General features: G+C 46.1%; 3 protein-coding genes and 1 pseudogene across 7 annotated transcripts in view; 1 reads left to right on the forward strand and 3 right to left on the reverse strand.

Moving 5' to 3' along the window:
• Positions 1-591: 591 nt before the first annotated feature.
• LOC310837715 (zinc finger protein RFP-like) lies at positions 592-12,251 on the reverse strand (annotated as a pseudogene). Its single transcript, XR_014568666.1, has 7 exons — positions 11,755-12,251; positions 8,740-8,835; positions 7,344-7,577; positions 6,176-6,198; positions 4,663-4,781; positions 2,980-3,012; positions 592-1,828 (listed from the first exon to the last, which is right to left on the reverse strand). The product of XR_014568666.1 is annotated as a zinc finger protein RFP-like (transcript).
• Positions 12,252-14,986: 2,735 nt separating this feature from the next.
• On the reverse strand, positions 14,987-35,604 carry LOC310837714 (zinc finger protein RFP-like). 3 transcript variants are annotated; one of them, XM_083724728.1, is made up of 8 exons: positions 35,432-35,604; positions 27,995-28,496; positions 25,153-25,248; positions 24,172-24,402; positions 23,121-23,143; positions 20,930-21,048; positions 18,887-18,916; positions 14,987-16,213 (listed from the first exon to the last, which is right to left on the reverse strand). In XM_083724728.1, exons 2-8 carry the CDS (start codon positions 28,391-28,393, stop codon positions 15,702-15,704), a joined length of 1,410 nt encoding a protein of 469 aa, XP_083580854.1. In that variant the 5' UTR covers positions 28,394-28,496; positions 35,432-35,604; the 3' UTR covers positions 14,987-15,701. The 3 variants fall into 3 exon arrangements, with proteins under 3 accessions (XP_083580854.1, XP_083580855.1, XP_083580853.1); XM_083724729.1 differs by lacking the exon at positions 35,432-35,604 and adding an exon at positions 34,655-34,884; XM_083724727.1 differs by lacking the exon at positions 35,432-35,604 and adding an exon at positions 34,627-34,884.
• A 206-nt stretch (positions 35,605-35,810) lies between these two features.
• Positions 35,811-51,852, forward strand: LOC310837693 (zinc finger protein RFP-like). 2 transcript variants are annotated; one of them, XM_083724682.1, is made up of 8 exons: positions 35,811-35,898; positions 41,067-41,524; positions 42,732-42,827; positions 44,254-44,484; positions 44,933-44,955; positions 47,468-47,586; positions 47,842-47,877; positions 50,855-51,852. In XM_083724682.1, exons 2-8 carry the CDS (start codon positions 41,105-41,107, stop codon positions 51,367-51,369), a joined length of 1,440 nt encoding a protein of 479 aa, XP_083580808.1. In that variant the 5' UTR covers positions 35,811-35,898; positions 41,067-41,104; the 3' UTR covers positions 51,370-51,852. The 2 variants fall into 2 exon arrangements, with proteins under 2 accessions (XP_083580808.1, XP_083580809.1); XM_083724683.1 differs by lacking the exon at positions 35,811-35,898 and adding an exon at positions 38,275-38,405.
• Positions 51,853-61,029: 9,177 nt separating this feature from the next.
• Positions 61,030-70,048, reverse strand: part of LOC310839505 (E3 ubiquitin-protein ligase TRIM7-like) — a gene marked incomplete at its 5' end in the record, with an annotated part of 9,334 nt that continues 315 nt past the window's right edge. The window contains 7 exons of the mRNA XM_083728143.1: positions 61,030-61,999; positions 63,212-63,247; positions 63,531-63,649; positions 65,366-65,388; positions 66,740-66,970; positions 68,894-68,989; positions 69,947-70,048. The exon at positions 69,947-70,048 is cut by the window's right edge and continues 315 nt beyond it. Of these exons, the coding sequence (XP_083584269.1) occupies positions 61,485-61,999; positions 63,212-63,247; positions 63,531-63,649; positions 65,366-65,388; positions 66,740-66,970; positions 68,894-68,989; positions 69,947-70,048 (1,122 nt within the window). The 3' untranslated portion in view covers positions 61,030-61,484. The remainder of the gene's footprint in view (positions 62,000-63,211; positions 63,248-63,530; positions 63,650-65,365; positions 65,389-66,739; positions 66,971-68,893; positions 68,990-69,946) is intronic.

Consider the following 70,048-nt stretch of genomic DNA (forward strand, 5'->3'; position numbering starts at 1 on the left):
GGGGGAACCCTTCAACCTATTAGAAAAAGAGCCTCATTTTGGGGGGAACTGAGTGAGGGGTGATATAGAAGCAGGGAGAAAGAAACGTGTCTCAAAATGGCCATTTTACAAGAACTAGAATCATCCATGCACAATGCGTTTTTAAAGCGTTTTGAAGGAAAGCATGGAACGGGTTGCAAGAGAGCTTTCCCTGTTTGCGGTTCCATTCAGCAGCGTAAGGCCTGCAATAGTGCAGGGGGGAAACATGCAGAGCCTCTTTCATGAACACACACACTCTAGGCAAATGTTTGATTTTATCATTCATTCTGATCTGGACAGAAACTCCATCTAAGCCTGGTAGATATCTTGGGTCTCCTTAAGTAAATATTGTTGGCTGACAAGGAAAAATAAGAGGAGAGTTCCTGGATGCCAAGGTCCAAGTCTGGGGCAAGTACTCTTTGGGGAGATAACTCCAGCAGAGATTTAAAACTGCAAAATATGCTGCAAAATAAAGCATGGAAATACAGGTTGTTAGACCTTTACAATATGCCATTCTAAGTTCCTTCTAAAGTTCCCCTCTTCCCCTAGCATAGAAAAAGACCACACGTCTGGTAAGTTAAAAATTGGTTTACTTACAAACTCTTCAGAGGTCAGGTTCATGTGTTTTTCCATACATCAGCCAGAAAACACAGGCGGTAAAACCTGGCTTCGTTACAATGGTGAAAGCTCCTAGGTTATTGGTATAGGAACTCAAGAGTGGATTCTAACAGCCAGACAGCCTGAGCTGCAGCAGCCTGCTCTGACCTTACACATTGAGCTTCTCAGGTAGACTGATGTTGAATAAACGCTTTGATTATCTTCTTCCAAAGGAGTGCCCTAGCTAAGCCTGGCAGGACAGCTTACTCTATCGCATTAACCCCTTAGTACATTAACTAGACTTAAGCATGTTGGATATATGAGGTTGGCTATCCCACAATTCAGGGACACAGGTGGCGCTGTGGGTTAAACCACAGAGCCTAGGACTTGCCGATCAGAAGATGGGCGGTTCAAATCCCTGTGACGGGGTGAGCTCCTGTTTCTCGGTCCCTGCTCCTGCCAACCTAGCAGTTCGAAAGCACATCAAAATGCAAGTAGATAAATAGGTACCGCTCCGGCGGGAAGGTAAACGGCGTTTCTGTGCGCTGCTCTGGTTCGCCAGAAGCGGCTTAGTCATGCTGGCCACATGACCTGGAAGCTATCTGCAGACAAACGCCGGCTCCCTCGGCCAATAAAGCGAGATGAGCGCCGCAACCCCAGAGTCAGCCACGACTGGACCTAATGGTCAGGGGTCCCTTTACCTTTTATCCCACAATTCTGAGGTGGGCTTTCTCTTTCAGCCAAAACACAGGAAGGAGGGTCTCATCAGAGAAGGAGGCTCCCAAGAATGTGTAGATCAGGGCTCCTGTTTCAGCATTGAAAAAAGAGACTTGCTTCCCTTGATAGTCCAGAGTCACTCGGATCCTCTCAGGCTCCCCACTCAGAGGAAGGTAATCAGGAGGGTTCAAGACACAATACCCATGATTAATCTTTCCTACAGCCCAGAATCCTTTCTCGGGACTGAAGGGAAAGAAGCCTTTTCTCCTCACAGACTTCCTGGCGACCCCTAAAGCCCACATCCCCTCCCCTCCCACAATGACTTCCCAGAAATGTCTCCCTGCTGTGAATCCCTCACACCCCAGCACCGAAGTCAGTTTGTTGAATCTCTCAATGTTGTCGGGCAGTTCTTGCTGTTTGTTTCCCCGTTCCACCTTTTTACCGCCCTCAGACAGGATGAGCAGAGGATGAGCTGTGTCTGGATCCATAATTATATCTGCTGTTGTAAAGTGGGATGGGGGGGAGAAGAGGAAAAGAGAAGGAGAAGCAGAATCAGTTTGAGAGACAGACAGCCATCTAGATACATAAAACATCCCAGGAATCACAATCTATCTCAGGATTTTCTTGCACTGCATGAAGGACTGGGATTCTCCTTTCCTGCTTCCAAGACTTGCCCACAATAAATCTCAGTGAATTGGGTTTCTTTCTTTTTTTTAATGTTTAAAATTTTTATTTTTTTACCAACAACCTGTTACGGCTAAAATCTGGGTGCGGGGCTACACTGCCACCCAGCTCGTCGGACTAAGTGTTCGCGGGTCCCTGCGGAAGAAAATGAGCTCAGCCGGACAGGAGCAAAATGCGGAGATCCAAGGTTTATTGCGCAACAGGTTCAAGACGAGATTGAACAGCGAGAAAGGGGTGACATGAACTTTTGAAACTCCCTCCATGTCCCAGAATACAGTGCAAAATACATCCCAGTTACATCATGAATACATTAAGGAAAGGTTGGGTTACACAGATTACATCATGAATACATTAAGGAGAGGTTGGGTTACACCGGATTAACATAAGGAGGAGGGAGGGGGGAATATGCAGAGCTACACCAGATTAACATAAGGAGGAGGGAGGGGGGAATATGCAGAGCTGGAGATATGCGCAGATAAGCGCTTCCTGAGTGTATGCATAGTCTGTCACCTGGCATTGCCCGGAGGAAAGGTTTGGCAGAGTGATTTTGACAGGATGTCACCCCTTTCTCGCTGTTCAATCTCGTCTTGAACCTGTTGCGCAATAAACCTTGGATCTCCGCATTTTGCTCCTGTCCGACTGAGCTCATTTTCTTCCGCAGGGACCCGCGGACACTTAGTCCGACGAGCTGGGTGGCAGTGTAGCCCCGCACCCAGATTTTAGCCGCAACAAACCAAAACACAAACAGTGAAACCCCCCAGGCGGCTGATACATTGGGTATGTGCCACATGTGCCAGTAGGTTCCTTTTCTGCCACAACCCCTCTAAATCTAAATCATCGTTAGGGCTCATAAAGATAATAAAGCAATTGGTGTTTCCAAAGTCTGCAGAACAGGCTGTTTGACGCCAACGAATCACCAGTCTCTATTCCCTCCCCAAGTGTCATCCTCCATAGAAAATTTACCTTTCTGAAACTGTTGTCTCATTAACAGAGTGTCTGTGGGGAAAATAAAGATATAAATCAGAAGCTCTACGAGGTTGCGCCAAAAATAAATATTGTAAAAAAAAATCACTTTGCAACAAATCCTCTCTTGTTTCCTTCTTTGGAGTAAAATATAAAGTGGAACATGTAATTAACAACTGGAAAAGCATATGGAGGACAGATTAAAGTTAACTAAAAATGTGTAACTCACAAGTGGCAAAGTGTACTTAACACCAACAGCATAAAATAAACAGGCCATTGATTTACTAAACCCAGAAGTAAGTGTTCCTGTTTGCAAACGTTTTTCAGAAACCAAACATCTGATGCAGTTTCCACTTGAGTGCAGGAAGCTCCTGCAGCCAATCAGAAGCCACGTCTTGGTTTTTGAATGGTTTTGTGAGTCGAACAGACTCCCGGAACGGATTAAGTTTGAGAACCAAGGTATCACTGTATTAAAATTTTGGAAATGGAGAAAGGTAAAGATACTGCCCAGTATTCATTGCTCATTCCACAGGTTCTCATTCTCATCCAGGGTTTATCAGGATTGGGGTTGTGATTCTGTTGCTATGGAGTGGGGTGAGTGGGTATTTTGCCCAAAAATGCTTCTGTAATGGAATGCAACCCTTGACAGAAAGCGGATGGAGGGAAAGAAATTCAAAGATTATTTGCAGAAACATTGTAAAATTGATGAATGTTAAAATGATGTCGGATTGAAATAAAGTGGTCTTAGTAACAAGGTTAAAAAGAATATGTAAAAATGGATTGATAACGGATGAAAATATACAGTTATAATATGTTAAGATATAGAATCAAGATAAAAACAAAGAGGGCAAGGATTTGCTGAATTATCCATGTGAACTGGAATACAAAAAAGGGAGGTGTGAGGAGGTCAGGGAAATAAGTAAATGAAATTTAAGATATGAAAAAAAAAAAGGGAATGGAGGGAGATCCTTTCTGGGATGCAGAAACTTGAAATGCAGTCATTCACAGCAAAAGTCAGGATATGAGAACAAACTTCACATGGCTCCCTCTGAAGCTCTTTTCAGCAGATGTCAGTATCGTACAGTGAAATGGGCTTCAATATGGGCAGAAAGGAAGTCTAAAGATGATCTGGGCTTGCAATTATTATGAGAATTGGAATTCAGTGTGGGTAGAGGAGATTACAGTGGTACCTTGGGTTACATACGCTTCAGGTTACATACACCTCAGGTTACAGACTCCGCTAACCCAGAAAGTCTGCTTCAGGTTAAGAACTTTGCTTCAGGATGAGAACAGAAATCGTGCTCCAGTGGCGTGGCTGCAGCAGGAGGCCCCATTAGCTAAAGTGGTGCTTCAGGTTAAGAACAGTTTCAGGTTAAGAACAGACCTCTGGAACAAATTAAGTACTTAACCCGAGGTACCACTGTATTTGTACATGTAAACTGACACATGTTGGAGCAGAACACCTAGGCTTTGCTATATGCTTAGTGCAAACGGCCTTGATTTGTGGCAACGTATATAGGGCATTCTGGGTGAAAATGGTGTCTTGGCCCCTGAAAAGGAAGCTTTGCTGGTGCTACTGCTGTCTGTAGAAAGAACAATATAAAATATGATAAGAACCTGACACATTAATTTTGGAAGTCAAATAATGCCTGGCACAAAATCCTTGCAGTCATTCTTCATTACCTTTGAATTGTTTCATAAGTTCCTCCAGAGAGGGATTTTTATAATGGAATTCTCTGATCCTCTGCTTCAGCTCTGGAGGGAAGGCCACTGGATTCACAAGTGTCTCCATTTTCTCACTCCTGGTGGAGAAAAACAATGTTAACTCCTAGTAAAGGTAAAGGGACCCCTGACCATTAGGTCCAGTCATGGCCGACTCTGGGGTTGCGGCGCTCATCTCACTTTATTGGCCAAGGGAGCCGGCGTACAGCTTCCAAGTCATGTGGCCAGCATGACTAAGCCGCTTCTGGAGAACCAGAGCAGTGCACGGAAACGCCGTTTACTTTCCCGCCGGAGTGGTACCTATTTATCTACTTGCACTTTCACGTGCTTTCGAACTGCTAGGTTGGCAGGAGCAGGGACCGAGCAATGGGAGCTCACTCCGTTGTGGGGATTCAAACCGCAGACCTTCTGATCGGCAAGTCCTAGGCTCTGTGGTTTAACCCACAGCGCCGCCTGTGTCCCTTGTGGCAGTTTGAACTCTAAAGCCAGATACCTGAGAGCCAAAATGTCTCTGCATCTCCCCACATGTATCTACTGAAAGATCATGTGCTACCACCCTGCTCAGGCCATCTCTGCTCCAACTTCACTGTGTAATGACAGCACATCAGTGGCGTAGCGTGGGGGGTGCAGGGGGGTGCCGCCGGCACCGGGCGCAACATCTGGGGGTTAGGGTTAGGGGCGCAAATCCACGGGTTAGGGGGTGCAAATTACTTGCCTTGCCCCGGGTGATGACAACCCACGCTACGCCACTGCAGCACATCACAGTTTATTTCTCTGTTTGACCCCCCCCCCCCAGTGAGATGTGGAGACGAGAAAGATGGCAGTTGCTGTTGGCAAAACTGAGGTGTTCCTTATAACCTCCGTCCTGAAGCTGAGTGGCACCTTGAAGTTGCAAATGAATATAGTCCACCCCCTTGTGAGTAGCCCCACCGCACGGATGCTCCATGAGACAGGTGTGCGCATGGAACTGTGAGGGTTGTCCCCTGGGTGGGTTGCTGCTAGAATGACTGAACTGGCCTCTCTTGGTTGGAGCTAACGTCCCAGTTGCCCTAAAGAAAGTCCGCGGATTTTGTGTGGGAGACCAACAGCTTCCTCTTTGTGACGGTTAAACTCAAATATTTGTTTCCTGAGGTAATGAGGAGTTGAAAGGGACCTTGGCTTTCACAAGCTACATATATTTTGAAAACTGGTTTTAGAGCAGAGGTTCAGCAGGACCTTCCACAGATGTACAACTAATTCAAATTATTTGTCCAAAGCCCATCCAGGGGACCCCCATTCTGCCTTTGGACCTAGGCGTTGAGCAAACGGAGAATGCAATGTTGCTTCAGACACCTGTTTTATTGAGCGGGTTTTTTTTGTGGAGTCTCCCCTCCTAGCAATTGAGAGTGGACAGGGAAATAGTGACGGGGAAGGGAAGCAAGGGAGGCGGTGACTGGTGGCAGCAGGATACCTACCGTGAGTGAGATCCACTTACCTTGGCAAGGTTCTTCCAACGTCCTAGAAGGAGAGAGAGAGAGACAGAGGAGAAGGAATTCAATGCCTGCCTCAGGCCATGCTATGAAGATGCCTCAGACCCTGACCAGCATTTACTCTGGCCCTCTGGCCTGCCTAGCAGACACCACACAAGGATTGGGGATGTCATTTCCCCCAAATGTGAGGGCAGTTTTTGCTGCTTTCCCATGGGGGTGGGTGGGAAACCTACATGAGATAATTAAGTCAACAAGGAAAGTGGTGCCCTTTTAATGACTTGGAAGGTGGTTGACTTAAAACAGGGGAAATTGGGGAAAACCCCTGGGCTGCCCCCAAGAGGGAGAGGAGGAAGATGGCTTCCCAAGGGTGAGGAGAGGAGAGGGCTGCCAAGCCACTGGGGGCGAGGGGAAGGATGTGGCTGTTGTGGCGGCGGCAGTGCCTGTGATGGGGGAGTTATGAGGGGGTGGGTAGTGGTGGTGCTGGTGAGGTGGTGGCAGGGAGGTGGTGAAGAAGAAGGAGGAGGAGGAGGAGTCTGGATTTGATATCCCGCTTTATCACTACCCGAAGGAGTCTCAAAGCGGCTCACATTCTCCTTTCCCTTCCTCCCCCACAACAAACACTCTGTGAGGTGAGTGGGGCTGAGAGACTTCAGAGAAGTGTGACTGGCCCAAGGTCACCCAGCAGCTGCATGTGGAGGAGCGGAGACGCGAACCCAGTTCACCAGATTACGAGTCTACCGCTCTTAACCACTACACCACACTGGCTCTCACTGATGAGAGGTGCAGCAGCTCTTGGGAAGCCTCCACCACTGTTGATGCTTCCTTGCCCAGCCAGCTACTACTGCCACTTCCTGCGGTGGGCGCTTGGCAATGAGAAGAGGGCACGACACAGGCAGCACCGCCTCTAGGAGAGCTTGCTCCCAAGGCAAGTTGCTTCACCCTGATGCATAGCTGTCAACTTTTCCCTTTTCTTGCGAGGAATCCTATTCGGAATAAGGGAATTTCTCTTTAAAAAAGGGAAATGTTGACAGCGATGCTCTGATGAGAGACCTGGCTCTCCGCTCCACACTCTGCTTCCTTTCCACTGCTTTTTTAAGTGAATGAAGCAGTCCAAGGTTTGGAATCAGTCCAAGGCGCTTCTCCAAGACGAGGCTGTTTCTGCCCTAATCTGACCTGCAGGAGATCACTTGCTGGCTGCTGCTGGTGCTTCTCCTCCATCTCCTGCATGATCCTTTCGAGAGAGGAGAGTTCCCTGGAGAGTCTGGCCAGGTGCTCCTCCTTCTTCTTTGCAATCTCCATCTCCACCTCTTCCATCTGAGCCAGAAGAACCTGCTCCTGCTCTTCCAGAAACTGCCGTAATTGTCTGAACATTTCGGCCGTCTTCTATTTTTCCATTTCTGTTAAAAGCTAAAAGAAGCATTTGGAAAGAGGAGGAAAAGCAGGTGTCTTTAGAACATCAAGAGGTAGGTTATGGGAATCATTATCATCATCATCTGTTAAATATGTATACTGTTAAGTACTGAAGTTCTCACCCTGGGCCAGCAGGGGGGTACTGTAGATAGTTATGCAAATAAGGGATCGAAAGTGACGTTCAGTGATTGGATAGTTTTAGAAAATTGTTAGTTACGTTGTACTGGAGCTCTATATAAGCAGGCTGACTGAACCCTTCAGTTCAGTTCTGTTCTGGCCTCTGAATAAGCAAGAGCTGTTTGAAGAATCACTGTGTCGTCTGATACGTTCACCCACAACTTAACATATACTGCCCTTCATCTGAAGATCCCAGGTGAGAATTCCACTGGAAGGGCACCTCAGATATTCTACAGACCACAATCAACACCCAGCCTTATTCAGGCACTTCAGTAAACAAGTTGGGGTACAGCAGGGACAAGTTCTCAAGGCCTGTCCTTTCCCCAATGCCATTTCTGTTATGTTCCAGCGTATGGAAGTCAACGTTTTGAGTCCTCTGTGAGTGTCAAAGCTTTTCAGAATGTAAGCCTGAGGGCAGGGACCATCTCAGTACTGATTTTTGTAAACTCAGAAGGCCTTTTTGAGTGGGCTATAAACACCATAAAGAAAATGGGATGGGAACCTACGCAGACATAAAAGTGTTGCTACAAAAGTACTGCCTTCCACGTTGAGGTGGGAGGAAGGAATTCAGGGTCCTCAGCCCCCTCACATATTTACTTTGACACTTAAAGAAGGTTGGTGTTTCCTAAAGATTTACAAGAGCCCAACTTTAGAAGAATTTTTACAGGAGACCAGGGGTAGATCTACATTGATCTGCTAAACTTTTTTTTTTAAAAAAATATAACATTCTATAATCCTGAATTGCAATTTTCCATTATTGGAGGCTCACTCTGGCGTCACATTTTAACAACACATTTTAACGTTATAAATGACGAGTGTAGATCTGCCCCAGGACAGTTCCAAACAACAGATAGTTCTGCAAAGCAGGACAGAAGAACATTTGGGATGCCTCCATTTTATATTACTTCAGAAAAGAATTGTATTTGTTGATTCAAGTACTTGTTCCCCTTGCAGCAGTAGTTGAAAATGAGGCAACGCTTACAAGCAGGTCTCTGCTTTCTCTTTCCGTGTTGGCTTTGTATGCCAGAATTCTCTCTCTCTCTTTCCTCAGTACCTCCAGGCAAGTACAGATCAGATCCTGAGGAGAAAATAAGAGCTTGGGTGGGTGGGTGAGAAAGAGGAGAGAGGAGGTGAAAAAGAGGCTTGTTTGCTTCCTGCCACCCCTTCCAGTGACTGGGGAAACCTCTGGCCTTACAGCCTCTGGAAACAGACACAGACCATCAGGTAAGAATAATGAACATAGGAAGAGCCTGCTGGATCAAGCCAATGGATCTGGCCAACCTCCTCTTCTCACAGTGGCCAACTACAAATGTCTGTGGGAATCTGACACTAGTTTTACTTCAGTAGCACATTCACAGCACAGGGGGGAAGACAACACACAAAATGAATACAGTGGTACCTCTGGTTGTGAACAGGATCCGTTCCAGAGCCCCATTTGCAACATAAGCAGAATGCAACCCGCGTCTCCGCGTGCGCGGGTCGCAATTCACCGCTTCTGCTCATGCGCGTGATGTCACTTTGAGCGTCTGTGCATGAGCAAGCGGCGAAACCCAGAACTAACCCTTTCCGGTACTTCCTGGTCGCCACGGGACGCCACCTGAAAAGACGTAACCTGAACCGAATGTAACAAGAGGTATGACTGGACATACACAGAGACACACTGACACACTTCCCTGTTTCCAGGTAGGGCCCTGAAGGACTGCGAAAAAGTGGGAAGGAGTCAGCGGCAGGTGAGAGATCAACCCCAAGCACTTGAGGGAGCTTGTTGTTGTTGACATCCCTTTCTCGGGAGACAATGGAGGAGTGCACCTTCGGGGGTGAAGTCAAACTGTTGGAGAGTTACAGCGCCTGCTGTGGCTGTAGAGACTGATATGGGAGCCAGGGCAGATGAAGGTGTCTGGTTTTGCTGTTACAAATGCACCATGGCTAAGACCCTACCTGCCCGCAGACTGTCTCGCCAGAGTGGTGCATGCTCTAGTTATCTCCCGCTTGGACTACTGCAATACGCTCTATGTGGGGCTACCTTTGAAGTGACCCGGAAACTGCAATTAATCCAGAATGCGGCAGCTAGACTGGTGACTGGGAGTTGCCGCTGCAACCACATAACACTGGTCCTGAGAGATCTGCATTGTCTCCCAGTACGTTTCCGAGCACAATTCAAAGTGTTGTGGTGCTGACCTTTAAAGCCCTAAACGGCCTCGGTCCTGTATACCTGAAGGAGCGTCTCCACCCCCATCGTTCAGCCCAGACACTGAGATCCAATGCCAAGGGCCTTCTGGCGGTTCCCTCATTGCGAGAAGTGAGGTTACAGGGAACCAGGCAGAGGGCCTTCTCGGTAGTGGCCCCCACACTGTGGAACACCCTCCCTTCAGATGTGAAGGAAATAAGCAGCTATCCTATCTTTAAAAGACATCTGAAGGCAGCCCTGTTTAGGGAATTTTTTCATATTTAACGCTGTACTGTTTTTAACATTTGATTGGGAGCCGCCCAGAGTGGCTGGGGAGACTCAGCCAGATGGGCAGGGTATAAATAATAAATTATTATTATTATTATTATTATTATTATTATTATTATTATTATTATTATTATTATTATATCATCATCTCTGTGCTCCTCCCAGCAGTCATCCTTACTCTAGTCACTGCTATGGATACACAACCTGACTCTCTTCAGGCTCTGCAAGGGATTCCCAGACGGTGGGGTTAATGTTGCCAGCCTTCATGCCACATTTGCAGACATCTTTGTAACGCATAGTTGGTCTGCCAACGGGCCTAGGGCCTGGAGCCAGCTCCCCACAGAGCACGAGGGCATTACACCCCCTCCCTGTTTCTCTATTGCGGATAGGAATTGAGTGAAAAAAGAAAGGTTGACATTATTTTTTTGAGGCATGGCAGAAGAGAGGGCACGTCATTTGCCAGGCAAAAAAAGTTCAACTATAACCAGGCCTTTGGCTTATTAATATTCAATGACCTTTTAAAAGTGTTTGAGGGAGAAGCATTACTGGTTTGTTTTTGTTACAGGTAGGTAGCCGTGTTGGTTTGCTGTAGTCAAAACAAACAAACAAACAAAATTCCTTCCAGAAGCACCTTAGAGACTAACTGACCAACTAAGATACCTGAAGAAGTGTGCATGCACATGAAAGCTCATACCACTAACAAACTTAGTTGGTCTCTAAGGTGCTACTGGAAGGATTTTTTATAAAAAAAATGGTTTGCTTTTGTTCTTGTTTTTATTATGTATTTTTTGTTCTCATTTTGCATTTTAATGTTGTGAACCATCCTGTGATCTTTGTATGAAGGGTGGTGTACAAATTAATTAATTAATTGGATTAATTGATTGATATAATAAAAAATTTGACCAAACTGTGGGAGGCAGTGGAAGACAGGAGTGCCTGGCGTGCTCTGGTCCATGGGGTCACAAAGAGTCGGACACGACTAAACGACTAAACAACAAACAACAACAACAATATGTTATCTGGGTGGAGCTAGTTAGAAAGTTCCATCAAATGCATATGTTTAGCTGTTCGAACATCCTGAGTTAAGTTGCTCATCTGATAGCGCTTGAGATAGTTTTCCATTCCTCTTGTTTTCCCTTCTTGCCACGGTCACCCCAAAAATTCCTCTTTCTAACAACAACAACAACAATATGTTATCTGGGTGGAGCTAGTTAGAAAGTTCCATCAAATGCATATGTTTAGCTGTTGGAACATCCTGAGTTTAGTTGTTCATCTGATAGCGCTTAAGATTGTTTTCCAGTCCCCTTGCTTTACCTTCTTGCCACAGGTCACCCCCAAAATTCCTCTTTCTGAGACTGACTGCTTCCACTTTGGTACCCTGGCACCAGATGGGAGCCTAGCAGGGAGGGAAAGAGTTAATGTAAGGCTTTCCCATGCACTGATTTACATACCAAAATGCAAGAATGTAAACGGGTGAATCCACAGAAAACTTCCCAAAAAGGAATCGACACACCACTAAGATCCAGAATGATTTCCTCCTACCTTGTTTCCATGTTCCTTGGATTTATCGCATGCCCCACAGATGAGGGGCTTGTGGTCTTTGCGGGGGAGTTTCTGGGGCTCTTGGAGCATCTCACAAACTCCCTGCTCTCCTCCTTCCCCCTTTCCGCCCTGGAGGTTGAGCTTCCTGGCAATTTCCACCACATTTGCCAGCTGCCGGTTGGGCTGGACGCTGTTCGGCTGAGCCGTATACCTGCACTGAGGGCACGATGCCCCCGTTTCCAGCTCCCCCCAGTACCGGGTCAGGCAGGCTCGGCAGAAGTTGTGCCCGCACCCTGAGATGATCACTGGATCCTGGAAATATTCCAGGCAGATGGGGCAAGTGGCTTCATGACAGAGATCCTGGATGGGATTTGCACCACCACCAGCAGCAGCCATGGCTGAGAATGACGCTGGAATGAAATCATCATCACAGCCAACGACCAGCCTCTTAAAGGGGACTCCTGTTTAAATGATGGGCATGAATGAAGAGAAGAAACATTTCGAAAATTCTGTCTATGTGTTACAACTCAGCCATTATTTTAAAATTAAAACCAACAATTTTTTCCAGCAAAGCCCCCATGCACACCTTAAAGAAGCCCGATCGCTGAATAATTGATGCTTTTGAATTATGGTGTTGGAGGAGACTCTTGAGAGTCCCATGGACTGCAAGAAGATCAAACCTCTCCATTCTAAAGGAAATCAGCCCTGGGTGCTCACTGGAAGGACAGATCCTGAAGCTGAGGCTCCAATACTTTGGCCACCTCATGAGAAGAGAAGACTCCCTGGAAAAGACCCTGATTTTGGGAAAGATGGAGGGCACAAGGAGAAGGGGACGACAGAGGACGAAGTGGTTGGACAGTGTTCTCGAAGCTACCAGCTTGAGTTTGACCAAACTGCGGGAGGCAGTGGAAGACAGGAGTGCCTGGCGTGCTCTGGTCCAGGGGGTCACGAAGAGTCGGACACGACTAAACGATTAAACAACAACACCACCTTCCCAGCTGTCAGTCACTGTGCATAGAATGCCAACTTTGCTTTGCCTAGCCTGTAACTTCTATTTTGTTACAGGCGCTGCAGAGTCTTTTTCTTTTCTTTTCTTGCTGCCATCTACTAATTGGAGCAAAAATTGACTTCTACAACTTGATGGCCGAACTGTTGCAGTGCACCTTATTTCATGGTGTTACCTACTGGAACACTTGACACTACAACACCCCCAAATTGTGGCTTTTTGTGGCACGTGCAAGGAATCCCGTCTTTGAATCAAGCAGGGGTTGTGTAAGCACAGGGACACAGGTGGCGCTGTGGTCTAAACTACCAAGTCTCCTGGGCTTGCAGATCAGAAGGTTGGCAGTTCAAATCCCTGCGACAGAGTGAGCTCTTGTTGCTCTGTCCCAGCTCCTGCCAACCTAGCACCAGGGCAAGTAGATAAATAGGTACTGCTGTGGTGGGAAGGTAAACAGTGTTTCTGTGTGCTCTGGTTTCCATGACGTTGTCCCATTGCACCAGAAGCGGTTTAGTCAAGACGCGGAAAGCTGTCTGTGGACAAATGTCGGCTCCCTCAGCCTGAAGTGAGATGAGCACCACAACCCCATACATTGGATGCTCGGGTTGCGAATGTGATCTGTGCGGGAAGCACGTCCACAACCCGCAGCACCGCGTCTGCGCACAAGTGGGTCACGATTCTGTGCACGTGCAAAGCGTGATTTAGCGATTCTGCACATGTGCAAGCGCCAAAACCCAGAAGAAACCCATTCCAGTACTTCCGAGCTCAGCACGGTGCGCAACCTGAAATCGCACAACCCGAAGCATTTGTAACCCAAGGTATGACTGTAATCGCCTTTGACTGGTCTTAACATTCCAGGGGTCCTTTACCTTTTACCATACTATAAGAACAATGGGTTGTATTCAGCTTAGCACTAAGGAAATTGTTCCATCAATGCAAGCAATTGAACTTGCCTGAGAGAAGGAGCTCCCGTCTGCTCCCCTTGCATCTTGTATTGGGGGTTCTACCAGCGCTTCATAGTTTTTTATAGGTGTTTTTTGTTTTGTTTTGCAGAGGGAAACATGGAAGCCTGAGAACTATCATTTAACTTGCAATTCCCAGCACCCTTAACAAACCAGTTTCTAGAATTGATTTAAATAGATTTAAATGGATGGTGTGTATTCAGCCTTTCACTGGCACATCTAGACCTGGGGAAGAGGCTGAGCAGTTTTGAATTGGAGACTATCTATGTAATTTTATCAAATTTATTCTTATTGTTTGTTTGCCATTTCGGATAAATGCTTCTGCTTGGTCCTATCTTCAGGCATGTGTGTGAAGATTGCTACTCAGAGATCCAGATTCGGGTTGTATGTTTTCCTGGCTGAAGGCTTCAGCCAGAGCGTAATATAGGAGAGAAAACAAGCCCAATTCAAATCAAGGGCTGTGAAGTCAGTACAGTGGTGCCTCGCAAGACGAAAATAATCCGTTCCACGATTCTCTTCGTCTAGCGGTTTTTTCGTCTTGTGAAGCAAGCCCGTTGACGGCTTAGCAGATTAGCGCTATTAGCGGATTAGCGCTATTAGTGGATTAGCGCTATTAGCGGCTTTTAGCGGCTTAGCGGATCAGGTGATAAGCGGTTTAGCGGCTTAGAAAAAGGGAGGGGAGGAAAAAAAGTCGGAAAAACTCGCAAGACATTTTGTCTTGCGAAGCAAGCCCATAGTGAAATTTGTTTCGCGAAGCGCCTCCAAAACTGAAAACCCTTTCGTCTAGCGGGTTTTCCGTCTTGCGGGGCACCACTGTAGTTAGGATTAGGTATGAACACGCGGCACTTTGTTCTTTCTTCGAAGCATTGTAACAGCTCAAAGGCACAATTCAAAGTGTTGGTCCTGACCTTCAAAGCTCTAAACGGCCTCGGCCCAGTATACCTGAAGGAGCTTCTCCACCCCCATCATTCAGCCCAGACACTGAGGTTTGGCTCCAAGGGCCTTTTGGCAGTTCCCTTATTGCAAGAAGTGAGGTTACAGGGAACCAGGCAGAGGGCCTTCTCAGTGGTGGCGCCTGCCCTGTGGAACGCCCTCCCACCAGATGTCAAGGAAATAAACAACTATCTGACTTTTAGAAGACCTCCGAAGGCAGCCCTGTTTAGGGAAGTTTTTAATGTTTGAAGAAGGTAACTCTCCAGTCGTCCCATGTCTGTTTCTTGAATAAAACAGCAGTTTTAGTCTGTTGCAACAAAAACACCACCAAGACATCTTAAAAGACTAACACTTTTATTCAGCCACAATGTGGATGTACATATCAAGAAGGGAGGGGGACATTGTCGTTACAAAAGGAATTACTCCGTCACATTAGTCTCCAGAACACATTTGGAAAGAAAAAAAGAAAGCTCCTGAGAAAATCCAGTTGGTGTGTGGTACACACCCAAATGGTAACATAAATAAAGTGAACCCTAGGCCAGTCTTTCTCTGTCTCTCTCTCAGCCTATCCTCCTTCACAGAGTTGTAACTATGAATTGGGTAGGGGAGAATAATGTACAATCCAATCCACCCAAGCGTTTTGAGGGAAGGGTGAGATATGAGAGAGGAAAGTGAAATAGGCTGAAATCATAAACATCTTTGCAAAGCCGTATTGAACAGGATTTTACCTCAGAGTAAGTGTGCTCTGAAAGCAGAATTGGGGATCCTGAAAGCCTGTCCTGTATAAAAACAATTCTGCGTTGCTTAGGATAAAGAGTTATTTTCAATTAGATTACGTCTCCTTTTTAAAGAAATAAATTGCCGAGGGAAATCTGGGAAAGGGCAGGCAAAGAAAAACAGACTCCGGTTTCAGTTAGTTCAGAGACTTTGACTAGAAGCTGGTCTGGGCCTTTGCAGAGCTATCGTAGGTGCTCTTGTCCAATAAAAAGTTTGACTTTAAAAAAAACAACAACCTGGACAGTAACACCAGAAAATCCTACGAGAGCAGACCTTTAGGAAATGAGGGCGATATACCCCTTATCAGACAGTCGAAAGAAGGGGAATGCATCTCGTCCTCCAAAATTGACATCTTTGAATTCAGTGAGCTCAGCTCCCGAATCGGCGTCATAAAACACTAGCTGTCCCACCCTGCAGTTAAGAACAACTCGGATCCTCTGGATCTCCTCACTGAAAGGCAGAGAGTGATCCCGGTAACATGAGGGGCAGGAGGCCCAATGTTCCCCATCCCACTTCCCAACTTGCCATATCTCATTTCTCTTTGGAGTTGAGGAACCATTCTTCTGGGAGACTCCCACAGCCCAGTCTCCTTCACTTCCCAAAAAGACCTGCCAGGTATATCTGCCCCCTCTGAGGGCCTGGGAGCCCATCACAAAAGGCCAGTCGTCATAGATTCTCTCAGGATTTGTGGACAGATCTGGATCTTTGCCTCCGTGTCTCACACTTTTGAAATCCCTTGACATGATGAGTTGGGGACTAGCCGTCTTTGGATCCAGTGTTATAGTTTCTGGAAGGATCGGGGTGGGGGAGGGAAAAATAAAAAGGATAATTATAGGCTTTGTTTCAACTTATGACTTTCTGACAGTAAGAGATGTTTGACAGTCGAACAGACTTCCTCAAGAGATGCTGGATTCCCTGCCCTTGGAGGTTTTTAAGCAGAGGTTTGATGGCCATCATGGGACGCAGGTGGCGCTGTGGGTTAAAGCCTCAGCACCTAGGACTTGCAGATCGAAAGGTCGGCGGTTCGAATCCCTGCGGCGGGGTGCGCTCCCGCTGCTCGGTCCCAGCGCCTGCCAACCTAGCAGTTCGAAAGCACCTCCGGGTGCAAGTAGATAAATAGGGACCGCTTACCAGCGGGAAGGTAAACGGCGTTTCCGTGTGCGGCTCTGGCTCGCCAGAGCAGCGATGTCACGCTGGCCACATGACCCGGAAGTGTCTCCAGACAGCGCTGGCCCCTGGCCTCTTGAGTGAGATGGGCGCACAACCCCAGAGTCTGTCAAGACTGGCCCGTACGGGCAGGGGTACCTTTACCTTTACCTTTTGATGGCCATCTGTCATGGATGATCTAGTTGAGATTCCTGCAATGCGGGGGGGGGGGGTTGGAATAAAGGACCCTCGGTTCACTTCCAGCTTTACATTTCTATGTTTCTATGTGTGCAAATCTGTTTACTATACATATATATGTGAACGACTAAATTATGCCTTGCCACATACTGGATATTTTGGGGAGGAAATCAGATGCTACCTAAAGGCTCAAAGTCACATTTCTCATGCTCTCTTGCTTCAGCCGCTTTTCTCTCAGCCCAGCTCTGATGCTGCAAGCGGAGCTGGGATGAGGGAAAATGCTAGAAAGTCTGTGAGGATGTGCTTGTGAAGAATCCATTAAGAGTGAGTGAAGTGCTGTTAGGAAATGGGAATTTTAAGTATGTGAGGGAAGGGAAAGAGAATGCAAAGGCTGGATCTATATACCTATAAAAACACTATGAAAAGAAACGTTATAAAAGCTCACAATGGAAATTCTTGGGATTTCAGCTCTATGGCACCATCTGGTGCCACACTGTTATAACGCATTTATAACATTGTAAGTTGATGAATGCAGATGAATCCAAAGAGAGAGACTCAAGTCTCAGGATTTATAGTTAGGTGTATGTGCTATAGCATATATTGGTCACCAAGATAACCTAATTCTTCTTCAGTGTCTTTTGATTAGTCCTTTTACAACAACTCTCGTTCCTCTGAGGTAAAAATCTGAGGTAAAATTTCAACAGAAACGTCTCTCAGTCAAGGAGTGACACTTGCCAGAAAGGAGTACAGCCAAGACTGCAAGTGACGGCCTCAGCAGGGCCCAGCCCTCACAATAAGCCCTTAGGTGGCTTTAAAAGAGGATTAGACAAATTTGTGGAATGAGTTTAGCAATGGCTACTAATCATTTTGGATCAAAAGTGCAATACCTCTGAGTACCATTGGCTAGACAACAAGAGCAGAAAATGGCTTTTGCCCTCATCTGTCATGTTGGTTTGTCTGTTAGCTTCGCAATATCTTAAGATATTGTAACCAAACTTTGCATTATTGTTCCCAAGATGAAGGAAGTTTTTATACAGTTGGATGCCATTTTGAACCAAAATGGAGGACAGAATCTTTCAAAACTGCACCAATGTTAAAAGCTGTCCTGATTTATTTGGTTTCGTAGAATTCCCAAGCAATGCAGTCTTAGAGAACTGGGCCAAAACAAACAAGATGTATTTTAACAGGGAGAAAGGTAAAGTATTGCACTTGGGCAAAAAAAAATGAGAGGCACAAATACAAGATGGGTGACACCTGGCTTGAGAGCAGTACATGTGAAAAGGATCTAGGAGTCTTGGCTGACCACAAACTTGACATGAGCCAACAGTGTGACGCGGCAGCTAAAAAAGCCAATGCAATTCTGGGCTGCATCAATAGGAGTATAGCATCTAGATCAATGGAGGTAATAGTGCCACTGTATTCTGCTCTGGTCAGACCTCACCTGGAGTACTGTGTCCAGTTCTGGGCACCACAGTTCAAGAAGGACACTGACAAACTGGAACGTGTCCAGAGGAGGGCAACCAAAATGGTCAAAGGCCTGGAAACGATGCCTTATGAGGAACGGCTAAGGGAGCTGGGCATGTTTAGCCTGGAGAAGAGCAGGTTAAGGGGTGATATGATAGCCATGTTCAAATATATAAAAGGATGTCACATAGAGGAGGGAGAAAGGTTGTTTTCTGCTGCTCCAGGGAAGCGGACACGGAGCAATGGATCCAAACTGCAGGAAAGAAGATTCCACCTAAACAGTAGGAGGAACTTCCTGGCAGTAAGAGCTGTTTGACAGTGGAATTTGCTGCCAAGGAGTGTGGTGGAGTCTCCTTCTTTGGAGGTCTTTAAGCAGAGGCTTGACAGCCATATGTCAGGAGTGCTCTGATGGTGTTTCCTGCTTGGCAGGGGGTTGGACTCGATGGCCCTTGTGGTCTCTTCCAACTCTATGATTCTATGATTCTATGAGGCTGTCCTGTGTCCTGCGTGTGGACAACTTATGGGTTAATCTATTTAACATTCCTAAACTGGCAACCCCCATAAAACACAAATAACAACTTTCTGCAAAAAAACAAACAAAAACGTCCTATCCCTTCTGTGAATTTGGTCCTCCACCAGTCCCCAAAATTACCTGTGGCTGCATTAAATCCAGTTAGACCACCTGGAGGCCGGGATGGGGGGAGAGAAAAGAAAACAGAGATAAAATGTCACACAATTGTATTTGCTGCAAAAATATTTTTGAAAAAGATCTATCGCTCTCTTTAATAGATAAACTGAGTGCTTACGCTTGAGGCGCCACAGAAGATGGCCGGCAATACCATTGCTCCAGCTCCCACAAGGTAATTAGAGGCTGAGATGGGAGTAATCAACCTCCCAAATTCTTCCCGGTGTAAGGGAAGATGCATTCTCATGCCCGGATGCCCAATAAACCACCCCCAAGTTCGTAAAGAAGGAGGGGTGGGGGCACTGGATGAAAAGCCCCCGAGGGAGTTCAGATCTTGCTGTCCCTGCAAGCGCACCAAGTTCCATTTCTTAAGATGGAAAATTGGATTTAAGTTTTGAACATGCTTCAAGTGAGGAGGGGAAAATTAATCCAGTGTTTCCCAACCTTGGGCCTCCAGCTGTTTTTGAACTACAATTCCCATCATCCCTGACCACTGGTCTTGCTAGCTAGGGATGATGGGAGTTGTAGTCCAAAAACAGCTGGAGGCCCAAGGTTGGGAAACACTGAATTAATCTGCCAATTAAGCCAGGAAGAAAAAATAACATCTAAGAATAGCATCTAAGTCGGTATGTTGGAACGGAATGAAAAAAAAGCTTTTTTAAAAAAATAATTCTGCTGCCTCCCCATCGCTCACCCAGGTCCAAGGAGCATCCTACCCATGTAAATTATGCTGGGGTGGGAGAAAGCACGGTTGCTAGGTCTAAAGGGCAGCTCTGGGAGGAACACTCCTGCTAGAAATCTCTCCCCCCCCCCCGAAGTTGTTGGACTACTACTCACACAAGCCTCAGCCAGTCAGCCAGGCCAATGGTCAGGGATAATAGGAGTTGTAGTCCAGCAACACAGGTAGGTGTGTGTGTGTGTGTGTGTGTGGATACACAGGTCCCAACCACTATGCGTGAGGAAAGGACGCTTCCACATTTCTTTCCAGAAGCCCCACGCTAACCTAGAGCTTTTCACACCAACATCTGCAAGGTCATTTAGATCATCTGGAAGTTGTACTTATGCCACCAACATCTTCAGAATATCATAGGGCAGGGGTGCCCAAGCTTTTTTTAAAGTGGGCCAGATTAGATGAAGTGAACACGCGTGAGGGCCGGACAAACCTGTTGACCTTTTTGGGATTGAAGTTGAGCTTTTTTTCTAGGATTGATGCTGTTGAACTTTTTACCCCAGGAAATAAACTGCCGCAGTGGCCAGATTAAACCCAAAGGCCCCCAAAACGGACTTTGAACGTGCCTGTCATAGGGTGATGACCCTGACACGGACATTTTCTGTCGCTGCCTCTATATTATGGAATGCCCTTCCTCTGCCGTAGATGAAGCAGGAATCATCAATTGCTTCAGACATCTTGTAAAGATTTGCTTTTCCTGATGCATAACATCAGACCCCGTTTTATGTGTTTGAGAAATCTGAATTCCTGTTTTATTTGTGTGGGATTCAATGCTAGTCTCACCCAGAGTAGACCCATTAAGGTTAATAGACATGACCAACTTAGTTTCATTGATTTCAGTGGGTCTGTTTCAAGCAGGCCCTAGTCAGATATATACTTTCATGCTACTGTTTTATTGGGTTTTGACTGTACTATTGTTTTAATGATACTGTTTGTTTTTCTATTTTGCACTGATTTAAGAGATTTCAAAAATACCAGGTGGTTTAAAATAAAAATAATATCCAGTATAGAATCCTTGCAGCTATTCGTTAATACAATTGCAGAGAACCTCCAACCAGTGGACCTTATTAGGCCTGCTGGGTTTGGCACTTAGCAAAACAGCATTGTGTGACATCAGCCACAAAAAAAACTCAAACACAATTCATGCCAAACCTGCTGCAGCTCAGCAGTTAAGTCAGCCAACCTCAAATGATATCACAAGATTGACAGGTGGCCGGCCTCTCCCACTTTTGGTTCCAGCCCCTGTGGCAAGATCCAATGCCCAACCCCTGTTTTCATACCCCTTAGCTCCTGCACGATACTATTCAGACAGATATTTCTATCACGAAATTCCTCAATCCTCCACTTCAGCACGGTGTAGAAAAAGAACGGATTCTCAAATTGCTTCTTCTTATCATATCTGGAAAGAAAACAGTATTACCCCTTCATTGATGCAATTCAGAATCCCTAAGGAAAGCACAAGAAAGGCTTGGAATACAGTGGAATGGCAGAAAGCCTCACGTCTAAGCCTGAAACTTCCTTCTGAGTCCTATTTCTCAGGAATGAGAAAAGCCATTTCAACAAAGCACCCCCAATCCCCACCCTTTTCAAGATGACCCAGAAGGATAACATGGTAACAAAAGCCACCTGAGAGATCCAATAGGTTCTTTTTTTTAATGTATTTTTATTAAAGATTTTCTTGATTTACGAAAGTATGTGCAATGTCTCTCTCTCTCTCTTATTCCCCCCCCCCCATGTAACCTTTTTTACAAATCGGTTTCATTTGTTGAGACATTAGGAAGTAAAGGAGGAAAGAGGTGGGGCGGAGATGAGTGGGGGTGGGGTCGGGTGGCGATGTTTCTATTTTACTTAATATATGTGGGGTTTGTTGGGATTCAGAACTTACAGGGTTAAGATGTTCTGAGTGACGCCTCACATTCTGACGTCAGGTTTGGAAGGTGGGAGGAGTTTTTCCTTACTTGTCTCTGTGTCTTCGAGAGAGACAGCAGCTATAGCCATGAGTGCTAGAAGTCCGGGAGTGTCTGTCTGAGACATGTCGTTTTGTAAATATTCTGCTGCAATAAAGGACTGATAAATAAACACACAAATGCTTGGTGTGTTTGCATGGATCTGAAGCAACAGTTTTCCGCTGTGTTTTACTCTGCAAGGCGAAAACGGAGAGACGCAGCTTGGCGCAGCTTGGCTGAGGAGCGTGCCGGACCGCTATAAACTGCACCTAATTGGGGTCGTAAACCAATTAGTCAAGCTTAATTATCTAACAGGGTTTTGTGTCAGCATTGCTTGTGCAGGTTCTCTGTTGTTCACTTGTGTTCCTTTGGTGGTCTTTGTTTTCATGTGAGAGTGGGGTGGGTGGGTGCTTTGGATCAGGTTAGCCATATTGATTTGTATGCTTTTGGTGGATTATTGTCATTGTCCTGTTGGGCTGTGTATGTGATAAAGGGGAGCCATACCGGGGTGAAGGCGCCTTATTCTATTTGCCCTGTGTCGGTTTCAGTTTATTGGTTAATTTTTCTAGTAGGGCTGTTTCCCATACTATTTGGTACCATTGGTCCATGCTTACTCCTGACAGGTCTCTCCAGTGTCTGGTTATGGTGTTTCTGGCTGCTGAAAGTTGTTGGGTTATGAGTTCTTTGTGGTGTAAGTGGGCATTATTGTCTTGGAAGATGTTTAGTAGGGCCAGTTCTGGGGTGGTTTCTAATACTTGCTTGGTTATTTTACATATTTCTCGTATGGCTGTTGTCCAGAATAGTTGGATTTGGGGGCACTCCCACCACATGTGGAGGTATGTGCCTGTGGAGGTGCACCCTCTCCAGCATTTTGGTGAGGTTCCTGGGCGTATTAGTGCTAGTTTTCTTGGTGAGAACCTACAGGTTCTAAGGCCAAGAGAGCAGGCTGAAAGTCAAAATGGAAGGGATCTAGATCAGCCGCAATCATTTTGCACTGGTCCCCATCCACCCACTAGTGAAGATCATCCACAACTAAGGCAACAAAAGCAGTTTCTGTTCCAAAGCCAGACTGAAAGGAGAAGGAATCTAAATAAAGTGCATGCAAAAGACTCTTGGAGATTGATTTAATGTGAGCAGAAAGAGAAGAAAGATGAACACGACACCCAGACTACCATCAGCTGCAGTGCTTTTTTTCTAAAATAATGTTTAGAAGTACTCTCATTTTCCTACTCATATTGAAATACTGCCCCTCAAATGACGCCAAACTTAGATTCACAAAATGTTTAGAGATATGCGTTCCTCTGCACCCCCCCAGGGAAAAAAACCATTGATCAGCTGTATTAATAAATGGGGGTGGGGTAAAATTCAACAAATAACTAGAAAGCCTTTCTTAAGGCAGGTAAAAAATAAAATAAAATAAAAAACCCCAAGCAAGTGGAAACAGAAGAAAACTATTAGAAACAGGAATGCTGTACAAGGATGAAAAGTGCAATGTGTGAACAAGAAATTAGTGAGATCCACTTACCTCTGCAATATGCTTTTAGCTTCCTACAGAAAGGAGAGAGAAAGAACAGAGATTTCAATGTACTATAAAGACTCCTTCAGGCTCTGTACGGAGCCAAAGTACAGCATTACCTTATTTAAAGGTAAAGGTAAAGGTACCCCTGCCCGTACGGGCCAGTCTTGACAGACTCTGGGGTTGTGCGCCCATCTCACTTAAGAGGCCAGGGGCCAGCGCTGTCCGGAGACACCTCTGGGTCACGTGGCCAGCGTGACAAGCTGCATCTGGCGAGCCAGAGCTGCACACAGAAACGCCGTTTACCTTCCCGCTGGTAAGCGGTCCCTATTTATCTACTTGCACCCGGAGGTGCTTTCGAACTGCTAGGTTGGCAGGCGCTGGGACCGAGCAGCGGGAGTGCACCCCGCCGCAGGGATTCGAACCGCCGACCTTTCAATCGGCAAGTCCTAGGCGCTGAGGCTTTAACCCACAGCGCCACCTGCGTCCCACATTACCTTATTTAAGCAGATCTAATATGCCATCTAATCAAATGTGCACCTCAATTTTCAAAACCTTGAAACCCAAAAAGTATTTGCTGGTGCCATCAAATCTAATGCGCATCCTAATTTTTGCGACGTAATTTGGCCAAAAAAGGTGCGCATTGCATTTGAGTAGATACGGTATATAAAGTAAGAATAATATTAAAAACATAAGTCTCCAGCCCTGAAACAGGACATCAGTAGAGTCCTGCTGGATCAGACTGAGGGTTCATCCTCCTGTTCTCAACATGAGGTTGGCAGATACCCACAAGCAGGGAATGATTGCAAAAAATACCCTACTTAGGAGGGCATTAGGAGCACACACATGACCACAGAATTAAAAAAAAAAATACAAACCTATTCTATCAGACTGATCCACAGTGAAGTGAAATTAGACATTTATCTGGGATGTTGTATGCTACAAACCTCATAAACAACAATCATAAAATTGGGCTCCTTCATATGGTATATACAAATGGAGAAATGCCAAAATATGGAGTTTACTTTCCCCTTGGATAGTTTGTTTCTACTCTTCCTACCTGAAGGAATTCAATTTCTGGCTTCTGAGACACTTCTTCCATATCCTGAATGAAACCTCCAAGACTTGCCAATTCTTCAGAGAACCTGAGCAGGCAACTTTTCTTTATCACTGCAAGACACTTCTCCACGTTTACCATATCCTGCAGAAGAAGCTTCTCTTGATCTCTCAGAGACTGGCATAATTTCCCAAACTCTGCCACTATTTTCCCCTTCTCTTCTTTCATTAGCTCCTGCAACAAGCAGAATAGAAAGAGCAGAAAATCAGGCCAGCATAATCCATGTTTGCACCATCAAGAGAGATAGGATTTCATACCAAGGGAATAAAAAATGGCATCAACATCCAGCAGAGAATAATTTCCTAAAAACATTTAAGAGTCTATCATTAAGATATCACTCTCCATGTTTCTGTGAAATATTCTTATACTGTATTTTTCGCTCTATAGGACGCACTTTTTCCCCTTCAAAAATGAAGGGGAAATGTGTGTGCGTCCTATGGAGCGAAGACGCCATAGCCCCGCGACCCTCTCCCAGCTGCAGAGGTGACGCACGACTATGGCAGCAGCCTCTCCGCTGTGCGCCTGTCCCCTGCTCCCCGACCTGCTCTTTGGGGCTTCCCCCCGCCAGCCCCAAAGAGCAGGTCGAAAGGAACCTGAAGCCTGGAGAGCGAGAGGGGTCAGTGCACACCGACCCCTCTCGCTCTCCAGGCTTCCAAGGTAGCCGCCTGAAGGCGACTGAACGCACCCAGCGCTGAAGGGGCGCTGGGCAGAGAGGGGGAGAATTTTTTTCCTTGTTCTCCCCCCTCTAAAACAAGGTGCGTCCTATTGTCCAGTGCGTCCTATGGTGCGAAAAATACGGTAATTTCTAAAAGAAACCAAGTAATGCTGAGGATCTGGGACACCTCATGGCTTTTAACCATCTTGTTGGTTCCATTACTTGCTCAGTTCTAACAAATAGTGGTCTCTGGGCTCCTCTGGGCTTACAAGCAGATCCTGGCTTTCATTTTCCAAGTTCTCTGTATACTGCAGAATGGTTTCTCTCCCCTCCTTCAGAACTTCTAGGCAGCGAAAAATCCGATCCTGCCAATAATAATAATAATAATAATAATAATAATAATAATTGTTATGTACTGAAGTTCTCACCCTGGGCCAGCAGGGGGATACTGTAGATAGTTATGCAAATAAGGGATCGAAAGTGACGTTCACTGATTGGATAGTTTTAGAAAATTGTTACAGTTACATTGTACTGGAGCTCTATATAAGCAAGCTGACTGAGCCCTTCAGTTCAGTTCTGGCCTGTGAATAAACAAGAGCTGTTTGAAGAATCGCTGTGTCATCTGATATGTTCACCCACAACTTAACAACAATAATAATAATAATTTTATTTATACCCCGCCCTCCCCGGCCAAGACCGGGCTCAGGGCGGCTAACACTGAATATAAATATAGTAAAAACATTTTTTTAAAAAACCAAAAAACACACAAAACAACAGTTGATTAAAATGTATAAGTTAAAATACAGTTTAAAATGCAGCTTAAAATGCAGCCTCGTTTTAGTGGTAGCCTTTATATCAAAGCCATAAGGGGAGAAAACATCAAATATTAACCGGGGCCAACTATCCATGCTGGTCCTACATGGGCCAGCAAAAAGAGCTGAGGGAAAATTTATATACAAATCCCATATAAGGGGTCCCATAAAAAAAGAGAGAGAGGGGCGGGGGTTAGACTGAGTCCAGCCCAAAGGCCAGGCGGAACAGCTCCGTCTTGCAGGCCCTGCGGAAATACCAGGAGAGGCGGTCCTGTAGGTACGAGGGCAGAAGTTCAAAGAAGTTCAAAATTTGTTGACTTTGAGAGATTTACACACACACCAAAAACTTATTTGACAGAGAGAGAAAATAAATAGTGATAACCATGCTCCTGTTCATGTGGCAGGGCCTGTAAGAAGGACTCCCTGAGTCCCAGCTTCCCTGACCGTCAATGCCCATACAGTATAGAATCATACAATTGTCAAGTTAGAAGGGACCCAACCTCAGCCCCCTACAATGCAGGAACCACAGCTACAGAATCCGTAAAAAAATATAAATGCTTAGTACATGCTGGAATTCTTATGTTAACAGTTTGTAGAACCTTCATTTTAAAAATTTAAACAATACCAAGTCTAGCATATGACACTGAGTTGACGTGTATTTACAGGTCTCCCCCCAAAAAAATGATTCACACACACATACCTCAAAAAAAGTTGAAATTGTTTAAATTTAATATTTAAACCATATTACTTGGCTTTATTACTACTACTAGTAGTAGTGGTAATAGTAATAGCTAATCAGATGTTTAGATTAGACCGCACTGATCTTTAGGAAAAGTTCAGATATTTTTAATGGAGGAAAAAAATAAATGAAACAGTCTGGTTTGCTAAATGCACGTCAAACAACATTGGAGTAGTTCACACGAAGCACAGAGCAAAGGCAGAGGGGCCTACTGAGATGCAGTGGCATAGGAAGGGGGTGTGGTAGGTGCAGGCTGCCCCAGGTGTCATCACTGAGGGGGCTGACAAAAAGGCAAAAAATGTCTTTTTAAAATAAATAGATAAAAATTGGGCTCATGACACTTTAAAAAATAATAGCAACTGCGGAAAACACAAGAAGTACCAATGGTGGAAGATTGGCAGATGAAGATGATGGATTTTTCGGCACTAGCCAACCTGACTGGAAGAGTCCATGACCAGAAGGAGGAGGAGTACCAGGAAGAGTGGATGAAATTTAAAGACTATTCAGTTAAATATGTTAAGTTAAATTAATTGGAAAAACTTGCAAACACCGGATAGGCTTAGGATTTAAATATATAATGTGATGAATTAATATTTTTAATATTGAAATGGAAAGAAAGATGTTAAGTGATCAAGTTATTTTTTTTTAAGAATACTGGATTTGGAAAACCGTTAAAATAATATACATTGAAATTCAACCGGGGGACACGAGGAAGTCATTTAAAAATGTAAATAAGTTTGATTTAATACCGTGGTGATTTATGTTTGTTTGTTTGTTTGTTTGTTTAAAAAATCTTTTTGGAAAATTAATTTTAAAAATTGAAGAAAAAAATAATAACTGCACCCACTGCATCCCCTTTTCTACGCCACTGGTAGCTAGGTGAGGCTGGCGGCACTGGGCGCCACACCGCAGGGCCTGCAGCGTGCCTGAGCCACGCGTCTTTCCTGAGGGGAAGGCAGCAGGCTGACTTCCTGCAAGCTCCACGCTGCTTTTTTGAGCAGCGCGGAGCTTGCATCTGCCCACCGCCTCAGCCACCCTACAGCTGAGGGGGAGGCTGCCGAGAGGCTCCTTGCAGCGTGCCCTGCCTTGGCTTGCCCCGCCCCCATGGGCAGCTCGCCCCGCCACCAGCTGCAGGACACGCACACCGCGCCGGGCACCCAAATGACTAGCTACGCCACTGCTGAGGCATGTGCCCAGTGTTGGGGAAATTTAGCCCAAAAGGCTGCCATCCCCAAAACGTCATATGCAACGCGATATATAATAGCGCCGGCACTGGGAAAGTCTCCCTGGCACAGAAATTGCACAGACAGACAGCAACATTCTCCTGAATGGCTGGGGAGTCTGGAGGAGAGGCCTTAATACACAAACAGCTTTGTATGGGAGCACATATTTCTCCATACAATTGTGTCTGCAAAGTCACCACACACACCTGGGATCAAATATAAAGCCTTCCCACAAGGAGAGTCTGAATTCTCACCGCCCTTGAACCCTGGGCCTGGATATTTCTGAGAATGTAGCATTGGTTATATGCCCAAATTGTATCAAATGTCGTATTCTTACCTTGTATTCTTCAACAGCCTGGTCTATGGGAACCACAGCTTTGCATGGGTGCTGTTGTGTGGCGTCACACAGAAGGCAGAAGAAGATTTCGTGATCCTTGCAAAACAAATTCATGGGCGCCTTGTGCGTCACACATTTTGGCCCCTCTAGGCCCATGGAATTCAGCTGCTGAGCAATTTCAACAATGCTTGCTAGAGACCTGTTTGATTTGAAATCCCGCCCGACGGCTGCTCGGCACTGTGGGCACCGGGTTTCTGTGCCAGCCTCCTTCCAGCATGTAGAGATGCACCCTTGGCAGAAGTTGTGTCCGCAGTCTAGAGTCACAGGATCTGCAAAGTAGGCCAGGCAGACAGGACAAGTGGCTTCAAACCGAAGCCTCTTTCTGGGTGTCTCAGCCATAGCTTCACTACTGCAGTGCAACACAAAGGGAATGGAGTTCTTTTCTCCTGCACTCAGAAGCAGCCCCAATGGGGAAAGAGCTCAAAAGGCCAGTATCTCTGCCCTGGAAAGAAACAGCAGCAAGAGAGTCAGGTTAGTATTATGCACCCCAATAAAGGAAAACATCACTCAACTGCTTATTCACAACCAGCCACAGAGGCCGATTCCCACTTTGATACCCCTCTTGACCACTCCTCTTTATTCAACTTTGATTTGTGTTTTAGGGAGAATGACAAACCTAGACAGCATCTGAAAAAGCAGAGACATCACCTTGCCAACAAACGTCCGTCTAGTTAAAGCTATGGTTTCCCAGTAGTGATGTATGGAAGTGAGAGCTGGACCATAAAGAAGGCTGATTGATGAAGAATTGATGCTTTTGAATTATGGTGCTGGAGGAGACTCTTGAGAATCCCATGGACTGCAAGAAGATCAAACCTCTCAATTTTTAAGGAAATCAGCCCTGAGTGCTCACTGGAAGGACAGATCCTGAAGCTGAGGCTCCAATACTTTGGCCACCTCATGAGAAGAGAAGACTCCCTGGAAAAGACCCTGGTGTTGGGAAAGATGGAGGGCACAAGGAGAAGGGGACGACAGAGGATGAGATGGTTGGACAGTGTTCTTGAAGCTACCAGCATGAGTTGGACCAAACTGCGGGAGGCAGTGGAAGACAGGAGTGCCTGGCGTGCTCTGGTCTATGGGGTCATGAAGAGTCAGACACAACTAAACAACAACAGATAACAGTGGATTGTTGATGTAATTACAATTTAGTTTGTTGTACTCATGCTTTGTGTGCAGTGTAAACATAAAAGCTGTGAAGGCAAAGAAAGCAACTAAGACCCATTTGGGAATGCTATCCTCCACAGTAATACACATAAAGCCTGCTTTTTCCCAACCTTGCTCCTTGTTATTTATTCTTATAGTAGGAGACAGGCTGAAACTCTAGAAAGAGTAGCCTTACTTGTCTATTGCAGTTTTTTAAAAAGTTATCACATGGAATATGAAAGGCGTGAGATATTTATTTTGCCAGAAACTTTAGTGCATCTTGGTGGACATTACATACAATGAGAAGGTGTAGCAATGCAAGAGATAAAGGCATCACAATGCCATGCAGATGGGGGCCTGACAAATAAATGGAACTACTGCCCCAACTGGTGATGAGCTGGCAAAGCAAGACAAATACCATGCAAAGAGGGGAAATTACTTTTGGTAGTGAGCTAGCCACTCTGATGGTTTCTTTCTTTCTTTCTTTCTTTCTTTCTTTCTTTCTTTCTTCCTGTGCCAAATAGTTTTTAATGGTTATCCAAATTTTAACCAATCAATACATCAAATTTGATACATTTTCCCCAGATAAGTTGACTTCCCGCTCTTCTTCCTAGCTGTGTCCCTAAAGGTAAAGGGACCCCTGACCATTAGGTCCAGTCGCAGACGACTCTGGGGTTGCGACGCTCATCTCAAGGGAGCTGGTGTACAGCTTCCAGGTCATGTGGCCAGCATGACTAAGCCGCTTCTGGCGAACCAGAGCAGCGAACGGAAATGCCGTTTACCTTCTTGCCAGAGTGGTACCTATTTATCTACTTGCACTTTGACGTGCTTTCGAACTGCTAGGTTGGCAGGAGCAGGGACCGAGCAACGGGGGCTCACCCCGCCGCGGGGATTCGAACCGCCGACCATGCGATCAGCAAGTCCTAGGCTTTGTGGTTTAACCCACAGCACCACCCACGTCCCTACTTCCCCCAATTTACTGCCTTATATTAGAAATTTATATTCCAATTCACATTTCAACCCTTATATCTAATCCTAAATTGCACGTTTTCCTATTTGATTCTTTTTTCTTCTCCCTTTCCTCTTCTCCCTCAGCTGTCTAGTTTTCAATTCCCGCTTGCATACTTAACAATATCTTATTCCCTTACACAGCAAAACAAATGAGGTCTCCCAGCGCCACTCTGATGGTATCAACCCTGCATACTCCAGTTCAAGAGGTTTGCATGGGATGTTCTCTTTGGAACACTATTGAATGAATGAATGAATGAATGAATGAAGGCTACTTTTCAATCCTGTTACTGAATAGCAAGGCTCTCCCACTGGTTTCTGAATGTTGCCATTACCAATAGTTGGCTTGTGTCCAGAACCTGCCTTATGTAAAATGGCAATAGAGTATCTGGAGAGCCCAGGTGAAAAGTAATCCAGCATCCTTACCCCCCCCCCCGAGTGTTCAGCTGGATTCCTTTAGGAATCCCACAAGCATGACTTGAAGACTGTAGCCCTTTCTGGATCTTGCCCTTAAGCAATTGGTATTCAGTGGCATACTGCCTCTGAACTTTATATATCGCTTATGGCCAAAATAGGCTACTAAGCCTCGGTCCAGTATACCTGAAGGAGCATCTCCACCCCCATTGTTCCGCCCGGACACTGAGGTCCAGCTCCAAGGGCCTTCTGGTGGTTTCCTCGCTGTGAGAAGCCAAATTACAGGGAACCAGGCAGAGGGCCTTCTCAGTAGTGGCACCTGCCCTGTGGAACGCCCTCCCACCAGATATCAAAAAGAAAAACAACTACCAGGCTTTTAGAAGGCATCTGAAAGCAGCCCTGTTTAGGGAAGCTTTTAATATTTGACGCACTCTTGTATTTTAATATTTTGTTGGAAGCTGCACAGAGTGGCTGGGGAAACCCAGCCAGATGGGTGGGGTATAAATAATAAATTTATTATTATTATCATCATCATCACCACCACCATAGTACAAAAATGAGTTATACAAACAGTAAAAGATAAACATCCATAAGGAGTATGCACAATAAAACAATCCCAGTGACCAAGAAGGATCTCTATCACCCTCATAAATAATCCTGTTGATGGAATTATTCTAAAGGAATGTGGTCAGTGGCTTTGATAAGGAATGCACCCTAGTGACCATCATATCTTGGGGCAGCAAATTCCACATATTCATTATGTGTTTTGTCAAAGGGTACTGCTTTTCCTCTGGTGGGAATCTATTGCTAAAATGTCATTGGGTGACAATAGTTCTGTTGGTGCAATATATACCAGTATACAGTGGCGTAGCGTGGGGGGTGCAGGGGGGGCCGGCCGCAACATCTGGGGGTTAGGGTTAGGGGGCACAAATCCACGGGTTAGGGGGCGCAAATTACTTGCCTTGCCCCGGGTGCTGACAACCCACGCTACGCCACTGCCGGTATATACACACATACATACACAACGTATGAGAATTCCTGAATGCCAAGATCCAGGTTTGGGGCAAGTACTCTTTGGCAAAAGAAGCCCAGTAGAAAAGTCACAAAATAAATTGAAAAGCATGGAAATATAGGTTGATGGCCCTTTAAAATATGCCCTTCCGAATGATATAAAGGATTTGGGAATAACCGACTGTTAATTGGTGAAAGGAGGAAAAGTAAAGTTACATTATATTAAGACAATTTACAGGACAAAAATTTTAAAAGAGGGAAAGGATTTGCTGAAATGGATAATTGACCTAGAATACAAAAAAGGGAGGTGTGAGGAGGTCAAGGAAATAAGCTAATGAAAGATTAGTAGTGAGGAAATCAGATGCATTTTTCTTTGTGTTTTTGTTTTTTTTTAATGGGTTTTATTTCTCTTTTTTGTTTTTTTCTATATTGTGATGTGTTGTTTTGTTTTTGTTTAATGTGGTATTTTTACTTTTTCTTTCTGTAATTCTTGAAACTTCAAGCGAGTCAAAATTTCCCTCTTCCCTCAGCATAGGAAAAGACCACATGCCTGGCAAGGTAAAAAATGGTTGGACAAAATGAGAGGAAGGATTCGAAACCTGCGGGACCAGAGATTTACAGAAGATTGGAAGAAGTATATGAATTATTTGAAGAGCAACTGTAATCAACAAATTACGCTAGTAGGACTACAAGAGGTTTTGTCAGGAGAAATATACGAAGTGTTACAAAGTAGAAAAAGATAGAGATATCGGTTATGAGTTTGAAATGTAATAGGGAAGATAAGAAATGCATACAGAGATTAGATTGGAAAATTTTGATGGAAGTCAAAAATTTGAATAAGATGTAAAAGTATGTTTAATTACTGTTGAGAATGATATGTTAAAAAAAATAAAAAATTATATATATATAGTTTAAAAAATGGTTTACTTACAAACTCTCCAGAGGTCACAAACATGTGCTTCAGAAAAGTTGCACAGGGAGTAAAATCTAGTTTAGTTACAAAGTGGTGAAAGTTTCTACTTTTTTTGGAATAGGAACACAACAGTGGCTGGTGAGAGCCATGTGGCTGCTGATCTTGAGCAACCAGCTATAACCTCTGTACATACTAAGCTTCTCAGGCGGGGGTGGGGTGGGGACAATTGGCAAGATTGCCTATTTCCTCCCAAGGTAAGGGGAAGTGACACAGCTAACCCTGTCAGGACCGCTTACTGTGGAATTAAACCCTTCACACATTAGTTTGACATAAGCATGTTGGTTAAATGAAGCTGGTTATTCCACAAGTTCTAGTATAGCACCTAGAGAAGACTGCACACAATACTACATGGAGCTGGCTCCCTTCACAGGGAGCCATTCTCCCCTGCCCTCTACATAAAAAAAAGGTAAAGGACCCCTGACAGTTAAGTCCAGTCACAAATGACTCTGGGGTTGTGATGCTCATCTCGCTTTACTGGGCGAGGGAGCCGACATTTGTCCGCAGACAGTTTTTCCCGGTCATGTGGCCAGCATGACTAAGCTGCTTCTGGCAAAACCAGAGCAGTGCACGCAAACACCATTTACCTTCCCACTGCAGTGGTACCTATTTATCTACTTGCACTAGTGTGCTTTCGAACTGCTAGGTTGGCAGGAGCTGGGACCGAACAACGGGAGCTCACTCCACCGCAGGGATTCGAACAGCCGACCTTCCGATCGGCAAGTCCAAGGCTCAGTGGTTTACATTAAAAACTTTTACAAATAGTTCACTGGATGATTTTTCTTGTTCCCTTCCTCCCAGGTCTCTGCCTGTTTGCCTTCTGAACTTGGAGGGCAATTTATTTAAAAGCAGAAGGAAAACCTCATAGAACCTCCATTTTATGCAAGCAAAGTAAAAATGCTATCCAGACACAACAGGCTTCAGATTTGGAGAAATCTATAAATAAATAAATCAAATCTGAATTTCCAATTTTACCTAATGAGTTAAGTGGCATCTTCTGCCTATATATGCAAATGTAAGACTATTGTAATGTAAGACTTATGTAAGACTAAATGTAAGACTAATGTAAGAATAAATGTAAGACTATGTAAGACTATATATGCAAATGTATATATTTTCATTGTCCTCCCTGTTAGAAAAATACACTTGCTTTTGTTAATGCAGCCTTTAAATGGGCAGCGTTTAGGCCTTAAAGGTAAAGGTACCCCTGCCCGTACGGGCCAGTCTTGACAGACTCTGGGGTTGTGCGCCCATCTCACTTAAGAGGCCAGGGGCCAGCGCTGTCCGGAGACACTTCCGGGTCACGTGGCCAGCGTGACATCGCTGCTCTGGCGAGCCAAAGCCGCACACGGAAACGCCGTTTACCTTCCCGCTGGTAAGCGGTCCCTATTTATCTACTTGCACCCGGAGGTGCTTTCGAACTGCTAGGTTGGCAGGCGCTGGGACCGAGCAGCGGGAGCGCACCCCGCCGCAGGGATTCGAACCGCCGACCTTTCGATCGGCAAGTCCTAGGTGCTGAGGCTTTAACCCACAGCGCCACCTGCGTTTAGGCCTTAGCACTGTCCTAATCCGGTCCTGGGTGGGATGGGATTGAGCCCTGCCCCCCACTATCAAGGCCACCTTTTGCTCGCCCCCCCCCCCAAGCAGACTGGGGGAGGGAAGGAGTTGCATTGCAATCTAAAAGTAGGCATCCCATGAGTTGTGCATAAGGAAACTACGGTTTTATGAATGTCGGGCAAGAAAATAACGAGAAAAGTGAGGGTGGGGTGGGAGAATAAAATCTACGATTGCGATTAAACTGAATTAATTCGGTCTGATTTGCAATCGTTTGGAAAAATCAATAAAAATAATTGGGGTGAAATAGATGAGTCGAAACCGCATAGTAACACGCGGACATTGCTACAAGCCCAGGCAGCTCTTCTGCCGCAGCAAGCGAAGCCACCTGCAAAATAAAACGCGCGCTTCTTTGAGAATAACTCTCTTAATTGTTTTTTAACTCCACAAGGGAAAGAAAGATCGGGCTACAAACCAGTTCCCAATGCCTAGATTTCGTTTACCCCACGCTCCCCAACGACGGGCCAAAGCAGCGATTTTAACTGAACGGAGGGTCCGGGGACTCCTTTGGTTCAAGCGCCCGGATTCGGAGCAACTCCGGTTACTAGCAAGAGAAAGGAGAAACCGATGCAGCAGGAAACGGCCTAGGACTGAGGACAGGCAAACCAGAGAATCGGGTTTGAAAAGGAAACCCTTAAAAAAAAATGAGCATGAGGCAACTTTACTCCCAAAAAGAGGGCGGCACCCATTTAACTGGGGCTGCAACATTTGGGGTTGGATTTTTAACACACACACAACGTAGCCAGGATTTTTGTTGGGAGGGGGGCGCAAGACTTTTGTTACAGAACCTACGTGATTGGTCAGTTAAGTATTTCTATTGTTTTACTTGATGGGGGGTTGCCTCTCTGACCCCCCCCCCCCGCTACACCAATGACAACCCCCGCCCCCTCTAAAAACACCACGGACTGATACACACATTTATTTAGTTTCTGGAAGAGACCTTTTAACCACCACCTGCGTCGCCGCCCCAGTTTTCCTTTCTGCAGAACGATTTCCAGGAAGCGCGGGTCCCTCGCTTTTATATTGCAAGTGTGTTGGGATTTATTTATGCTTTTTGTTTTTAAAGCAGACGCCCGGGAGACACAGAGCAAGAAGCAATGAGAAAACTGCGGGCAGGAGAAAAGCGGCAGTAACGAACCAGAACCTAAGAAGAGCTTTGCTGGATTCAAAATACAGCACGCGCACACAAGCGCACGCCTAAACGAGCAATAAACTCCTACCGATTTAAGTGGCAACCGACTGAGCCTAAAAACGGAGTCCAGGAGGCGAATTCCCTTTACCTGCAAAAGCAGCTGTCCCAATCTGGCGGAGCAAAGGGGACTCCTTCGGTTCAAGCGCCCGGATCCGGAGCAACTCAGATTACGAGCAAGGAGGAGAAGCCGAAGGGAGAGAACTCAAAATCCCCGCCACGAAAAAAAAAAGATTCAGTAAATTACAGCAGCTGATAAATTGTGAATGGACAAACGTTCGGAGGCGGGGCGAACTGGCTCCGCGCTGCAGCCAATCAGCGGTGCTTAGAACGCCGCCTCGTGAACAGCTCCGCCTCCCTGTTCCATGTATGGAATGCGGCCGATCGTCACAATAGAGCCAAAGCCGAAGGGAGAGTAATCCCTCGCAACGCGACTTCCGGCTCGGATGCGAAGTCTCTGCGCGCGGGGCTGGAGGCCAACGTGGCTGCGGGGTTAAGGTGAGAACCTAACCCAGCAATTTATACCGGCTGCCCCGACGCTGTCGTCACCTCCAGCTGAAATAACCAAACGCGCGGGAAAGCTAGCAAGCACAAGGGTACAAATCGGGAATGGAGAAAAATCCTATTCCTGATGCATGCTGTGCTCTTTCCAGCTGACTTATTAAGGAAGAAGGTGTGCTCCGACAATCCATGCTGACATCTCCCACTGAACTCACTGAAGATTAGGTAAAGGGACCCCTGACCATTAGGTCCAGTCATGATCGACTCTGGGGTTGTGGCGCTCATCTCACTTTACTGGCCGAGGGAGCCGGCATACAGCTTCCGGGTCATGTGGCCAGCATGACTAAGACGCTTCCGAGCAGCGCACGGAAACACCGTTTACCTTCCCGCTGGAGCGGTACCTATTTATCTACTTGCACTGACGTGCTTTCGAACTGCTAAGTTGGCAGGAACAGGGACCGAGCAACGGGAGCTCACCCCGTCACAGGGATTCGAACCTCCGACTGATCGGCAAGTCCTAGGTTCTGTGGTTTAACCCACAGAGCCACCCGTGTCCCACCACTGAAGATTACTTCTGCGTCAACTCGCCCAGCGTTGCAACCCTATGCACATTTCATGGGGGAGGGCGGGTACTGGCGCATTTAGCGAGGCTTACTTCTGAGTAAGGGTGGCGCTGAGGGTTAAACCACAGAGCCTAGGACTTGCCGATCAGAGATTGGTGGTTCGAATCCCCATGACGGGTTGAGCTCCCGTTGCTCGGTCCCTGCTCCTGCCAACCTAGCAGTTCGAAAGCACCTCAAAGTGCAAGTAGATAAATAGGTACCACTCTGGCGGGAAGGTAAACGGTGTTTCTGTGCGCTGCTCTGGTTCGCCAGAAGCGGCTTAGTCATGCTGGCCACATGACCCGGAAGCTGTACGCCGGCTCCCTCGGCCAATAAAGCGAGATGAGCACCACAACCCCAGAGTCGGTCACAACTGGACCTCATGGTCAGGGGTCCCTTTACCTTTACTTCTGAGTAAAACATGCAAAGAATATAAAGCTGCGCGAACACTGACAATTTCCTACTCGGACTGGCAGCAGAGGGAGATTTTCCCTGCCCAGATATTTAATTCATCTTTTTTGCTAGAAAATGCCAGAGAGAGGGTTCCAGAGGCATAGCTCTCTTTGTTACCTCTGTTAACACCTTAGCCCAGGGACAGCTTGTGTGGCGTCCTCCAGATGTTGAAAGAAGGTCAAGGGTGGGGCAAGAAGGCCCAGCGGTGTAAGAGGAAGACACGTGAGTTCCTGTGCAAATGAAAAGGGCGTCTGGTCAAGAGAAAAGTAGATTCAATCAGGGGGAGGAGAAGACACTCCCCACCTGGTAATGGAATTTGCAAAAGGGAGGTGAAAATGGGTAAGCGGGATATCAAGACTGCAGATTGCTCTTCAACAGCGCGGAGGCGTCTCCCTTTGAAACCTAAATGCTGATTAAGACACCTTTCGAGTCTGTTACTTGAGTGCCCGGCGAGACTGAAATGCTGCCCCACTAAGTGGCTCCCGCGTGTTAACATTTTTAATGGCTGATTTCACATATGTAGAAAGATCTTGCTTTGCTTAATGTCAATCATAAATATTAGTATTACGATAAATTGTACGCCACTCCTGCTGAGCAGTTTTAACCCCTTAATTATATCACAAATATAGTCTTTTTTTAAAAAACAACACCATTTTAAAGCAGCACAAACAATTAAGACGACGTATCCTCTAGACACCATAAAAAGTAACAGCAGATCAACAGAAATACAGCATAACATGATGCAAGCAGTCTTAGCTGCATGGGAATATATACAACTTGAGCTTGTTCGTCCTTCCTTCCTCCCTCACATTCCTTTTTCCTTTTGTGTTGTGTGGGCTGTTGTTGTTTTTTAAGATTGTGAACTTGAGGTCAGGGACCACTTTAGCAGAAAAAGGCACGTGACATGTTCCCAATGTGCAGCCCTAATGCTCTGTTGGCTTCCCCACACCGTGTCGGGTTTTGCAAAGTTAAAGAGAAAGCTCCACGTGCCTCGAGGCGCAGCTGCAAAAGAAGCAACCCACAAAATTAGGCTTGCTCAGGTTTTGCCATCGTCCCAGAGCAGACTAAACGCTCATCATTCTGCATACCCGTTTGGCTGCAAAACCCCACCCGCCGCGATTTTGCAACAACGCGGAAAACGGCGTTAGTAGCAAATAATTCCCTTTTCGGCTTTGACTTTCCGCTAATCGGCGGAACTCCTCCCGCAGGACCAAGGAACGGGGGCGTGTCCGCGGGTGAGCATTCCAAGAGCCGCTGATTGGCTGCAGGTTGCCCCGCCCCGCAGTTCATCCATTCAAAACGCGTCCAGCTTGTTAGAAGGGCGGCAGCTTGTGAGCTTCGAAGCTGCCCGAGTTCTTGGCGGGGAATTTGATTTCGCTGCTCTCGGCTCTTCCCTTTCAATGCTGGTGGCTTAGAGCCAAGCTGAGTCAACTTGCTTACCTCCGCCAGGTGAGGGCTTTGCAATTGGCTTTTTTTCCTTTTTTTGGAGGGGTGGCTTTTGGGCGATGGGTGTGGTGGAAATGTAGAAAGCAAACCTACCACTATCCGAAGGGCTCCAGATTAAGTGTTGGAGATGCTTTGCAGCCCAGCTTTATTCCCGCCCATGCGGGTGTAGAGATATTTTATTTCTCAAAATAAGATGGTTACATGATGGTAGCTCTTACTACCCCTTTCCTCAGTGGTGGAGCTTTTGCTTTTTTGTACAGAAGCTCCCAAATTTAACCTTTGGCATTTCTAGGTTGACAATACAGTGGTACCTCTGGTTAAGTACTTAATTTGTTCCGGAGGTCTGTTCTTAAGCTGAAACTGTTCTTAACCTGAAGCACCACTTTAGCTAATAGGGCCTCCTGCTTACGCTGTGCCGCCGGAGCACGATTTCTATTCTCATCCTGAAGCAAAGTTCTTAACCTGAAGCACTATTTCTGGGTTAGCGGAGTCTGTAACCTGAAGCGTATGTAACCTGAAGCGTATGTAACCTGAGGTACCACTGTATTGGGTTAGGAGGACCAATGGCCTGACTATGTACAGCTTCCTCCTGCACAGTGAATAATAGCACTTCAGATAATGTATCAAGCAGAGGGTTTTTGTTCTATCAACCTTGTAAATAAGCCCATAAACATTACTAGTTTGGGCTGCTGGCAACTGGAGATATGTGAGGCGTAAACTGCTGTTCCCAAGTTTCTGGGAAGTCTTTTTTTTTTTTTTTTTTGAGGGAGGAGGCATGATTTACACCAAGTGGCAGGGGTGAAACTAGACCAGTGTGGTGTAGTGGTTAAGAGCGGTAGACTCGTAATCTGGTGAACCGGGTTCGCTTCCCCGCTCCTCCACATGTAGCTGCTGGGTGACCTTGGGCTAGTCACACTTCTCTGAAGTCTCTCAGCCCCACTCACCTCACAGAGTGTTTGTTGTGGGGGAGGAAGGGAAAGGAGAATGTTAGCCGCTTTGAGACTCCTTCGGGTAGTGATAAAACGGGATATCAAATCCAAACTCTTCTAGACTTTATTTCACACGGGTCAAAGACCGAGTTTAGCACACACAAACACACACCATGTGCAGTTTCTACACACACAGGCTGTGAGCCTCAGTGGCACCCCTCTGGAAATTTCACCTGAGCCAAAAAAAAACCCGGCTAGTACCCCACCCCCCTGCTACAGCTCTGCCAAGTGTTAAAAATGTGCTTTAAATATAGTGTGGAGGTGACCCATGTTATCGCCGATGAAGAGAAGCTCAGTTCTCTGTAGGAAGTATGTAGGGTTGCCATACAGTGGTACCTCGGGTTACATACGTTTCAGGTTACATACGCTTCAGGTTACAGACTCCGCTAACCCAGGAATAGTACCTCGAGTTAAGAACTTTGCTTCAGGATGAGAACAGAAATCGTGCTCCGTTGGCACGGCAGCAGCAGGAGGCCCCATTAGCTAAAGTGGTGCTTCAGGTTAAGAACGGACCTCTGGAACGAATTAAGTTCTTAACCCAAGGTACCACTGTATTTCAAAAGATAAAAATCAGGACACCCCGAAATTTGAGTTTTTGTTTTTCTAAGATAACCCCCCAAATTGTTCAGCTTTTTTTAAAACATTAAAACGCAATTTCTTGGTTTGCTTGCCAAAGATCCAGGACAAATTGCCGCCTTCCATAAATTCCCCCTGGACATCACTTCCAGGCAGATGTATTGCGGCCCCCTAGCAGTATGAAACTGATAGCTACTAGCCTCTTTAAAAGGCTGCTGTTCATGTTGGTCTATTATTGCACCTACCTGCAAGTGCCGTTCATGCCAATTATAGAACCCTAGAATTGTAGAATTGGAAGAGACCCCTAGGGTTATTTGTTCCAACCCTATGCAATGCAGGAATCACAGCCCCAAAATACCTGACCTGTTGAACTCTAGCCCTACCACAAAGCTACACCTGTTGATCTGCAGCCTACCACAGAGCCACACCTGGGCCGAACTTCAATGGGTCCAAACTTCAATGTCTAAAACCCCTGGTAGAGGACAAGGATCTAGAGATTACGCTAAGGGTGGCCAAATTCTGAGCGACTGCCACAAAACATAGGGAACAAGCTGTACTACCAAAATGATTAAGCTTTTAAATGATAATTTTAGGTTTTATTTTAATTATATTTAGGTTATATTTTAGTGACCAGGATTTAATATATATTTTTAACTGCCGCTATATCTGAATTGTCTCTGTTATACCCCGTTGCAATTCAATGTATCCCTGTTGTGTTTTATGATTTCCCTGATATTGTAAGTGACCCGTTACTGGTCTGTGACCATAATAATAAAATTCTTCTAAATTCTTCACCTGGGCTATTATAATCGTACAACTGTCGTTGGTAAAGAAGTGCTCATCGCTACATAGATATCTATCGCTTAGTCGACAGAGAACCTCAAAGCAGTTTATTGCAACATGCCCTTGTGTGTATCTGAAGAAGTGTGCATGCACACGAAAGCTCATACCAAGAACTGACTTAGTTGGTCTTTAAGGTGCTACTGGAAGGAATTTTTGTTTTGTTTTGACTATGGCAGACCAACACGGCTACCTATCTGTAACATGCCCTTTATTAAGTCACTCATAAGGTGTTTCCTTTTGATGTACCCTGTTTCAGATTGAGGCGGCATTGCATCTCTGCCGAAGGTTCAGCCCATGGGTGACGGGAACTCCATGAAGCGGTGCCGGTGTGTAGCTACTTGCCCCATCTGCCTCTGTTACTTCACCAGCCCAGTGCTGCTAAACTGTGGGCACAGCTTCTGCCAAGCATGCATCAGGAGGTGCTGGGAGCAGCCTGGCGCGAATGCCAGGTGCCCCGAGTGCAGAAGGACTGTCGAGAGAACCTTCAGGCCCAACAGGTCTCTCTCGAACCTGGCTGAAATACTCAAGGACTGGGAAGCTTCCGCCGAGAGAGAGGCACGAGAACAACGGGACTCGGAATGCCAAAGGCATCGGCAGCCGTGGGACTTGTTCTGCGAGGACGACCAAGTCCCCTTCTGCGGGGAATGTGCCAGTTCCCAAGAGCATAGGGGCCACAGAGTGCTCTCCGCGGAAGAAGCTGCCCAGATATACAAGGTAAGAGTGGACGGTGGATGGGAATGACCCAGAGCATCGTTGAGGAAGGGGCGGGCCTGAACCCTGAACTCTACCCGTAAATCTATTCAATGTGCTTGTAACTTTAAAGATAAAAGGTAAAGGGACCCCTGACCATTAGGTCCAGTCATGGCCGACTCTGGGGTTGCGGCGCTCATCTCACTTTATTGGCTGAGGGAACCGGCATACAGCTTCCGGGTCATGTGGCCAGCATAACCAAGCCGCTTCTGGCGAACCAGAGCAGCGCACGGAAACGCCGTTTACCTTCCCGCCGGAGTGGTACCTATTTATCTACTTGCACTTTGATGTGCTTTCGAACTGCTTGGTGGGCAGGAGCAGGGACTGAGCAACGGGAGCTCACCCCGTCGTGGGGATTTGAACCGCTCACCTTCTGATTGGCAAGTCCTAGGCTCTGTGGTTTAACCCACAGCGCCACCCACGTCTCTGCTTGTAAGCGTACAGTGGGATAAAGATTCAGACTTGGAAGGCATAGGAATAACCTTCAGGGAGTGAGCCTCTGATTTGGCTGCACTTCGAATCAGGTGTGGGAAATCTTTAGTCTTTCCATCAACCCCAGTAAGCATGGGCAATGGGAGTTTGGTTCACCAACACCGTGGCAGGCGATGCGGTTCTCACATCTGCTCCACCTGTCTTGTTTTGATGGGTATATAAAGTATACCAGTTGGACTGGTCATGTTGTGTGGATGCCTGATGATCGTCTTCCAAAGCAACTACTCTATTCTGAACTTTAAAATGGAAAGCGTAATGCTGGTGGTCAACAAAAGAGGTTTAAAGACTGTCTCAAGGCAAAGCTAAAAAATATATAGTATAAACACTGACAACTGGGAAACACTGGGCTGCGAGCTCTCCATTTGGAGAACAGCCTTTACCAAAGGTGTCATGGGCTTTGAAGACACTCGAACTCAGGACGCAAGGGAGAAATGTGCTAGGAGGAAGGAACGCTTGGCGAATCCACACCGTGATCAACTCCCACCCAGAAACCAATGTCCCCACTGTGGAAGGACATGTGGGTCCAGAATTGGCCTCCACAGTCACTTACGGACTCATTGTTAAAACCATTTTTTAATGGAAGACAATCTTACTCAGTTACGAGTGATCGCCAAAGAAAGAAGAAAGTAAACGTCTAAGAGGAAGAACACCCCCAAAAAATCTGCTTCTTCTTTTTCAGGAACAGATCAGCAGTTGCTTGCCGATTTTGAGGACGGAGAGAGAAAGACTTCTGAGCTTTAAAGCACAAACAGAAATTGAAAGGCGACAGTTGCTTGTAAGCATCAGCAAGGCTGAGAAATGAATGAGACGTAGGATCGGGGGTTTTTTGGGGGGAAACAAATATTAAAAGCAGAAGGGTCTGAAGCAGCTTTTCCTGAAACAGATTATATCTAGCATATACAGGTCTACTTGTATGTGGGTCATCCAGTCTGGTTGCAATGCAGGAATCTTTTCCCAATGTGGACTCGAACCCGTGACCCGTGAGATTAAGAGTCTCATGTTCTACCAAACTGAGCTATCCCTTGGTCATTTATTATTTCACCCATATAATTGCTTTGCAACCCAGCCGGATGTGTGGGGTATTATTATTATTATTATTATTATTATTATTATTATTATTATTTGTGATATTATTGTTGTTGTTGTTGTTGTTAATAACAATAATAATAATTTTTAATTATACCCCGCCCTCCCCAGCCAAGGCCGGGCTCAGGGCGGCTAACAAGCAATAATAAAAACAAATTGAATGAATACAACTTAAAAACAACATTAAAATACAACATTAAAATATTGAAACCTCATCGCAGGAGGAGAAAGGAAAAGAAAAAAGAAAGAGAGGGAGGGAATCAAATTGGCTCCAAGCCAAAGGCCAGGCGGAACAACTCTGTCTTACAGGCCCTGCGGAAAGAAATCAGATCCCGCAGGGCCCTGGTCTCATGAGACAGAGCGTTCCACCAGGCCGGAGCCAGAGTTGAAAAGGCCCTGGCTCTGGTCGAAGCCAATCTAACTTCCTCAGGGCCTGGGACCACTAGGGTGTTGCTATTTATGGACCTTGAGGCTCTCTGTGGGGCATACCGGGAGAGGCGGTCCCATAGGTATTATAATATATATCCTTTTAACAAAACAATAAAAAGCTGCTTTTCCAAAACTTGGCAAGATTCACCTTGCCCCATCATTGGAAGCTCTGCACAAGGATATAGCTCACTTGTGTAATGGGGGCTTCCTCCTTCCTTTCCCCCCCCCCCAAAAAATGGCTCCCTGGAGTCAGGAGAACACAGTGGGAAGAGAGAAGGGGTCATTGCAGCTAGCAAGATGGAATGTTGGAAGTAAAGTAGCATTAATTCTACCCCTTGGGATCTCAGATGCTATGGGACTACAGGTCCCATTATCCATGACTGTGGGCCTTGTTGCTTGGGAATGATGGGATCCGGAGTACAACACTCTTTGTGGATCTAAGGTTGGAGAAGGAAGGCCTGGAGGTGCAAGTCAGCTCTGCTACTCTTGGAAAGGTGTGGTCTCCCGTAAGAATGGCCCCTGTATTCTCCAGCAAACTCCTTCCCTGCTAAAACCTGACGTGACATTTGGGGCAATTCAGAAGGGACCTTTTCGTCCTCCCTCTTGACTCTGCAAAGACCGGCTGCATTCCTAAAAATGCCCTCCTTGGCTTCTCCTCTCTCTTTGCCCCCACCTGCTTGTTCTAGGAGCACATAGAGGGAGAGAAGGGAAAGGCCGTAGCCAAGTTCAGTCGTCTGCACCAATTCCTGGAGGAACAAGAGGACCTTCTGTTGGAGAAAATGCAAGAGCTGGAGGAGGAGATTGCAAGGAAAAGGGAGGAGCACCTAGACAGGCTCTCCAGGGATCTCATCCCCCTTGAAACTCTCATCCTGGAGATGGAAGCCAAGCTTCAGAGGCCAACCAGTGAAGTCCTGCCGGTGAGACTGGGAAACAAGCAAGCCAGACCCCTTTGGGCACAAGGCTGGCTCCAAATCCTTGTGTGCCTCCAGCTATGTAGGAAGCGAAAGGGGGCAGTTTATAGAGCGGGAGCAAGGAAAACAAGAGGGACAATTTGTTCATCTTAATGCAGAGTAGAGACACCTTCAAATAGGATGTTTTCTGCTCTTTGCTCATGGTTGGTTGTCTAATGGCTTCCAATGGCTCATTCCTGCCTCGCTTCCGAGCTTCCCAGAGGTTGCCATTGACAAAGGGAGGCTGCCCTGTGTGAAACTTTCCTGCTTCTTTTAAAGAGGCTGGTTTGTCTTCTTGGGCTGCATAATTTTAGTCGGGTTGCTTATACTTCACGCTTCAGGGCATGGGGTTGGGTGGGGATTGTAGTCTGGTCTGGGGCAGGCACTGAGCTCCCTTTTTCTCTTTTCCTTGCAGAACATTAGAAGCCTTTTGCAGAGGTAAGTGGAACCCATGCATATCCTTCTAAACCTTTTTTTTCTGGGAATAATGTGACCAGCAGGTTCTCAAAAGTCTCTTTGACCTCTAGGTTTTCACAGACAGAAATGGGCCTTAAAGTTGAAACCTGCCCTACTTTCATTCCCACAATCAGTGTTCCTTCCCATTCCTTGCCTATTTGGGTCCACACCTCCCTTGACCAACTACTGGGGCCCCAGTTATGTCACCTCCTTGCCTGCAGAGCTGGCAGCCCCTCACCCCTTTTTGAACCCCCCCTTCTGGAGTGTTCCCTCATCCTCCTCTCCTTGGCAGTCCTCTGGGCAGCCACTACTGCCCCCCCCCTTGGTCTCTGAGCTGCCCTCCCTGCCCCAAAGAGAGGTGCCTCCTCACACTGCCCCACAGAGGCCTGGGTGTTAGGATATAGTTCCATTCCACCTTTAGAACAGATGTGTGGATTGTTGTACAGTGGTACCTCAGGTTACATAAGCTTCAGGTTACATACGCTTCAGGTTACAGACTCCGCTAACCCAGAAATAGTGCTTCAGGTTAAGAACTTTGCTTCAGGATGAGAACAGAAATCAGGCTCTGGCGGCACGGCAGCAGCAGGAGGCCCCATTAGCTAAAGTGGTGCTTCAGGTTAAGAACAGTTTCAGGTTGAGTACGGACCTCTGGAACGAATTAAGTACTTAACATGAGGTACCACTGTATGTCACATGTCTGTTTGCTTCCAGCACAGTCTGCTGGGAACGTCCGTTGTATATTGCTTTTGCTATGCTGCTGTTTGCTTGGACACAAAGGGAAGCAGGCATGTTTTTCCTTTGTTCCTGATGCTGTAAAAATGCTTACATAGGCCTCTGTCCGCCTCTTCCGTTGCAAAGTTCTTATCTCTGCCGGCTTGCGTGCTTAAGCTTCTGAAGGCTTCTGGGGCTTGAGTCACAGTTTTTGATGCTGTTCCGAGAACCGGAGTTCACCCGGCTGCCGGCCGGTGGCTGGAGCCAGCTGGGGGCTGCCAAATGTCCCCAACTCCCCGGACGCATCCCAACACTGAGAAGCACGCCCTGGCCAGCCCCAGAGGCACCGTTTACCTGGGGAGCTTTCAGCCAGGGCTGTTGCAACAAACAGCCGTACAAGCCTTTGGGAGGTGGAGACATGAGAGGGCATCAGAAGAGGGAAGGAAGGAAGGAAGGAAAGGGGAACAGAGGCCAGTGTTGCCCACGGCACCCCTGACCATCATTCAAGGCACCCCAGGGTGAAAACCACTGCCTTAATCTTTCTATTCAGGGGTGAGCAAACTTTTTCAGCAAAGGCTCGTCCACTGTCCCTCAGACCTTGTGGGGGGCCAGACTATATTTTGGGGGGAAAATATGAATGAATTCCTATGCCCCACAAACAACCCAAAGATGCATTTTAAATAAAAGGACGCATTCTACTCATGTAAAAACATGCTGATTCCCGGACCATCCGCAGGCTGGATTGAGAAGGCGATTGGGCCGCATCCAGCCCCCAGGCCTTAGTTTGCCTACCCATGTTTCTGTTCTTCCTCTTGCTGCTGTAGCGATTCGGATTGCCATTCTCTATCCCCACATGGCAGCCTTCCACAGCTAAGACAGAATTTCTAGCAGTTCTGTCTAGCATCTCTTAAGTTTCCATTTTGAAGAGTGACTGTTGTCACTTTCCTTGTGCCTGTGGTTTTAAACCAACCTCGGGGTAAACTCTGACAGGAATTGAGAGGCCTCCAAACACAACCAACCAACCTCTGGACCCCTTAATCTCAATAAAAATAAATATAAATAAAAGGATTTACACATACGATGCTGACAAAAAAGACCTACACTAACCCTATGCAACAGAAAGAACAATATAGAAAGAATAAGAATCTCTCGCTCCTTTCTCTTTTTTTCCCAACTGCAAGATTTCTACGACAACAGTGTGTCTCACTGCGTGTAAACGAAATGTGAAAAAGACTCTGTGAATGACTGTGGGTACAAGAGATGTACTTTTCCCTATTTGTTTTGTAAGACACATCTTTAATAAAACCTTTTTTAAAGGGTGGGATAATATCAAAGTTGAAATACCAAACGTCAGAAGGTGTGTTATACAGAGTTAGGCCATTAAAACAAGAGCTAGAATATAGCGGGCATCCCTCTTCCTTCCGTTTATTTTCTTTTAATGCAGTCTAGGACTCCCCCCCCCCCCAAGTAAATTTTTATTATTTTCTTTACATAATCTTTTTCAAAAAATCCTTGTTGTTACCATATGTTCCCTTTGACTCTGCCGAGTTTTGACTTCCCTCCCTCCCTGCAATTTGTATATTTATCCCACTCTTATCGCGCACATTATTCTTATATCACTACTGTTTTACCTTGAAGGTATTATTCCAGTCCTGCTAATGTCTTTACGTTTTTACAGTTCTCCTTTAAATATTCAATAAATGTACTCCAATTGTAATGCGGTCTAGGACTTTGGACTGGAGGGAGGGCTGCTAACGTGTGTTTTTTCTGGTTTTGTTTTCAGGTTTGAGGAGAGAGAGGCATTTGAGACACCAGTGGTTTTTTCTGTTGCTTTGCACTGGAGGGCCTGGGAATTCAGCGATGTGATCCCCTTTCTGGACCACGTCATACAGGAATTCAAATGTAAGGGAAAACAGCTGCAGGTCTGAGCATGGCGAGGAGTCAAGTCCTTTGTAACGTGGCCGGGGCCAGGACACTTGAGAAGGCAATCCTTGTCCATTAGCGGAATGGGCTCTGCTCAACAATGCACCTGCAACCTCAGCCCATAATTATTTTTTTCTTCAGAATTGTTTTGAATTATTCTTCAGTTCATATTTCCAGTCAGCGTTCAAAGCATACCAGTGTGGTGCTGAATCTCTTTTCCTTTTCCTTCCCCAGACACCCTAACATCTGATCTGAAATATCTGCAAAAAGGTAAGCTGTGAGGTTTGAGAAAGAACCACATTTGCCACCAGGCACTGACTTGCTTGTATTTTGCTGCAGTTCGGGGACGGGACAGGGACTCTGGAACCATTAATAGACCATTTACGAGTAGTGGGAAAGTTATGATGGAGAAGTTTTCTGCCAACTTTTTATTCCCCCATCCCTGCTTTTAAATAAGACTTTGAATCATAGTGAGCAGCTAGATGTCTCTCAGAAGCCCAGAATTAGGGCATGAAAGCAATTTCCCTCCTTGGTTGCTACTCCTCAGCATCCGGTTCTCAAATGGTCATTTCCGGCAAGTAAATATCTCCTCCAGGTAGCCAGGCAAGGACTGTTCATTGCAGCCTAACCTACTGAAGAGTTTTTAAAACTTCATGACTATTAATAAAAGTATAACAATCTACCATTTTAAATATATATAAAGGTAAAGGGACCCCTGACCATTAGGTCCAGTCGTGGCCGACTCTGGGGTTGCAACGCTCATCTCGCTTTACTGGCCGAGGGAGCCGGCGTACAGCTTCCGGGTCATGTGGCCAGCATGACTAAGCCGCTTCTGGCAAACCAGAGCAGTGCACGGAAACGCCATTTACCTTCCCGCCAGAGCAGTACCTATTCATCTACTTGCACTTCGACGTGCTTTTGAACTACTAGGTTGGGAGGAGAAGTGACCCAGCAACAGGAGCTCACCCCGTCGTGGGGATTCGAACCACCGACCTTCTAATCGGCAAGCCCTAGACTCTGTGGTTTAACCCACAGCGCCACCCGCTTTATTAAATCCCATCTTTCATATGCTTAAATGTGCAGTTTTGAAGTGAGAGTGTCCATGTTCAAAAAACTAGTTGTGAAACATACAAAAAATAAATAAATAATAATAATAACAAGCATCTAAATGCAATGCTCATACTCTGGACTCAACTACATTATTCAAAATACATCTATTTGAATGCACTATAAACATGCAAAACAAGAGCACGAAACCTTTCTATAGCATTTCTACATAGGGTTTCAACATTTTTTTTTACAACGATTTCATTTCTGACTTATTTATAGTGGGCTTTTTCCTGTGTGTCGATCCACCCCAATTGTCCCTTGCTGAATCAAAACTGACCAAGGGGGTACACTAATGCTATTCTCAAACCAAACCATACATCAGGTGTTCCCTGCTGGCTACTCACTTGCCTGTACTGAAGTGCCATGATATATATATATTTTTACAGTAACAATCCTGGGTTATGGTTAGCAGGAAGCTGCCCTACTAGTAGAAATCTTCTTGTTCAAATGTGGGCAAATTCCAGAAGAAAGAAGAGCATCCCTATCTTTAATGTAACTTCTGGATCATTGTTCCCTAAGCTTGAGTCTCCATCTATTGTTGTTTTTTGGACTACAATTCCCATTATCCTTGATCACTGGTCTTGCTAGCTATGGATGATGGGAGTTGTAGTCCAAAAGCAGCTGGAGACCCAAGTTTGGGAAACACTGGTCTGGAGCTTCTACGGATTTTTAGGGTGGCAGGGAAGCAATTCCTGGGGAGCTGTGGATCCTTCTCCCAGTTTGGGAATGTTGTGAGTCGCAGGAGGGAATATATTGATTAAATATTATCCTTCCTAACTCACACTAGTGAATTATTCATACAGCAGAGTACATTTCCCTCTTTACACAGCAGGAAGCTAGTTGCAGATTCGTTAGACTCTCTTAAGTTCTATTATTCCTGGTAAGACCCCTGGTAAGATCCTTCCTGAAAGAATAAAGACACAACAGTCTTCTTTTAAAAGTAATAAGAAGTTTACTCACATTCAGTTCACAGTTGGATCCCTAAAGGCAGACTTTAGCTTATAGTTACAGAGACAGTGTGGCTTACATCCTTGTAAGGATGGGCCCAAGTGCTGCTGACTGAAAGGCAGCAGTGCAGTCCATGAGGAGAAAAGGCATCAAAAGAGGAAGGTGGCTGCATGACTAGACTTTTTGTGGGGTATGGAAGGGCCACGCCCACCTACCTGGTCACATGCAAAGGAAGGATGCTCCAGACCAGGTGTAACGGAGTTCAACTGGCTGGACCAACGTTCCCCTGCATGTCCACTCTAGGCAAACAGGAAATAATAATAATAATAATAATAATAATAATAATAATAATAATAATGTTGTTGTTTAGTCGTGTCTGACTCTTCATGACCCCATGGACCAGAGCACGCCAGGCACTCCTGTCTTCCACTGCCTCCCGCAGTTTGGTCAAACTCATGCTGGTAGCTTCGAGAACACTGTCCAACCATCTTGTCCTCTGTCTTCCCCTTCTCCTTGTGCCCTCCATCTTTCCCAACATCAGGGTCTTTTCCAGGGAGTCTTCTCTTCTCATGAGGTGGCCAAAGTAGTGGAGCCTCAGCTTCAGGATCTGTCCTTCCAGTGAGCACTCAGGGCTGATTTCCTTCAGAATGTATAGGTTTGATCTTCTTGCAGTCCATGGGACTCTCAAGAGTCTCCTCCAGCACCATAATTCAATAATAATATTTTTTATTTATACCCCGCCCATCTGGCTGTGTTTCTCCAGCCACTCTGGGCAGCTTTCCAACAGAATATTAAAATACAATAACCTATTAAACATTAAACGCTTCCCTAAACAGGGCTGCCTTCAGATGTCTTCTAAAAGTCTGGTAGTTGTTTTTCTCTTTGACATCTGGTGGGAGGATGTTCCAAAGGCGGATGCCACTACCGAGAAGGCCCTCTGCCTGGTTCCCTGTAACTTGGCTTCTCGCAGCGAGGGAACCACTAGAAGGCCCTCGGAGCTGGACCTCAGTGTCTGGGCTGAACGATGGGAGTGGAGACGCTCCTTTAGGTATACTGGACCGAGGCCGTTTAGGGTTTAAAGGTCAGCACCAAGACTTTGAAATGTTGTATTTGACTGCCTATGTTACATCCCACACCCAGCTGGCTCTGATTCTCTTCTCTTCCGCTTGTCTCCCCCAAACCCCAATAGCGAGAGTTACTCTGGATCCAGTCACAGCTCACCCCCAGCTCCTTCTGTCTGAGGACTGCCTGAGCGTGACGTGCACCGACGTTTGTCAAGAGGTGCCCGACCACCCGCAGAGATTCAAACAACTGACTGCTGTGCTGGGACGCGAGGGGTTTAGAACAGGCAGGTTCACCTGGGAGGTCACTGTGGGGAATGAAGGAGAATGGGCTGTGGGGGTTGCCAAAAGTACTGTGAAGAGACAGGGCGCGTTTAGCTTTACGCCCATGGAAGGGATCTGGGCTATGGGGAGGTGGGGAGGTCAGTACAGGGTCCTCCACGACCGTCATTACCACCTGCCCCTAAATGGAGATCTGCAGAGGATCAGAGTGACCCTGAACTGCACCGGGCAGCGATTGGCCTTCTTCGACGCCGAGAGAGGAAATGCTCTTGTTGGTTTCACGGAAGCTTCCTTCTGCGGAGAGCTGCTACTCCCCTTCTTTTGGCTCCAGGAAAGGGCCAGCATCACTCTCTCTCCCTAGAGCAGGGGCCGAGGACAAAAATATTTCACATCTGACCAATAGGTGCAAAGGGGGTATTGTTTGTTTTCAAGTGACTTGGCAGAAACCCTCAAAGTGTTTGGGTCACTTTCCAGAAAGATTGGGAAGGAGGTCCACCTCAAAGGGCGCCCAGAGGGGCGAAATACTACTCTACAGGACAAAATGGTCCCCTCTTCAACCATTCCCAGGTAATTCCCGATATGGATCCCCACCAAATTCAGCTTCGATTTCTCAGTGCAACTTATATGTCCCAAAGGCTGTCTTACTTGGGAAAGCAACTCCAATATTTTCTTTTGGTGGAGGGGTTGACTTTAAAACTACTGGGTGTGACTATTATGAAAGCGGAAATATTCCAATTTATGTCGTTTTTTTCTGAAAAGAATCGTTGTTCAGAGAAACTTCTTGCATTATATTTTTTTTAAAGGGGTATTGTACTGGGGCACATAAATCCATTTTTTGTTCTTGTGTTAATGGTTTTTCTTGCTCTTGTATATCTCTTAAGAAACAGACCAGCCCTAATTGTGTATGTATGTTCAGCTCTTTATAGAAAAGAAGGTGTTCTTCCTTTCCACTATAAATGTATTTAAAGAAGCTCGTATAAAAAAATAATAATAGCACAACCAAGCCGGGCTAAAATAAAATGGCATAAAAGTTACAGAGCAATACAATAAAAAGTACTGGTGTTAATTAAAAGTTGGGGTGAGAGGGGTGGGCTGCCAAGTGACCATGGCAATTCTCCCACTGATATTTTTCAAGCATGCTGAAAAAAACCCTTTGTCTTGCATTCTGAATGCAGCAGAGGTGATTAGAAAGAACTTTTTTTTTTTGCCCTCAAAATCTGTGCATGTTTTAATATCCTGGAATGAGTTAATGGCTGCCAATGTTATTCTGAGTAAGATGAAAGCTTTACAGATACACACACAAATCATTGCTGCTGTTCTGTGAACGTAAGGGAAAAAGAAGGGCCGCCTGCCTAACCCAAAATCCTCTTGCCAAGCGGATTCTTATGATAGAGGAGAGCACCAGCACAGTGTTGCTGCCCAGGAGCAGGGGTGAAGGTTCCCTTCTGGGCAAAATGTCTGAGGATCACATGGCAGTGATGGGCGCAAATGGGCAGAACATTTAATACAAATTTTGCATCTGCCCACCCACTTCTCTATCCAAGACTCTGGCCTCACCCGCTTTTGACCAGTGGACCCCCAACAGAGCACCTCTGAGAAGATGCAGCCTTACAGCAGAAAGAAAAAATATTTCCAAGCAGAGGATAAGCCCTTGGTCTGATCCGGCAATGCATTCCTTACATCAAAGGCTTATATTTAAATACACACGTGTAGAAATTGGCAGAGAATGGCTCCTTCGTAGTTAATCCCTTGGGAGTTCCAGAGTCCTCGCGCAGGACTGGTGGATGCTAATGAAACACAAAGAGAATGTTCTGGGGGAAAACCCAACCTTCGTGGCACTGGCTCCTCCAGTGTCAGAGAGCAACTGGGGATGTGGGATTTGTGTCTGGGGAAGCATTTGGGTTTCCTGCGTAAACATCCCAGTGTGCCCATGAAAAGCTCTACAGTGGTGCCTCGCAAGACGAAATTAATTCGTTCCGCAAGTCTTTTCGTCTTGCGAGTTTTTCGTCTTGCGAAGCACGGTTTCCCATAGGAATGCATTAAAAATCAATTAATGCGTTCCTATGGAAACCGCCTTCAGACCAGGTCCGGGGACAGTCTGTCCCCCGACCTCTTCTGAAGGCCGGTGGGGGGCGAAAGTCTTTGCTCCCCCCCCCTGCCTTCCCGGGACAGCGGAGACTTCTCCGCTGTCCCGGGGCGGTCTTAAAATGCTGGCGGGCGGCAGCGAAGCCTTCGCTGCCGTCCCCCAGCATTTTAAAAGCCCCTGGGACAGCGGAGACTTCCCGGGGCGATTTTAAAATGCTGGCGGGCAGCAGCGCTGCCGCCCGCCAGCATTTTAAGATCACCCCAGACAGCGGAGAAGTCCTCCGCTGTCCCGGGGTTTTTAAAATGCTGGTGGGCGGCAGCGAAGGCTTCGCGGGCAGCAGCGCTGCCGCCCGCCAGCATTTTAAGATCACCCCAGACAGCGGAGACTTCTCCGCTCCCGGGGCGATTTTAAAATGCTGGTGGGCGGCAGCGAAGGCTGCGTTTCTCCGCTCTCCCGGAAGGCAGGCGGGGGGAGCAAAGACTTTTGCCCCCGCCCGCCTTCAGAAGAGGTCCAGGACCTCTTCTGAAGGCCGGTGGGGGGCGAAAGTCTTTGCTCCCCCCCCCCGCCGCCTGCCTTCAAAAGCCATCCGGGATAGCGGGAAGCGCTTCCCTGCTATCCCGGACTGCTTTTAAAATGCTGGCGGTGGGGAGCAAAGCCTTTCGGCCCCCGCCGGCCTTCCTGGACCTCTTCTGAAGGCCGGAGGGGGGGGGGAAAGGCTTTGCTCCCCACCGCTAGCATTTAAAAGAGGTCCCCGGAGATTTCCCTATGGGCTTTCTTCTTGCGAAGCAAGCCCATAGGGAAATTCGTTTTGCGAAGCGCCTCCAAAACGGAAAACCCTTTCGTCTAGCGGGTTTTTCGTCTTGCGAGGCCTTCGTCTTGCGAGGCACCACTGTATAGGCTTAGCTCTGCTGGTGGGGGTCCTGCCAGCACTTGCTCCCCAAACAGAGCATCCAGGGGCATCCTTGGTCCAAAGCCTTTATTATTAGTAGAGCTCTGAACCCTTAAAAGGTAAAGGGACCCCTGGCCATTAGGTCCAGTCGCGGATGACTCTGGGGTTGCAGTGCTCATCTCGCTTTACTGGCCAAGGGAGACGGCGTACAGCTTCTGGGTCATGTTGAGCTCTGTGGGTCGAGCACAGCAAAGATGGGATAAAACAACAGGAAGGTGTTTGGATCTGACTTTACATTAGAAATAAAAGGCTTGAGCCCCCTCTCGACTTGACCCAAACCAGAAGACCCCCACTTCCTGAATTCCGGGCATCCATTCCCTTTATCAAGATCTGTTGCTTAATCCCTGCCTACTGTTGGTAATCACATCACATTACTGACAAGATTCCATTGTCTGCTGAACGAGTGATTTTGTAGAAAAAGGTTTCTGCCCAAGCTAATAGCTTGAAAAATGTGACTGGTCAGATTAACTCAGCTTCCAAGTGACAATGGCCGCCAGAAAAGAAAGATAGCTAACTTTTTCCCCTTGGGTTCGCCCTTCCCCAGGCAGGAAAATCTCACAGCCTCAAGGAACCGCTTCCCAACTACACTACAGGGGGACTGATTCCTGTCTTATGGTAGGGAGGAGGGGCTGTAGTGCAAATGGGTAGAGCACCCAGTCCTTGGCCTCTCCAGGAAAGTGTGGGAGAGATCCATGTCTGAAACACTTTCAGTTAGGACAACTTTGAGTTCAGGTGTGCGGAATCCATGAGCCTCCAAATGGTGCTGAAGAAGAAGAGGAGTTTGGATTTGATATCCCACTTTATCACTACCCTAAGGAGTCTCAAATGGGACACGGGTGGCGCCGTGGGTTAAACCACAGAGCCTAGGGCTTGCTGATCAGAAGGTAGGTACCGCTCCGGTGGAAAGGTAAACGGCGTTTCCGTGCGCTGCTCTGGTTCGCCAGAAGCGGCTTAGTCATGCAACCCCAGAGTCTGTCACGACTGGACCTAATGGTCAGGGGCAACAGGAGCTCACCTCATTGTGGGGATTTGATCGGCAGGCCCTAGGCTCTGTGGTTTAGACCACAGAGCCACCTGCGTCCCCTTTCAGTTTAGTAAGTAAAGGTAAAGGTACCCCTGCCCGTACGGGCCAGTCTTGACAGACTCTGGGGTTGGTGCGCCCATCTCACTCAAGAGGCCGGGGGCCAGCGCTGTCCGGAGACACTTCCGGGTCACGTGGCCAGCGTGACATCGCTGCTCTGGCCAGAGCCAGAGCCGCACACGGAAACGCCGTTTACCTTCCCGCTAGTAAGCGGTCCCTATTTATCTACTTGCACCCAGGGGTGCTTTCGAACTGCTAGGTTGGCAGGCGCTGGGACCGAGCAGCGGGAGCGCACCCCGCCGCAGGGATTTGAACCGCCGACCTTTCGATCGGCAAGCCCTAGGCGCTGAGGCTTTTACCCACAGCGCCACCTGCGTCCCGCTAGTTTAGTAATAAGTTGTAATTCAGTTTAGTAATAAGTTGTAATTCAGCAACTTCTCTTTCAAGTCTATTTCTGAAATTCCTTTGAGATCCTGAATTGAATGTGCCGGTATTGCATACCTTTGACTACTCTCAGGGGGGAAAGCACTGACTACAATAATTATTTTTTGTTTTTTATTATGATTTTTTATTAAATTTTCTGTTTTACTATTTCAAATAAACATTTTACATGCTTAAAATATCAATGACTTCCCTTCTTCTCTTTCCATGGCTCAGGGAAGTTTTCAATGTGTGACATCTTAGTGTATTTTTGGTCTTTGTGGAAGCCGCCCAGAGTGGCTGGGGAGACCCAGCCAGATGGGCAGGGTACAAATAATAAATTATTATTGTAATTATTATTTATACATATCTTATATCCCTGCATATTTCACAAAAACTATACCAATTGGTTTTCCATTATTACATCCATCAAAACTTATTTACACTGTTGAATTTATCTTAATGCTGCCAGCGTTTTCAGCTGTACACAATTATTCAAATATTCAATAAACATTTTCCAATCTTCTTTAAACGTATGTTCTTCTTGTTCTCTTATTCTATGCAAGTTGTGCATATTCTGTCAACTTAAGTTGCCCATCTTCTTTGGTTGGGACCTTGCTAATTTTTCCATTTTGGGGCTAACAAAACACGAGCTGCAGTTGCATACATAAATAACCTTGTTGCATACATAAAAAACATGTTTTGCTTTGTTTTCTTTTTTAGTGGTAGTATACAAATCTTTAAAAGGTCTCAAAGCAACAAAGATGAAAACAAACAGTTAAGATGGATTTTAAAAGGGAAAACAACAAGCAAGACAAAAGTCCCCAAATGCTCCACTCAGAATAATACATTGAGAAGCAAAAACTTGTGGCATGTGATATGGAAGGATGTTGCCTGGAAGTGATATACTCCTGGGCTGAACCCTTTGACCAGGGGTCAGCAACCTTTTTCAGCCGTGGGCCGGTCCACCATCCCTCAGACCATGTGGTGGGCCGGACTATATTTTGAAAGGAAAAAAACGAATTCCTATGCCCCACAAATAACCAAGAGATGCATTTTAAAGAAAAGGACACATTCTACTCATGTAAAAACACGCTGATTCCTGGACCGTCCGCCGGCCAGATTGAGAAGGCAATTGGGCCTGATCTGGCCCCCGGGCCTTAGGTTGCCTACCCATGCCTTTGACTGATCCAGAGAAGCTCTGGTGACTTGGGAGAGAGCTGAAGCAGCAGGCGACAAAATTTTAAAAAAACCCACCCCGAAAGATGTATTTAACAATGGCTATCTCTCACCTTCACTTTGCCAACAAAGGTCCGTCTAGTTAAAGCTTTGGTTTTCCCAGTAGTGATGTATGGAAGTGAGAGCTGGGCCATAAAGTAGGCTGATCGCCGAAGAATTGATGCTTTTGAATTATGGTGCTGGAGGAGACTCTTGAGAGTCCCACGGACTGCATGAAGATCAGATCTCTCCATTCTGAAGGAAATCAGCCCTGAGTGCTCACTGGAAGGACAGATCATGAAGCTGAGGCTCCAATACTTTGGCCACCTCATGGGAAGAGAAGACTCCCTGAAAAAGACCCTGATGTTGGGAAAGATGGAGGGCACAAGGAGAAGGGGACGACAGAGGACGAGATGGTGGGACAGTGTTCTCGAAGCTACAAACATGAGTCTGACCAAACTGCGGGAGGCAGTGGAAGACAGGAGTGCCTGGTGTGCTCTGGTCCAGGGGGTCACGAAGAGTTGGACATGACTAAATGACTAAACAACAACAACAACATCTCTCACCTTTGAGATATCATGGGACGAGAATGATGTGCAAATGGATCCAAGCTGGAGTGTCCTTCTGTCTCCACATCCGGCCATCTAATCCGGCAGAGAAAGGAGCAAAGTGATCCCTTTTTCCCTGATCCAGAGCTGGCTGCAACTGTAAGATTACGGTGATTTCAAGGAGATAAGTGATCGGCCATGGTCAGCTCTCCCTGTCTCGGATTATCTCTTCCTGGCTCTGCTTATCTGTTTTATTGCTTTCTCTATTCTGGTCAGTAAAAGCCTTTGATGTATGGCCTGGCTTTTTGTCTTTTGGTGCACAGTAGCTCGTAGAACCTGTATTAGCCCTAACAGGACACAGGTCTATAAAATATCTAGTTTTTGTGCATGGCACTCAGAAGCTCCACGTGGCATTTTGTGAATCGAAGGCTACTTGGGGGTCACTTTGCCACTTCTTTTTATTATTATTTTTTAATGATTTTTATTAAGTTTCTTAACAAAAGTGAAACAGGAAAAAAACAAAGAAATAAAAGACAAGATCACAAATATAAACAAAAAAGAAAATAAAAACAAGGTACCGGTAGATACCTAAACCACACAAATTAATTAATTAATTAGACTTCTATCCTCATAAAGCACAACATCAAAAAAACTAAGATCATGGCCACTGGTCCCATCACCTCCTGGCAAATAGAAGGGGAAGAAATGGAGGCAGTGAGAGATTTTATTTTCTTGGGCTCCATGATCACTGCCAATGGTGACAGCAGTCACGAAATTAAAAGACGCCTGCTCCTTGGGAGAAAGGCGATGGCAAACCTAGGCAGCATCTTAAAAAGCAGAGACATCACTTTGCCAACAAAGGTCCGTATAGTTAAAGCCGTGGTTTTCCCAGTAGTGATGTATGGAAGTGAGAGCTGGACCATAAAGAAGGCTGATCGCCGGAGAATTGATGCTTTTGAATTATGGTGCTGGAGGAGACTCTTGAGAGTCCCATGGACTGCAAGAAGATCAAACGCATCCATTCTTAAGGAAATTAGCCCCGAGTGCTCACTGGAAGGACAGATCGTGAAGCTGAGTCTCCAATACTTTGGCCACCTCATGAGAAGAGTCGGACACGACTAAATGACTAAACAACAACAACAATCCTCATAAACATATTTTGGGCTTCCTCTTAGCCCTCCCCATCTGAATTTCCTTGTAATTAAAATGTAGCAGTTTTCTGATACCATTTTTTGAAACATAGTATTCCAATTAAAGTAAAATTCCTTAAGGCTCTAAATCTTATTTAATTAACTCTTAATAATAAATATAATATAATATAATAATAATAATAATAATAATAATAATAATAATAATAATATATTATTTATACCCGCCCATCTGGCTGAGTTTCCCCAGCCACTCTGGGCGGCTCCCAATCAAGTGTTAAAACCAGTACAGCGTTAAATATTAAAAACTTCCCTAAATAGGGCTGCCTTCAGATGACTTTTAAAGATAGGATAGCTGCTTATTTCCTTCACATCTGAAGGGAGGGTGTTTCACAGGTAGGGCGCCACTACCAAGAAGGCCCTCTGTCTGGTTCCCTGTAGCCTCACGTCTCGCAATGAGGGAACCGCCAGAAGGCCCTCGGCGCTGGATCTCAATGTCCAGGCTGAACAATGGGGGTGGAGACACTCCTTCAGGTATACAGGACTGAGGCTGTTTAATTTAGTCCTAGGCCTATTTTAGTAATTTCAAGTAATTACTAATTTTTAGCACTTTGCCACTTCTTAAGGGCTTCTCAGTGGCCAATTGAAGTGCTGCTTGGTAATGTATATTTTGCTTGCTGTTTGGAATAAAATCTGTAATCTTCTCACCCACTTTCGTTTGTATTGCTTCTGAATCTAATTCTAAAAAAGAACCACCTTGCATTTTGCAAACTAGCAACGGAATCAAAATCCCTGCCACAAGAAATGTAGCCAGTCAGGGACAGAAGCTCCAAAGACTCTGCTCCCCGTGGCTTTGTTGATAAGCTATAAGGAGGCTGGACTAGCTAAGTCTTTAACCCAATCAAGCCTCTCTGCACTAACAATTCCTTGGGAATTCCTTCTGCGTAAGACTTCAATCACATGAAATCTGCAAATGCACTGGAGCTGCTATAAATCACAAGGGGAAGGTGGCAGGGGACATCAATCAATCAATCAATCAATCAATCAATCAATCAATTAATAATTTATTTAAGAGCCTTTCTAGACCACCCATCTATGCGTTACATGTCAGAAAAACCAGCCACACTGGTTCCGGTTCCAAGAAAGGCGGCTGTAATTTCAGAGACGCTGAGCCTATCTGTAACTACAAACCACAATGGCTACGTTCTCCATTCATTGTCCAGCACCCTAATAGCAATTCCTGGGAATCACAAGGAGGGGGAAGAGAGCCTTGCACACAATGCTAAGGTTTGTTACAAGTTCCCAAGTCTTCATTTGCTCAGAAGTTTGAAACGCTAAAACGGAAGGGCAGTTCAGGTATCCCTGAACTCCAAAGTAAAGTTAGGATAACCTGGATCATATATCCCACCCATAGCTGTCAACTTACAGATTTGAAAATAAGGGACCAGCAGCCTCGAAAATAAGGGATCAGCCGCCAAAATAAGGGGTTTTAGTCAACCAGCAGCCAAACGAAGCCTCAAGTGGTGGTTCCCACAGCGCAGCAACCCGGCAAAGGGGATGCAGCAAGGGAAACCACCGTCACCTCTCCGCTGGGAAGCGCTGAGCAAAGGCAAGTCCCCAGGCAACGCAGCCGGGCACAAGGCATGCAAGCTCCACCCCCCAGTTATTCTTAGACTCCTTATTGGGTGAGCAACGCAGCCAAGCAACACAGTTGGAGCCTCCCTCCTCCCTGGCCGGCAGGGAGGGAGGGAGAGGAGCTGCTTCCTTTGAAACCCGGGTAATTTAAGGGACATCATCAATAAGGGACAGCAGTGGGACACAGCGCTGGGATAAGGGACTTTCCCACCAAATAAGGGACGGTTGACAGCTATGATCCACCCCCTCCTTCCCAGCAGCAATGTTCTTAAATCACAATGAGCATTGGGAAATGCTCATAAATGTATGGTGACCTCACAAGTTGCTACTGACCTGCTTGCTGATGCTCTCAAGGAAGTGGTAACAGGTTTGTGAGATTCGACCTGCCCTTGCAGAAGTCATGCTGGTTCCTGGTCTGGCGAGGCTTGTTCTTCTATATCAGAGTTTCCCAAACTTGGCTCTCCAGCTGTTTTGGACTACAATTCCCATCATCCCTGACCACTGGTCCTGCTAGCTAGGGATGATGGGAGTTGTGGTCCAAAAACAGCTGAAGACCCAAGTTTGGAAAACACTGTTCTATATACTTGGCTATTTTAATCTTTAACAATACTTTCCACCAGATTCCCTGGGACAGCTGTTAATCTAACCGGCCAGTAATTTCCAATATTCCCCCAGATCTCTTGCTAAAAATGGGTGCTATGTTAGCTGCTTTCCAGGCTGCAACCCTTATCACACCAGATTTCCATTAACACCAACAAATTTTACTGTATTACTCCATAACATTTTATTTTAGCATGGCTTGGCTGTATTTTGAAGCAAGACGCTTTAAGTACATCTGTTAGGGAAAATAAGAATACTATTTTATTATAAAGAGCTAAACATTCATACAGTCTGCTTTTAAAGTCTAAAGAAATCAAAAGAACCCATTAATACAAGTACACAAGATGGACACGTGTGCCAAAAACATGTCTTGATTGAATTCTTTTTTCTTTAGAATGCAGTGATACTTTTGCTGAACAAACTGCAGATTTATCTTTAAGGGGAAAAGTGCTATAAAATGAAATATTGTCCACTTTCACAATGATCACAATAGTTCAATCACAACCCCACCCCAAATAAACTTACCCTGTAGGATGGCCTTTTTGGCATATAGGTAGCACTGACATGTCTGAAGTGGTAAGTCAGTTTTGGGGGGCCATGGGGAGAAGGAATCCATATTAGGGAATAATATCATTTTGCCCTTCTAGGCATTCATTTGTCATTCAAATGCGCTGAGAGTGTTTTCCTCAGGTCTTCCCAAAACTCCCAGTTGCCGCCACCCCCAAAAATAACCATCCAGCAGGCAGAAGTGCAATATTTTTCTTCCGACCTCCTGCACTATTTTGGCTGTTCTACGGAGAGAGCCTGAGATGGGCTCTTTCCTGCAGCCAGAAGAAGGGGAGAAGGTCTTCTCCAGAGAAGGAACTCCCTGCAAAGGCAAGAAGGGCGATTCCTCTGTCGACATCGAAAAAGGCCACTCGCTGCCCGGTGTAGTTCAGAGTCACTCGGATCCTTCTGAGCTCGCCGCTGGGGTGCAAGTGATAAGGATTATCGCTGAGGGCCCTGTACTGACCCCTCCACTTCCCCATAGCCCAGACCCCTTCCTGGGGAGTGAAGTTGAACATGCCCTTTCTCCTCACAGATTTCCGGGCCACCCCCAGAGCCCATTCTTCCTCATTTCCCACAGTAACCTCCCAACTATATCGGCCTTCTGTGAACGCCTCTCTTCCCAGCACCACTGTGAGCTGGTTGAATCTCTTCGGGTTGTCGGGCACCTCTTCACACATATCTCCGCACGTCACACTCAGGCGATCCGCAGACAGGATGAGCTGGGGGTGAGCTGTCTCTGGATCTAGGGTCACTTTTGCTATTGGAGTTTTTTTGTGGGGAGGGGGAATAAACAGAAGAGAACAGGGATCATAATCCAGTTGTTGCCATGTGGTGCATTTTAATGTTTGATGCTTTTGAATTATGGAATTGATGCTTTTGAATTATGGCGCTGGAGGAGACTCTTGAGAGTCCCATGGACTGCAAGAAGATCCAACCTCTCCATTCTGAAGGAAATCAGCCCTGAGTGCTCACTGGAAGGACAGATCCTGAAGCTGAGGCTCCAATACTTTGGCCACCTCATGAGAAGAGAAGACTCCCTGGAAAAGACCCTGATGTTGGGAAAGATGGAGGGCACAAGGAGAAGGTGACTGCAGAGGACGAGATGGTTGGACAGTGTTCTCGAAGCTACCAGCATGTGTTTGACCAAACTGTGGGAGGCAGTGGAAGACAGGAGTGCCTGGCGTGCTCTGGTCCATGGCGTCACGAAGAGTCGGACACGACTAAACGACTAAACAACAACAAAACAACAACAACATACAGTGGTACCTCGGGTTAAGAACTTAATTCGTTCTGGAGGTCCGTTCTTAACCTGAAACTGTTTTAACCTGAAGCACCACTTTAGCTAATGGGGCCTCCTGCCGCCGCCACGTGATTTCTGTTCTCATCCTGAAGCAAAGTTCTTAACCTTATTTCTGGGTTAGTGGAGTCTGTAACCTGAAGCGTCTGTAACCCGAGGTACCACTGTACAGTCGTACCTTGGAAGTCGAACAGAATCCATTCTGGAAGTCCGTTCAACTTCTGAAAATATTCAGAAACCAAGGGATGGCTTCCTGCACTCAATCAGAAGCCACAGAAGCCACATCGGACATTTGGGTTCCAAAGAACGTTCGCAAACCAAAACACTTCCAGGTTTGCGGCATTTGGGAGCCAAAACGTACAAGTACCAAGGCGTTTGACAACCAAGGTACAACTGTATTGTAAACCACGCCCTGCAATCCTCGGATGAAGGGCCATATAGAAACTTAGTAAAATATAAATATTTAAGAATCCTTTGGGAGAAGGATCAGCAAACATCCTGAGCTTCGAAACTGTCATGGGAATTGTTTCCTCGCCACCCTAAAACTCTGCCACCATGTTGAAGATAAGGATGCTCCCCTTTCTTCCAGACTTTGCCCACATTTGAACGAGAAGAGAATCTGAACCCTGAGTAGGCCTAGTATCCAGAGCTTTCTCAGACCTCACTGCTTACCTTTCTTCAGATATTTCAGATCAGATGTTAGGGCGTCTGGGGAAGGAAAAGAAAGAGATTCAGCACAGACTGGTATGGTTTCTACAGTGTCCGGAAAGATGAACTGAAGAGTAACTTCAAAACAATTCTGAAGAACAAAATTATGGGCTGAGGTTGCAGGATGAATGTTGAGCTGAGCCCATTCCACTAATGAACAATAATAGCTTTCTCAATTGTCCTGTCCCCAGCAACATTACGAAGGACTTTGCTCCTCGCCACACACTCAGATCTGGACCAAAATCACAGCCAGCACAAAATCCTTGTCACCATTCTTCCTTACCTTTGAATTCCTGTATGACACCTTCCAGAAATGGGTTCATATCACTGAATTCCCACGCCCTCCAGTTTAATGCAGGAGAAAAAACCACTGGTGTCTTAATCACCTCTCTCTCCTCAAACCTTAAAACAAAACAAAGCAAAAGAATCCTAACAGTTCTCCATCTGGTCCAAAGTCCTAGATTGCATTGAACAAAAATAAATGGAAGGAAGAGGTATGGCCACTATATTAAAGTTCTTGTTTTAATGGCCTAACTCTTTATAAAACACCTTCTGATGTTTGGTATCCCTAACTAATCCCTATTTTGATGACATTTTACCTCTCAGCTCCCTGTCAGAACAGCTGGGTGATACAGTGGTGCCCCGCAAGACGAAGGCCTCGCAAGACGAAAAACCCGCTAGACGAAAGGGTTTTCCGTTTTGGAGGCGCTTCGCAAAACGAATTTCCCTATGGGCTTGCTTTGCAAGAAGAAAGCCCATAGGGAAATCTCCGGGGACCTCTTTTAAGTGCTAGCGGTGGGGAGCAAAGCCTTTCCCCCCCTCCGGCCTTCAGAAGAGGTCCAGGAAGGCTGGCGGGGGCCGAAAGGCTTTGCTCCCCACCGCCAGCATTTTAAAAGCAGTCCGGGATAGCAGGGAAGCGCTTCCCGCTATCCCGGATGGCTTTTGAAGGCAGGCGGGGGGGAAGCAAAGACTTTCGCCCCCTGCTGGCCTTCAGAAGAGGTCGGGGGACAGACTGTCCCCGGACCTGGTCTGAAGGCGGTTTCCATAGGAATGCATTAATTGATTTTTAATGCATTCTTATGGGAAACCGTGCTTCGCAAGACGAAAAACTCGCAAGACGAAAAGACTTGCGGAACGAATTAATTTCGTCTTGCGAGGCACCACTGTATTTGGTTTTCAACTTCGTGAAATATCAACAGCTAAACATCGCAATATACTGATATATCACAATGTCTGAACAGTTTCCCCCACATTGTGATTTTTGCATGGCACGCGCGCGCGCGCACACACACACACACAGAGAGAGAGAGAGAGAGAGAGAGAGAGAGATCATGATTTGCAATATATTGCCAGATCAAAAACTATGAAATATGATACGGACTTCAAACGGTTTGGGATGATATTTCGACATATCGCCCAGACCTAGTCAGAGCTTCGCCAGAGGTCAGTTTAAAACCACACAAAAATCACAGGCAGGGGAAAGAGTGACAACAGCCAGTCATCAAAATGGAAAGTCAGAGACATCGGAGAGTGTTACCAGAAATTCTGTGTTGGATATGGAAGGCCACTGAAATATACTCAAGATTCAAGAGTGGATTTCATGCTCTTTATTCAGCTCATAATGGTGAGGAGGAATGAAAGTTCCCCCCAAAGTATATGCTTTATATACATTATTTACACAATGGGCTGCACGTGATTGGCTAATTCCGGAATTCTCCTGTAGGCCAATCAGGTTGTGGATTCACTTCCACCTGGAGCTGGATTGGGTGGCTCCTGCAGACCATTCATACTGCTGCATTGTACTAGGACCAATCAGACTGCTGCATTTTGGATCCTATTCAACTCAGTACATAACAGCCACCATGTGATAATGGAAGACATTAAAACTGTCATGGCAGCAACAGATACAAATGCATGTAACAGACAGTAAGGAGCACTGCTAAAACCAGTGATTTTTGGAATGAAAACAGGACAGGTTTCAACTTCAAGACACCGATTTATGCCCTTAAAAAGACATTAGATGCTTAAGGGCAAACAAACTTCAACACCACCATGTTTTCGAGCAGCTAGGCATATCATTGCCGACGAAACAATGGAAAATGAGTGAGATCCACTTACGTCTTCAAGAGGCTTCCAATATCCTGCAGCAAAAAGAGGGAAAGAAAAGGGAGCTCAGAGCTTGCCCCAGACCATACAATCCCCGCCCAGCCCCATGCCCTGAAGGATGAAGTATAAGCACCCGACTAAATAATAATAATAATTTATTATTTATACCCCGCCCATCTGGCTGGGTTTCCCCAGCCACTCTGGGCGGCTTCCAACATAATATTAATATACAATAACCTATTAAACATTAAAAGCTTTCCTAAGCAGGGCTGCCTTCCGATGTCTTCTAAAAGTCTGGTTGTTGTTCTCTGTGACATCTGGTGCGAGGGCGTTCCACAGGGCGGGTGCCACCACCGAGAAGGCCCTCAGCCTGGTTCCCTGTAACTTGGCTTCTCGCAGCGAGGGAACCGCCAGAAGGCCCTCGGCGCTGGAAATTATGCAGCCACAGAAGATAAGACAACCTCTTAAAAGGAAGCAGGAGGGAAGCCCTGATGGATTAGACCAAGGCAAACGGCAGCCTCCCTCTGGCAACAGCAACCTCTGTGAAGCTCAGAAGCAGGGCAGGAATGAGCCATTGGAAGCCATTAGACAACCAACCATGAGCAAAGAGCAGAAAACATCTGATCCCATTACTTTAAGCAGGTGTCTCTACTCTGTGTTAAGATCCATATTTTATTTCAAATACTTTTTATTGCTTTTTTGTATCAACAACAAATAAAATAATCTTACATTCAAAAATTTGTATGTCTTCTTATTTACCCTGCGCCTTATTGCGGCCGGACTTCCTTCCGTCCCTTCGATGGTTTCCATCTTTTCTTACAGTTTCTTGTTTACTCTCCATCCACATCACAAGATTTACACTAATCCTGCTACAGTTTTTAAATTCTTACAATTACTCCGTATACATTCAACAAATTTACTCCAATCCTTTTCAAACTTTGCTTCTTTTTGGTTCCAAATCTTATAAGTCAATTTCGCCAGTTCTATGTATTCAAACATTTTTGCCTGCCACTCCATTAAAGTTGGGATTTATTGGGATTTCCATTTCTGAGCCACTAAGATTCTAGCGGCGGTCGTTGCGTACATGAATAGTTTGTAATCTTCCTTTTTTAATTCATCCCCTGTTATCCCTAGCAAAAATGCTTCTGGTTTCTTAAGATAAATTCATCTCAGGTTTTTCTTGCTCCGGTCTGCTACAGCCTTGGCTGCCACCCTACATGGCCGGAGGCACACAATGATTTGGAGCCAGCCTTGCTCCGCAAAGGGGACTGGCCCGCTTGCACACACGAAAGCTCATACCAAGAACTAACTTAGTTGGTCTTCAAGGTGCTACTGGAAGGATTTTTTTGTTATTAATTAATTATTATTATTATTTCACTGTCTCACCAGCAGGACTTCACTGGTTGGCCGCTGAAGCCTCTTTTCCATCTCCAGGATGAGAGTTTCAAGGGGGATGAGATCCCTGGAGAGCCTGTCTAGGTGCTCCTCCCTTTTCCTTGCAATCTCCTCCTCCAGCTCTTGCATTTTCTCCAACAGAAGGTCCTCTTGTTCCTCCAGGAACTGGTGCAGATGTCTGAACTCGGCCACCGTCTTTTCTCTCTCTTTCTCTATCTGCCTCTGCCACAGATAAGAAGAAGAAGAGTTTGGATTTGATATCCCGCTTTGTCACTACCCGAAGGAGTCTCAAAGCGGCTCACGTTCTCCTTTCCCTTCCTCCCCCACAACAAACACTCTGTGAGGTGAGTGGGGCTGAGAGACTTCAGGGAAGTGTGACTGGCCCAAGGTCCCCCAGCAGCTGCATGTGGAGGAGCGGGGAAGCGAACCCGGTTCCCCAGATTACGAGTCTACCGCTCTTAACCACTACACCACCACACTGGCCCTTGGCACTGGAAATTAGAGTTGGGTGGGTGAGGCTGGGGAATGAGAGGAGGCAAGGAGGGCATTTTCAGGAATATAGCTGGTCTTTGCAGCATCAAGAGATACTTCCCTAGGAAGGTCCCTTCTGAGTTGTCCCAAATATCACATCAGCTTTTTGCAGGGAAGGAGTTTTCTGAAGGATAACAGGGCCCACCCTTAAATATTCTCTCTGAATTAACACTTGTTATGGGTGACCAGACATTTCCAAGGAAACCAGTGGCTCTAAAACCTAGACTTATCCTATCAGGACGATAAAAACTTCAATAAAGATTGGGGGAAATTTATAATATATTTTACAGAACATTGCAAACAGTTAAAAACATTAGCAGGATTGAAATAACACTTGCAATGTGAAAAGAACGATAGGAGAAAACGCAGCTGTATGGAAGATGATATAACATGAAGTGAAAATTATTATTAGTGGACCCCACAAAAGGGAGGGTGGAAGTCAGAGAATTTGGAGAATTCTATATTTTTGGAGTGTGCGTTTCTTTTTTGTGAATGAAAAGCTACTTTGTAAAACCAATAAAAATTATTATTAAAAAATAAAAATAAAGTTTAAACTAATCCTGGCCTATCCACTTCAATATAATATTCCTAGCCTGTTTACAGCTAGGCTGAATAGATTAGCCTTGGAGAATTCAGATCCCTGGTGATGGTTTGGAAGACCTAGATCCCTGGGGGTGAGGTGAGGAACAAAACTGCAAAGGAAGCTCAGTTTTCATGGGCTTCCTGGTCTCTGCCATTGGAGGTCCTGTTCTCTGTCTCTTTCTGACTAAGGAGATTCAGAGTCACTGAGACAGCCTGGCTTAAGAAATGGTGGCGCCAGGAGACCAGGGCCTTGTGTCACCTCCAAGTTGTCCAAATAACTCACTGTAGTGTCTTGGGGTCATGTGTTATTGTATATCCAGTTATTTCGGCAACAAGATTAGGGATTTTGCTGGATCATCAAAGAGCGTATTGGGTGGCGCTGTGGGTTAAACCACGGAGCCTAGGACTTGCCGATCAGAAGGTCGGCGGTTTGAATCCCCGCGACGGGGTGAGCTCCCGTTGCTCGGCCCCTGCTCCTGCCAACCTAGCAGTTCGAAAGTGCAAGTAGATAAATAGGTACCGCTCCAGCGGGAAGGTAAACAGCGTTTCCGTGTGCTGCTCTGGTTCACCAGAAGTGGCTTAGTCATGCTGGCCACATGACCCGGAAGCTGTACGCCGGCTCCCTCGGCCAATAAAGCGAGATGAGCGCCGCAACCCCAGAGTCGGCCACGACTGGACCTAATGGTCGGGGGTCCCTTTACCTTTAACCTTATAATCTGCTCCAGGAAAAATGGCTCCAGATCCTTTGTATAATAAATAATAATAATAATAATTTATTATTTATACCCCGCCCATCTGGCTGGGCTTCCCCAGCCACTCTGGGCGGCTTCCAACAAAATATTAAAATACTGTGATACATCAAACATTAAAAACGTCCCTAAACAGGGCTGCCTTCAGATGTCTTCTAAAAGTCTGGTAGTTGTTCTCTTTGACATCTGGTGGGATGTATTTAATATTCAACTCGCCACCCCACCCCTCCAAAAAAATATTGCTTCTAGAACTCATTCATTTCCCAGTCCCAGCGATACTTACGATCAGGTGCTGCCTTTCCGTTTCTGTTTCTGTTTTATAGACCAGAAGTGTTTCTCTCTCTTCCCTCAAAGTCTCCAGGCAGCTGCTGATCTGTTCCTGGAAGGAAAGGAAAAGGGCTTTCTTGAGTTTTCCATTGCACAGGCCCATCAAAACAGTCACGCAGAGCAGGTGTGGGGGACCCTTTGCTCTTAGCTTTCATTGTTACTAAAAATAATTAGATTTAGATACAGTCCTTCTACAGATCTCAGGGCGGTTCACAACCTTCAGGGGCCAATGATCCAAACTCCCATTCCCCATGCTTGCTGGGGCTGATGGGAGTTGTAGTGTTATGTATTTGTTTACAGTGGTACCTCAGGTTACATATGCTTCAGGCTACAGACTCCGCCAACCCAGAAATAGCGCTTCAGCTTAAGAACTTTGCTTCAGGATGAGAACAGAAATCGGGCTCTGGCAGCGCGGCAGCAGCAGGAGGCCCCATTAGCTAAAGTGGTGCTTCAGGTTAAGAACAGTTTCAGGTTAAGAACAGATCTCTGGAACGAATTAAGTACTTAACCTGAGGTACCACTGTATTCATTATCCCACCCTTTTCTCCAGGAAGCTGAAAGTGGCGTCCATGGTTTTTTCCTCATGTAATCCTCACAACAAGCCTGCGAGGTAGGTTAGGCTGAGAGGCAGTGAGGGGCCCAAGGTCACCCAGTGAACGTCAAGGCTCAGTGCAAATTTGAACCCTGGTCTCCTACTCTAACCCAGGCGTAGGCAAACTCCGGCCCTCCAGATGTTTGGCACTACAATTCCCATCATCCCTAGCTAACAGGACCAGTGGTCAGGGATGATGGCAATTGTAGTCCCAAACATCTCAAGGGCCGGAGTTTGCCTATGCCTGCTCTAACCACTATACCACACTCCCCTCACCTGATCTAGAGAGAGAAAGAGAATTGGATGCTTGCTCCCAAATTGATATTTGCAGTCTCCCAAGTCTTTATGCCACTGAACAGATTTATGAGCAGAATTTGAACCCTGAAGGGGCCACTCCCATCCACCGCTCATTCTTACCTTGTATACTTGGACGGCTTCTTCCGCGGAGACCACTCGGTGGCCCCTGTGCTCTTGGGGTCCGGCACAATCTCCGCAGAAGGGGACACAGTCGTCCTCGCA

This window comes from Podarcis gaigeae (assembly GCF_964106915.1).
Source record: "Podarcis gaigeae genome assembly, chromosome: 2".
Taxonomy (NCBI): domain Eukaryota; kingdom Metazoa; phylum Chordata; class Lepidosauria; order Squamata; family Lacertidae; genus Podarcis; species Podarcis gaigeae.

Excerpts from the sequence above, each read along its gene's own strand:
- LOC310837693 (XM_083724682.1), top strand. The coding sequence starts at position 41,105 with ATGGGTGACGGGAACTCCATGAAGCGGTGCCGGTGTGTAGCTACTTGC. Across the intron at positions 41,525-42,731 it reads AAGCTGCCCAGATATACAAG|GAACAGATCAGCAGTTGCTT; the intron begins GTAAGAGTGGAC and ends CTTCTTTTTCAG. Across the intron at positions 47,878-50,854 it reads TCTGAAATATCTGCAAAAAG|CGAGAGTTACTCTGGATCCA; the intron begins GTAAGCTGTGAG and ends AAACCCCAATAG.
- LOC310837714 (XM_083724728.1), bottom strand. The coding sequence starts at position 28,393 with ATGGCTGAGACACCCAGAAAGAGGCTTCGGTTTGAAGCCACTTGTCCT. Across the intron at positions 25,249-27,994 it reads AGGCTGTTGAAGAATACAAG|GATCGGATTTTTCGCTGCCT; the intron begins GTAAGAATACGA and ends TATTATTGGCAG. Across the intron at positions 21,049-23,120 it reads GCTAAAAGCATATTGCAGAG|ATATGATAAGAAGAAGCAAT; the intron begins GTAAGTGGATCT and ends TTTTCTTTCCAG.